The sequence below is a fragment of the Accipiter gentilis genome, chromosome 12 (genome assembly GCF_929443795.1).
Source record: "Accipiter gentilis chromosome 12, bAccGen1.1, whole genome shotgun sequence".
NCBI lineage: Eukaryota > Metazoa > Chordata > Aves > Accipitriformes > Accipitridae > Astur > Astur gentilis.
Genome location: NC_064891.1, coordinates 156,106 through 226,459, shown reverse-complemented (window position 1 = coordinate 226,459; position 70,354 = coordinate 156,106).

Here is a 70,354-nt window from a genome sequence, read left to right as displayed (position 1 = left end):
TTCACTATCCCTCTGCAGCCTATCCACAGGCACAACAGCACTGGGGATCTCTGCTTTCCCAGAGACTCAGCATGTCACGGTGCTCGTTCTCGGCAGAAGCTTTTTTCTGAAAAGGCAAAGTTAGGGCTCCTTCTCCCACAAGGAAGGTGCCAGCCCTGAAAGAAACTGCTGATCTTCAGTATCCCTCTGCAGCCTATCCACAGGCACAACAGCACTGGGGATCTCTGCTTTCCCAGAGACTCAGCATGTCACGGTGCTCGTTCTCGGCAGAATCTTTTTTCTGAAAAGGCAAACTTACGGCTCCTTCTCCCACAAGGAAGGTGCCAGCCCTGAAAGAAATTGCTGATCTTCAGTATCCCTCTGCAGCCTATCCACAGGCACAACAGCACTGGGGATCTCTGCTTTCCCAGAGACTCAGCATGTCACGGTGCTCGTTCTCGGCAGAAGCTTTTTTCTGAAAAGGCAAATTTAGGGCTCCTTCTCCCACAAGGAAGCTGCCAGCCCTGAAAGCAAATGCTGGTCTTCACCGTCCCCCTGCAGCCTATCCACAGGCACAACAGCACTGGGGATCTCTGCTTTCCCAGAGACTCAGCATGTCACGGTGCTCACTCTCGGCAGAAGCTTTTTCTGAAAAGGCAAACTTATGGCTCCTTCTCCCACAAGGAAGGTTCCAGCCCTGAAAGATCTTGCTGGTATTCACTATCCCTCTGCAGCCTATCCACAGGCACAACAGCACTGGGGATCTCTGCTTTCCCAGAGACTAGCATGTCACGGTGTTCTTCCTCGGCAGAAGCTTTTTCTGAAAAGGCAAACTTACGGCTCCTTCTCCCACAAGGAAGGGGCCAGCCCTGAAAGATCTTGCTGGTATTCACTATCCCTCTGCAGCCTATCCACAGGCACAACAGCACTGGGGATCTCTGCTTTCCCAGAGACTCAGCATGTCACGGTGCTTGTTCTCGGCAGAAGCTTTTTCTGAAAAGGCAAAGTTAGGGCTCCTTCTCCCACAAGGAAGGTGCCAGCCCTGAAAGAAATTGCTACTCTTCACCGTCCCCCTGCAGCCTATCCACAGGCACAGCAGCACTGGGGATCTCTGCTTTCCCAGAGACTCAGCATGTCACGGTGCTCGTTCTCGGCAGAAGCTTTTTTCTGAAAAGGCAAAGTTAGGGCTCCTTCTCCCACAAGGAAGCTGCCAGCCCTGAAAGAAATTGCTGATCTTCAGTATCCCTCTGCAGCCTATCCACAGGCACAACAGCACTGGGGATCTCTGCTTTCCCAGAGACTCAGCATGTCATGGTGTTCTTTCTCGGCAGAAGCTTTTTTCTGAAAAGGCAAACTTACGGCTCCTTCTCCCACAAGGAAGGTGCCAGCCCTGAAAGATCTTGCTGGTATTCACTATCCCTCTGCAGCCTATCCACAGGCACAACAGCACTGGGGATCTCTGCTTTCCCAGAGACTCAGCATGTCACGGTGCTCGTTCTCGGCAGAAGCTTTTTTCTGAAAAGGCAAAGTTAGGGCTCCTTCTCCCACAAGGAAGGTGCCAGCCCTGAAAGAAAATGCAGGTCTTCACTATCCCTCTGCAGCCTGTCCACAGGCACAACAGCACTGGGGATCTCTGCTTTCCCAGAGACTCAGCATGTCACGGTGCTCGTTCTCGGCAGAAGCTTTTTTCTGAAAAGGCAAAGTTAGGGCTCCTTCTCCCACAAGGAAGGTGCCAGCCCTGAAAGAAACTGCTGATCTTCAGTATCCCTCTGCAGCCTATCCACAGGCACAACAGCACTGGGGATCTCTGCTTTCCCAGAGACTCAGCATGTCACGGTGCTCGTTCTCGGCAGAATCTTTTTTCTGAAAAGGCAAACTTACGGCTCCTTCTCCCACAAGGAAGGTGCCAGCCCTGAAAGAAATTGCTGATCTTCAGTATCCCTCTGCAGCCTATCCACAGGCACAACAGCACTGGGGATCTCTGCTTTCCCAGAGACTCAGCATGTCACGGTGCTCGTTCTCGGCAGAAGCTTTTTTCTGAAAAGGCAAAGTTAGGGCTCCTTCTCCCACAAGGAAGCTGCCAGCCCTGAAAGCAAATGCTGGTCTTCACCGTCCCCCTGCAGCCTATCCACAGGCACAACAGCACTGGGGATCTCTGCTTTCCCAGAGACTCAGCATGTCACGGTGCTCACTCTCGGCAGAAGCTTTTTCTGAAAAGGCAAACTTATGGCTCCTTCTCCCACAAGGAAGGTTCCAGCCCTGAAAGATCTTGCTGGTATTCACTATCCCTCTGCAGCCTATCCACAGGCACAACAGCACTGGGGATCTCTGCTTTCCCAGAGACTCAGCATGTCACGGTGCTCTTTCTCGGCAGAAGCTTTTTTCTGAAAAGGCAAACTTACGGCTCCTTCTCCCACAAGGAAGGTGCCAGCCCTGAAAGAAATTGCTGATCTTCAGTATCCCTCTGCAGCCTATCCACAGGCACAACAGCACTGGGGATCTCTGCTTTCCCAGAGACTCAGCATGTCACGGTGTTCTTTCTCGGCAGAAGCTTTTTTCTGAAAAGGCAAACTTACGGCTCCTTCTCCCACAAGGAAGGTGCCAGCCCTGAAAGAAATTGCTGATCTTCAGTATCCCTCTGCAGCCTATCCACAGGCACAACAGCACTGGGGATCTCTGCTTTCCCAGAGACTCAGCATGTCACGGTGCTCGTTCTCGGCAGAAGCTTTTTTCTGAAAAGGCAAAGTTAGGGCTCCTTCTCCCACAAGGAAGCTGCCAGCCCTGAAAGAAAATGCAGGTCTTCAGTATCCCTCTGCAGCCTATCCACAGGCACAACAGCACTGGGGATCTCTGCTTTCCCAGAGACTCAGCATGTCACGGTGCTCGTTCTCGGCAGAAGCTTTTTTCTGAAAAGGCAAACTTACGGCTCCTTCTCCCACAAGGAAGGTGCCAGCCCTGAAAGAAATTGCTGATCTTCAGTATCCCTCTGCAGCCTATCCACAGGCACAACAGCACTGGGGATCTCTGCTTTCCCAGAGACTCAGCATGTCACGGTGTTCATTCTCGGCAGAAGCTTTTTTCTGAAAAGGCAAACTTACGGCTCCTTCTCCCACAAGGAAGGTGCCAGCCCTGAAAGCAAATGCAGGTCTTCACTATCCCTCTGCAGCCTATCCACAGGCACAACAGCACTGGGGATCTCTGCTTTCCCAGAGACTCAGCATGTCACGGTGTTCTTTCTCGGCAGAAGCTTTTTCTGAAAAGGCAAACTTACGGCTCCTTCTCCTACAAGGAAGGTGCCAGCCCTGAAAGAAATTGCTGGTTTTCACCGTCCCCCTGCAGCCTATCCACAGGCACAACAGCACTGGGGATCTCTGCTTTCCCAGAGACTCAGCTTGTCACGGTGCTCTTTCTCGGCAGAAGCTTTTTTCTGAAAAGGCAAACTTACGGCTCCTTCTCCCACAAGGAAGGTGCCAGCCCTGAAAGAAATTGCTACTCTTCACCGACCCCCTGCAGCCTATCCACAGGCACAACAGCACTGGGGATCTCTGCTTTCCCAGAGACTCAGCTTGTCACGGTGCTCTTTCTCGGCAGAAGCTTTTTTCTGAAAAGGCAAACTTACGTCTCCTTCTCCCACAAGGAAGGTGCCAGCCCTGAAAGCAAATGCAGGTCTTCACTATCCCTCTGCAGCCTATCCACAGGCACAACAGCACTGGGGATCTCTGCTTTCCCAGAGACTCAGCATGTCACGGTGCTCGTTCTCGGCAGAAGCTTTTTTCTGAAAAGGCAAAGTTAGGGCTCCTTCTCCCACAAGGAAGGTGCCAGCCCTGAAAGAAACTGCTGATCTTCAGTATCCCTCTGCAGCCTATCCACAGGCACAACAGCACTGGGGATCTCTGCTTTCCCAGAGACTCAGCATGTCACGGTGCTCGTTCTCGGCAGAATCTTTTTTCTGAAAAGGCAAACTTACGGCTCCTTCTCCCACAAGGAAGGTGCCAGCCCTGAAAGAAATTGCTGATCTTCAGTATCCCTCTGCAGCCTATCCACAGGCACAACAGCACTGGGGATCTCTGCTTTCCCAGAGACTCAGCATGTCACGGTGCTCGTTCTCGGCAGAAGCTTTTTCTGAAAAGGCAAAGTTAGGGCTCCTTCTCCCACAAGGAAGGTGCCAGCCCTGAAAGAAATTGCTACTCTTCACCGTCCCCCTGCAGCCTATCCACAGGCACAGCAGCACTGGGGATCTCTGCTTTCCCAGAGACTCAGCATGTCACGGTGCTCGTTCTAGGCAGAAGCTTTTTTCTGAAAAGGCAAACTTACGGCTCCTTCTCCCACAAGGAAGGTGCCAGCCCTGAAAGATCTTGCTGATCTTCAGTATCCCTCTGCAGCCTATCCACAGGCACAACAGCACTGGGGATCTCTGCTTTCCCAGAGACTCAGCATGTCACGGTGTTCTTTCTCGGCAGAAGCTTTTTTCTGAAAAGGCAAACTTACGGCTCCTTCTCCCACAAGGAAGGTGCCAGCCCTGAAAGATCTTGCTGGTATTCACTATCCCTCTGCAGCCTATCCACAGGCACAACAGCACTGGGGATCTCTGCTTTCCCAGAGACTCAGCATGTCACGGTGCTCGTTCTCGGCAGAAGCTTTTTTCTGAAAAGGCAAACTTACGGCTCCTTCTCCCACAAGGAAGGTGCCAGCCCTGAAAGAAATTGCTGATCTTCAGTATCCCTCTGCAGCCTATCCACAGGCACAACAGCACTGGGGATCTCTGCTTTCCCAGAGACTCAGCATGTCACGGTGTTCTTTCTCGGCAGAAGCTTTTTTCTGAAAAGGCAAACTTATGGCTCCTTCTCCCACAAGGAAGGTGCCAGCCCTGAAAGAAATTGCTGATCTTCAGTATCCCTCTGCAGCCTATCCACAGGCACAACAGCACTGGGGATCTCTGCTTTCCCAGAGACTCAGCATGTCACGGTGCTCTTTCTCGGCAGAAGCTTTTTTCTGAAAAGGGAAACGCCTGGCTCCTTCTCCCACAAGGAAGGTGCCAGCCCTGAAAGAAAATGCAGGTCTTCAGTATCCCTCTGCAGCCTATCCACAGGCACAACAGCACTGGGGATCTCTGCTTTCCCAGAGACTCAGCATGTCACGGTGCTCGTTCTCGGCAGAAGCTTTTTTCTGAAAAGGCAAAGTTAGGGCTCCTTCTCCCACAAGGAAGGTGCCAGCCCTGAAAGAATTTGCTGGTTTTCACCGTCCCCCTGCAGCCTATCCACAGGCACAACAGCACTGGGGATCTCTGCTTTCCCAGAGACTCAGCATGTCACGGTGCTCATTCTCGGCAGAAGCTTTTTTCTGAAAAGGCAAACTTACGGCTCCTTCTCCCACAAGGAAGGTGCCAGCCCTGAAAGAAATTGCTGATCTTCAGTATCCCTCTGCAGCCTATCCACAGGCACAACAGCACTGGGGATCTCTGCTTTCCCAGAGACTCAGCATGTCACGGTGTTCTTTCTCGGCAGAAGCTTTTTTCTGAAAAGGCAAACTTACGGCTCCTTCTCCCACAAGGAAGGTGCCAGCCCTGAAAGAAATTGCTGATCTTCAGTATCCCTCTGCAGCCTATCCACAGGCACAACAGCACTGGGGATCTCTGCTTTCCCAGAGACTCAGCATGTCACGGTGCTCTTTCTCGGCAGAAGCTTTTTTCTGAAAAGGGAAACGCCTGGCTCCTTCTCCCACAAGGAAGGTGCCAGCCCTGAAAGAAAATGCAGGTCTTCAGTATCCCTCTGCAGCCTATCCACAGGCACAACAGCACTGGGGATCTCTGCTTTCCCAGAGACTCAGCATGTCACGGTGCTCGTTCTCGGCAGAAGCTTTTTTCTGAAAAGGCAAACTTACGGCTCCTTCTCCCACAAGGAAGGTGCCAGCCCTGAAAGAATTTGCTGGTTTTCACCGTCCCCCTGCAGCCTATCCACAGGCACAACAGCACTGGGGATCTCTGCTTTCCCAGAGACTCAGCATGTCACGGTGCTCATTCTCGGCAGAAGCTTTTTTCTGAAAAGGCAAACTTACGGCTCCTTCTCCCACAAGGAAGGTGCCAGCCCTGAAAGAAATTGCTACTCTTCACCGTCCCCCTGCAGCCTATCCACAGGCAAAACAGCACTGGGGATCTCTGCTTTCCCAGAGACTCAGCATGTCACGGTGCTCTTTCTCGGCAGAAGCTTTTTCTGAAAAGGCAAACTTACGGCTCCTTCTCCCACAAGGAAGGTGCCAGCCCTGAAAGAAATTGCTGGTTTTCACCGTCCCCCTGCAGCCTATCCACAGGCACAACAGCACTGGGGATCTCTGCTTTCCCAGAGACTCAGCTTGTCACGGTGCTCTTTCTCGGCATTAGCTTTTTTCTGAAAAGGCAAACTTACGGCTCCTTCTCCCACAAGGAAGGTGCCAGCCCTGAAAGAAAATGCAGGTCTTCACTATCCCTATGCAGCCTATCCACAGGCACAACAGCACTGGGGATCTCTGCTTTCCCAGAGACTCAGCATGTCACGGTGCTCGTTGTCGGCAGAAGCTTTTTTCTGAAAAGGCAAACTTACGGCTCCTTCTCCCACAAGGAAGGTGCCAGCCCTGAAAGAAATTGCTGATCTTCAGTATCCCTCTGCAGCCTATCCACAGGCACAACAGCACTGGGGATCTCTGCTTTCCCAGAGACTCAGCATGTCACGGTGTTCTTTCTCGGCAGAAGCTTTTTTCTGAAAAGGCAAACTTACGGCTCCTTCTCCCACAAGGAAGCTGCCAGCCCTGAAAGCAAATGCAGGTCTTCACTATCCCTCTGCAGCCTATCCACAGGCACAACAGCACTGGGGATCTCTGCTTTCCCAGAGACTCAGCATGTCACGGTGTTCTTTCTCGGCAGAAGCTTTTTTCTGAAAAGGCAAACTTACGGCTCCTTCTCCCACAAGGAAGGTGCCAGCCCTGAAAGAAATTGCTACTCTTCACCGTCCCCCTGCAGCCTATCCACAGGCACAACAGCACTGGGGATCTCTGCTTTCCCAGAGACTCAGCATGTCACGGTGTTCTTTCTCGGCAGAAGCTTTTTTCTGAAAAGGCAAACTTACGGCTCCTTCTCCCACAAGGAAGGTGCCAGCCCTGAAAGCAAATGCAGGTCTTCACTATCCCTCTGCAGCCTATCCACAGGCACAAGAGCACTGGGGATCTCTGCTTTCCCAGAGACTCAGCATGTCACGGTGCTCTTTCTCGGCAGAAGCTTTTTCTGAAAAGGCAAACTTAAGTCTCCTTCTCCCACAAGGAAGGTGCCAGCTCTGAAAGAAATTGCTCCTCTTCACCGTCCCCCTGCAGCCTATCCACAGGCACAACAGCACTGGGGATCTCTGCTTTCCCAGAGACTCAGCATGTCACGGTGCTCTTTCTCGGCAGAAGCTTTTTTCTGAAAAGGCAAACTTACGGCTCCTTCTCCCATAAGGAAGGTGCCAGCCCTGAAAGAAATTGCTACTCTTCACCGTCCCCCTGCAGCCTATCCACAGGCACAACAGCACTGGGGATCTCTGCTTTCCCAGAGACTCAGCTTGTCACGGTGCTCTTTCTCGGCAGAAGCTTTTTTCTGAAAAGGGAAACACCTGGCTCCTTCTCCCACAATAAAGGTGCCAGCCCTGAAGCAAATGCAGGTCTTCACTATCCCCCTGCAGCCTATCCACAGGCACAACAGCACTGAGGATCTCTGCTTTCCCAGAGACTCAGCATGTCACGGTGCTCTTTCTCGGCAGAAGCTTTTTTCTGAAAAGGCAAACTTACGGCTCCTTCTCCCACAAGGAAGGTGCCAGCCCTGAAAGAAAATGCAGGTCTTCACTATCCCTATGCAGCCTATCCACAGGCACAACAGCACTGGGGATCTCTGCTTTCCCAGAGACTCAGCATGTCACGGTGCTCGTTCTCGGCAGAAGCTTTTTTCTGAAAAGGCAAAGTTAGGGCTCCTTCTCCCACAAGGAAGGTGCCAGCCCTGAAAGAAATTGCTGGTTTTCACCGTCCCCCTGCAGCCTATCCACAGGCACAACAGCACTGGGGATCTCTGCTTTCCCAGAGACTCAGCTTCTCACGGTGCTCATTCTCGGCAGAAGCTTTTTTCTGAAAAGGCAAACTTACGGCTCCTTCTCCCACAAGGAAGGTGCCAGCCCTGAAAGAAATTGCTACTCTTCACCGTCCCCCTGCAGCCTATCCACAGGCACAACAGCACTGGGGATCTCTGCTTTACCAGAGACTCAGCATGTCACGGTGTTCTTTCTCGGCAGAAGCTTTTTTCTGAAAAGGCAAACTTACGGCTCCTTCTCCCACAAGGAAGCTGCCAGCCCTGAAAGCAAATGCAGGTCTTCACTATCCCTCTGCAGCCTATCCACAGGCACAACAGCACTGGGGATCTCTGCTTTCCCAGAGACTCAGCATGTCACGGTGTTCTTTCTCGGCAGAAGCTTTTTTCTGAAAAGGCAAACTTACGGCTCCTTCTCCCAGAAGGAAGGTGCCAGCCCTGAAAGCAAATGCAGGTCTTCACTATCCCTCTGCAGCCTATCCACAGGCACAACAGCACTGGGGATCTCTGCTTTCCCAGAGACTCAGCTTGTCACGGTGCTCTTTCTCGGCAGAAGCTTTTTTCTGAAAAGGGAAACGCCTGGCTCCTTCTCCCACAAGGAAGGTGCCAGCCCTGAAAGCAAATGCAGGTCTTCAGTATCCCTCTGCAGCCTATCCACAGGCACAACAGCACTGGGGATCTCTGCTTTCCCAGAGACTCAGCATGTCACGGTGCTCTTTCTCGGCAGAAGCTTTTTTCTGAAAAGGCAAACTTACGGCTCCTTCTCCCACAAGGAAGGTGCCAGCCCTGAAAGAAATTGCTACTCTTCACCGTCCCCCTGCAGCCTATCCACAGGCACAACAGCACTGGGGATCTCTGCTTTCCCAGAGACTCAGCATGTCACGGTGCTCGTTCTCGGCAGAAGCTTTTTTCTGAAAATGCAAACTTACGGCTCCTTCTCCCACAAGGAAGGTGCCAGCCCTGAAAGAAATTGCTACTCTTCACCATCCCCCTGCAGCCTATCCACAGGCACAACAGCACTGGGGATCTCTGCTTTCCCAGAGACTCAGCATGTCACGGTGCTCGTTCTCGGCAGAAGCTTTTTTCTGAAAAGGCAAACTTACGGCTCCTTCTCCCACAAGGAAGCTGCCAGCCCTGAAAGCAAATGCAGGTCTTCACTATCCCTCTGCAGCCTATCCACAGGCACAACAGCACTGGGGATCTCTGCTTTCCCAGAGACTCAGCATGTCACGGTGTTCGTTCTCGGCAGAAGCTTTTTTCTGAAAAGGCAAACTTACGGCTCCTTCTCCCACAAGGAAGGTGCCAGCCCTGAAAGAAATTGCTGATCTTCAGAATCCCTCTGCAGCCTATCCACAGGCACAACAGCACTGGGGATCTCTGCTTTCCCAGAGACTCAGCATGTCACGGTGTTCTTTCTCGGCAGAAGCTTTTTTCTGAAAAGGCAAACTTACGGCTCCTTCTCCCACAAGGAAGGTGCCAGCCCTGAAAGCAAATGCAGGTCTTCACTATCCCTCTGCAGCCTATCCACAGGCACAACAGCACTGGGGATCTCTGCTTTCCCAGAGACTCAGCATGTCACGGTGCTCGTTCTCGGCAGAAGATTTTTTCTGAAAAGGCAAAGTTAGGGCTCCTTCTCCCACAAGGAAGCTGCCAGCCCTGAAAGAAATTGCTGATCTTCAGTATCCCTCTGCAGCCTATCCACAGGCACAACAGCACTGGGGATCTCTGCTTTCCCAGAGACTCAGCATGTCACGGTGTTCTTTCTCGGCAGAAGCTTTTTTCTGAAAAGGCAAACTTACGGCTCCTTCTCCCACAAGGAAGGTGCCAGCCCTGAAAGATCTTGCTGGTATTCACTATCCCTCTGCAGCCTATCCACAGGCACAACAGCACTGGGGATCTCTGCTTTCCCAGAGACTCAGCATGTCACGGTGCTCGTTCTCGGCAGAAGCTTTTTTCTGAAAAGGCAAACTTACGGCTCCTTCTCCCACAAGGAAGGTGCCAGCCCTGAAAGAAATTGCTGATCTTCAGTATCCCTCTGCAGCCTATCCACAGGCACAACAGCACTGGGGATCTCTGCTTTCCCAGAGACTCAGCATGTCACGGTGCTCGTTCTCGGCAGAAGCTTTTTTCTGAAAAGGCAAAGTTAGGGCTCCTTCTCCCACAAGGAAGCTGCCAGCCCTGAAAGAAATTGCTGATCTTCAGTATCCCTCTGCAGCCTATCCACAGGCACAACAGCACTGGGGATCTCTGCTTTCCCAGAGACTCAGCATGTCACGGTGCTCTTTCTCGGCAGAAGTTTTTTTCTGAAAAGGGAAACGCCTGGCTCCTTCTCCCACAAGGAAGGTGCCAGCCCTGAAAGAAATTGCTGATCTTCAGTATCCCTCTGCAGCCTATCCACAGGCACAACAGCACTGGGGATCTCTGCTTTCCCAGAGACTCAGCATGTCACGGTGTTCTTTCTCGGCAGAAGCTTTTTTCTGAAAAGGCAAACTTACGGCTCCTTCTCCCACAAGGAAGGTGCCAGCCCTGAAAGAAATTGCTGATCTTCAGTATCCCTCTGCAGCCTATCCACAGGCACAACAGCACTGGGGATCTCTGCTTTCCCAGAGACTCAGCATGTCACGGTGCTCTTTCTCGGCAGAAGCTTTTTTCTGAAAAGGGAAACGCCTGGCTCCTTCTCCCACAAGGAAGGTGCCAGCCCTGAAAGCAAATGCACATCTTCAGTATCCCTCTGCAGCCTATCCACAGGCACAACAGCACTGGGGATCTCTGCTTTCCCAGAGACTCAGCATGTCACGGTGCTCGTTCTCGGCAGAAGCTTTTTTCTGAAAAGGCAAACTTACGGCTCCTTCTCCCACAAGGAAGGTGCCAGCCCTGAAAGAATTTGCTGGTTTTCACCGTCCCCCTGCAGCCTATCCACAGGCACAACAGCACTGGGGATCTCTGCTTTCCCAGAGACTCAGCATGTCACGGTGCTCATTCTCGGCAGAAGCTTTTTTCTGAAAAGGCAAACTTACGGCTCCTTCTCCCACAAGGAAGGTGCCAGCCCTGAAAGAAATTGCTACTCTTCACCGTCCCCCTGCAGCCTATCCACAGGCACAACAGCACTGGGGATCTCTGCTTTCCCAGAGACTCAGCATGTCACGGTGTTCTTTCTCGGCAGAAGCTTTTTCTGAAAAGGCAAACTTACGGCTCCTTCTCCCACAAGGAAGGTGCCAGCCCTGAAAGAAATTGCTGGTTTTCACCGTCCCCCTGCAGCCTATCCACAGGCACAACAGCACTGGGGATCTCTGCTTTCCCAGAGACTCAGCTTGTCACGGTGCTCTTTCTCGGCAGAAGCTTTTTTCTGAAAAGGCAAACTTACGGCTCCTTCTCCCACAAGGAAGGTGCCAGCCCTGAAAGAAAATGCAGGTCTTCACTATCCCTATGCAGCCTATCCACAGGCACAAGAGCACTGGGGATCTCTGCTTTCCCAGAGACTCAGCATGTCACGGTGCTCGTTGTCGGCAGAAGCTTTTTTCTGAAAAGGCAAACTTACGGCTCCTTCTCCCACAAGGAAGGTGCCAGCCCTGAAAGAAATTGCTGATCTTCAGTATCCCTCTGCAGCCTATCCACAGGCACAACAGCACTGGGGATCTCTGCTTTCCCAGAGACTCAGCATGTCACGGTGTTCTTTCTCGGCAGAAGCTTTTTTCTGAAAAGGCAAACTTACGGCTCCTTCTCCCACAAGGAAGCTGCCAGCCCTGAAAGCAAATGCAGGTCTTCACTATCCCTCTGCAGCCTATCCACAGGCACAACAGCACTGGCGATCTCTGCTTTCCCAGAGACTCAGCATGTCACGGTGTTCTTTCTCGGCAGAAGCTTTTTTCTGAAAAGGCAAACTTACGGCTCCTTCTCCCACAAGGAAGGTGCCAGCCCTGAAAGAAATTGCTACTCTTCACCGTCCCCCTGCAGCCTATCCACAGGCACAACAGCACTGGGGATCTCTGCTTTCCCAGAGACTCAGCATGTCACGGTGTTCTTTCTCGGCAGAAGCTTTTTTCTGAAAAGGCAAACTTACGGCTCCTTCTCCCACAAGGAAGGTGCCAGCCCTGAAAGCAAATGCAGGTCTTCACTATCCCTCTGCAGCCTATCCACAGGCACAAGAGCACTGGGGATCTCTGCTTTCCCAGAGACTCAGCATGTCACGGTGCTCTTTCTCGGCAGAAGCTTTTTCTGAAAAGGCAAACTTAAGTCTCCTTCTCCCACAAGGAAGGTGCCAGCTCTGAAAGAAATTGCTCCTCTTCACCGTCCCCCTGCAGCCTATCCACAGGCACAACAGCACTGGGGATCTCTGCTTTCCCAGAGACTCAGCTTGTCACGGTGCTCTTTCTCGGCAGAAGCTTTTTTCTGAAAAGGCAAACTTACGGCTCCTTCTCCCATAAGGAAGGTGCCAGCCCTGAAAGAAATTGCTACTCTTCACCGTCCCCCTGCAGCCTATCCACAGGCACAACAGCACTGGGGATCTCTGCTTCCCCAGAGACTCAGCTTGTCACGGTGCTCTTTCTCGGCAGAAGCTTTTTTCTGAAAAGGGAAACACCTGGCTCCTTCTCCCACAAGGAAGGTGCCAGCCCTGAAGCAAATGCAGGTCTTCACTATCCCCCTGCAGCCTATCCACAGGCACAACAGCACTGAGGATCTCTGCTTTCCCAGAGACTCAGCATGTCACGGTGCTCTTTCTCGGCAGAAGCTTTTTTCTGAAAAGGCAAACTTACGGCTCCTTCTCCCACAAGGAAGGTGCCAGCCCTGAAAGAAATTGCTGATCTTCAGTATCCCTCTGCAGCCTATCCACAGGCACAACAGCACTGGGGATCTCTGCTTTCCCAGAGACTCAGCATGTCACGGTGCTCGTTCTCGGCAGAAGCTTTTTTCTGAAAAGGCAAATTTAGGGCTCCTTCTCCCACAAGGAAGCTGCCAGCCCTGAAAGCAAATGCTGGTCTTCACCGTCCCCCTGCAGCCTATCCACAGGCACAACAGCACTGGGGATCTCTGCTTTCCCAGAGACTCAGCATGTCACGGTGCTCACTCTCGGCAGAAGCTTTTTCTGAAAAGGCAAACTTATGGCTCCTTCTCCCACAAGGAAGGTTCCAGCCCTGAAAGATCTTGCTGGTATTCAATATCCCTCTGCAGCCTATCCACAGGCACAACAGCACTGGGGATCTCTGCTTTCCCAGAGACTAGCATGTCACGGTGTTCTTCCTCGGCAGAAGCTTTTTCTGAAAAGGCAAACTTACGGCTCCTTCTCCCACAAGGAAGGGGCCAGCCCTGAAAGATCTTGCTGGTATTCACTATCCCTCTGCAGCCTATCCACAGGCACAACAGCACTGGGGATCTCTGCTTTCCCAGAGACTCAGCATGTCACGGTGCTTGTTCTCGGCAGAAGCTTTTTCTGAAAAGGCAAAGTTAGGGCTCCTTCTCCCACAAGGAAGGTGCCAGCCCTGAAAGAAATTGCTACTCTTCACCGTCCCCCTGCAGCCTATCCACAGGCACAGCAGCACTGGGGATCTCTGCTTTCCCAGAGACTCAGCATGTCACGGTGCTCGTTCTCGGCAGAAGCTTTTTTCTGAAAAGGCAAAGTTAGGGCTCCTTCTCCCACAAGGAAGCTGCCAGCCCTGAAAGAAATTGCTGATCTTCAGTATCCCTCTGCAGCCTATCCACAGGCACAACAGCACTGGGGATCTCTGCTTTCCCAGAGACTCAGCATGTCATGGTGTTCTTTCTCGGCAGAAGCTTTTTTCTGAAAAGGCAAACTTACGGCTCCTTCTCCCACAAGGAAGGTGCCAGCCCTGAAAGATCTTGCTGGTATTCACTATCCCTCTGCAGCCTATCCACAGGCACAACAGCACTGGGGATCTCTGCTTTCCCAGAGACTCAGCATGTCACGGTGCTCGTTCTCGGCAGAAGCTTTTTTCTGAAAAGGCAAAGTTAGGGCTCCTTCTCCCACAAGGAAGGTGCCAGCCCTGAAAGAAAATGCAGGTCTTCACTATCCCTCTGCAGCCTATCCACAGGCACAACAGCACTGGGGATCTCTGCTTTCCCAGAGACTCAGCATGTCACGGTGCTCGTTCTCGGCAGAAGCTTTTTTCTGAAAAGGCAAAGTTAGGGCTCCTTCTCCCACAAGGAAGGTGCCAGCCCTGAAAGAAACTGCTGATCTTCAGTATCCCTCTGCAGCCTATCCACAGGCACAACAGCACTGGGGATCTCTGCTTTCCCAGAGACTCAGCATGTCACGGTGCTCGTTCTCGGCAGAATCTTTTTTCTGAAAAGGCAAACTTACGGCTCCTTCTCCCACAAGGAAGGTGCCAGCCCTGAAAGAAATTGCTGATCTTCAGTATCCCTCTGCAGCCTATCCACAGGCACAACAGCACTGGGGATCTCTGCTTTCCCAGAGACTCAGCATGTCACGGTGCTCGTTCTCGGCAGAAGCTTTTTTCTGAAAAGGCAAAGTTAGGGCTCCTTCTCCCACAAGGAAGCTGCCAGCCCTGAAAGCAAATGCTGGTCTTCACCGTCCCCCTGCAGCCTATCCACAGGCACAACAGCACTGGGGATCTCTGCTTTCCCAGAGACTCAGCATGTCACGGTGCTCACTCTCGGCAGAAGCTTTTTCTGAAAAGGCAAACTTATGGCTCCTTCTCCCACAAGGAAGGTTCCAGCCCTGAAAGATCTTGCTGGTATTCACTATCCCTCTGCAGCCTATCCACAGGCACAACAGCACTGGGGATCTCTGCTTTCCCAGAGACTCAGCATGTCACGGTGCTCTTTCTCGGCAGAAGCTTTTTTCTGAAAAGGCAAACTTACGGCTCCTTCTCCCACAAGGAAGGTGCCAGCCCTGAAAGAAATTGCTGATCTTCAGTATCCCTCTGCAGCCTATCCACAGGCACAACAGCACTGGGGATCTCTGCTTTCCCAGAGACTCAGCATGTCACGGTGTTCTTTCTCGGCAGAAGCTTTTTTCTGAAAAGGCAAACTTACGGCTCCTTCTCCCACAAGGAAGGTGCCAGCCCTGAAAGAAATTGCTGATCTTCAGTATCCCTCTGCAGCCTATCCACAGGCACAACAGCACTGGGGATCTCTGCTTTCCCAGAGACTCAGCATGTCACGGTGCTCGTTCTCGGCAGAAGCTTTTTTCTGAAAAGGCAAAGTTAGGGCTCCTTCTCCCACAAGGAAGGTGCCAGCCCTGAAAGAAAATGCAGGTCTTCAGTATCCCTCTGCAGCCTATCCACAGGCACAACAGCACTGGGGATCTCTGCTTTCCCAGAGACTCAGCATGTCACGGTGCTCTTTCTCGGCAGAAGCTTTTTTCTGAAAAGGCAAACTTACGGCTCCTTCTCCCACAAGGAAGGTGCCAGCCCTGAAAGAAATTGCTGATCTTCAGTATCCCTCTGCAGCCTATCCACAGGCACAACAGCACTGGGGATCTCTGCTTTCCCAGAGACTCAGCATGTCACGGTGTTCATTCTCGGCAGAAGCTTTTTTCTGAAAAGGCAAACTTACGGCTCCTTCTCCCACAAGGAAGGTGCCAGCCCTGAAAGCAAATGCAGGTCTTCACTATCCCTCTGCAGCCTATCCACAGGCACAACAGCACTGGGGATCTCTGCTTTCCCAGAGACTCAGCATGTCACGGTGTTCTTTCTCGGCAGAAGCTTTTTCTGAAAAGGCAAACTTACGGCTCCTTCTCCTACAAGGAAGGTGCCAGCCCTGAAAGAAATTGCTGATCTTCAGTATCCCCCTGCAGCCTATCCACAGGCACAACAGCACTGGGGATCTCTGCTTTCCCAGAGACTCAGCTTGTCACGGTGCTCTTTCTCGGCAGAAGCTTTTTTCTGAAAAGGCAAACTTACGGCTCCTTCTCCCACAAGGAAGGTGCCAGCCCTGAAAGCAAATGCAGGTCTTCACTATCCCTCTGCAGCCTATCCACAGGCACAACAGCACTGGGGATCTCTGCTTTCCCAGAGACTCAGCATGTCACGGTGCTCGTTCTCGGCAGAAGCTTTTTTCTGAAAAGGCAAAGTTAGGGCTCCTTCTCCCACAAGGAAGGTGCCAGCCCTGAAAGAAACTGCTGATCTTCAGTATCCCTCTGCAGCCTATCCACAGGCACAACAGCACTGGGGATCTCTGCTTTCCCAGAGACTCAGCATGTCACGGTGCTCGTTCTCGGCAGAATCTTTTTTCTGAAAAGGCAAACTTACGGCTCCTTCTCCCACAAGGAAGGTGCCAGCCCTGAAAGAAATTGCTGATCTTCAGTATCCCTCTGCAGCCTATCCACAGGCACAACAGCACTGGGGATCTCTGCTTTCCCAGAGACTCAGCATGTCACGGTGCTCGTTCTCGGCAGAAGCTTTTTCTGAAAAGGCAAAGTTAGGGCTCCTTCTCCCACAAGGAAGGTGCCAGCCCTGAAAGAAATTGCTACTCTTCACCGTCCCTCTGCAGCCTATCCACAGGCACAACAGCACTGGGGATCTCTGCTTTCCCAGAGACTCAGCATGTCACGGTGCTCGTTCTCGGCAGAAGCTTTTTTCTGAAAAGGCAAACTTACGGCTCCTTCTCCCACAAGGAAGGTGCCAGCCCTGAAAGAAATTGCTGATCTTCAGTATCCCTCTGCAGCCTATCCACAGGCACAACAGCACTGGGGATCTCTGCTTTCCCAGAGACTCAGCATGTCACGGTGTTCTTTCTCGGCAGAAGCTTTTTTCTGAAAAGGCAAACTTACGGCTCCTTCTCCCACAAGGAAGGTGCCAGCCCTGAAAGAAATTGCTGATCTTCAGTATCCCTCTGCAGCCTATCCACAGGCACAACAGCACTGGGGATCTCTGCTTTCCCAGAGACTCAGCATGTCACGGTGCTCTTTCTCGGCAGAAGCTTTTTTCTGAAAAGGGAAACGCCTGGCTCCTTCTCCCACAAGGAAGGTGCCAGCCCTGAAAGAAAATGCAGGTCTTCAGTATCCCTCTGCAGCCTATCCACAGGCACAACAGCACTGGGGATCTCTGCTTTCCCAGAGACTCAGCATGTCACGGTGCTCGTTCTCGGCAGAAGCTTTTTTCTGAAAAGGCAAACTTACGGCTCCTTCTCCCACAAGGAAGGTGCCAGCCCTGAAAGAATTTGCTGGTTTTCACCGTCCCCCTGCAGCCTATCCACAGGCACAACAGCACTGGGGATCTCTGCTTTCCCAGAGACTCAGCATGTCACGGTGCTCATTCTCGGCAGAAGCTTTTTTCTGAAAAGGCAAACTTACGGCTCCTTCTCCCACAAGGAAGGTGCCAGCCCTGAAAGAAATTGCTGATCTTCAGTATCCCTCTGCAGCCTATCCACAGGCACAACAGCACTGGGGATCTCTGCTTTCCCAGAGACTCAGCATGTCACGGTGTTCTTTCTCGGCAGAAGCTTTTTTCTGAAAAGGCAAACTTACGGCTCCTTCTCCCACAAGGAAGGTGCCAGCCCTGAAAGAAATTGCTGATCTTCAGTATCCCTCTGCAGCCTATCCACAGGCACAACAGCACTGGGGATCTCTGCTTTCCCAGAGACTCAGCATGTCACGGTGCTCTTTCTCGGCAGAAGCTTTTTTCTGAAAAGGGAAACGCCTGGCTCCTTCTCCCACAAGGAAGGTGCCAGCCCTGAAAGAAAATGCAGGTCTTCACTATCCCTCTGCAGCCTATCCACAGGCACAACAGCACTGGGGATCTCTGCTTTCCCAGAGACTCAGCATGTCACGGTGCTCGTTCTCGGCAGAAGCTTTTTTCTGAAAAGGCAAACTTACGGCTCCTTCTCCCACAAGGAAGGTGCCAGCCCTGAAAGAATTTGCTGGTTTTCACCGTCCCCCTGCAGCCTATCCACAGGCACAACAGCACTGGGGATCTCTGCTTTCCCAGAGACTCAGCATGTCACGGTGCTCATTCTCGGCAGAAGCTTTTTTCTGAAAAGGCAAACTTACGGCTCCTTCTCCCACAAGGAAGGTGCCAGCCCTGAAAGAAATTGCTACTCTTCACCGTCCCCCTGCAGCCTATCCACAGGCAAAACAGCACTGGGGATCTCTGCTTTCCCAGAGACTCAGCATGTCACGGTGCTCTTTCTCGGCAGAAGCTTTTTCTGAAAAGGCAAACTTACGGCTCCTTCTCCCACAAGGAAGGTGCCAGCCCTGAAAGAAATTGCTGGTTTTCACCGTCCCCCTGCAGCCTATCCACAGGCACAACAGCACTGGGGATCTCTGCTTTCCCAGAGACTCAGCTTGTCACGGTGCTCTTTCTCGGCAGAAGCTTTTTTCTGAAAAGGCAAACTTACGGCTCCTTCTCCCACAAGGAAGGTGCCAGCCCTGAAAGAAAATGCAGGTCTTCACTATCCCTATGCAGCCTATCCACAGGCACAACAGCACTGGGGATCTCTGCTTTCCCAGAGACTCAGCATGTCACGGTGCTCGTTGTCGGCAGAAGCTTTTTTCTGAAAAGGCAAACTTACGGCTCCTTCTCCCACAAGGAAGGTGCCAGCCCTGAAAGAAATTGCTGATCTTCAGTATCCCTCTGCAGCCTATCCACAGGCACAACAGCACTGGGGATCTCTGCTTTCCCAGAGACTCAGCATGTCACGGTGTTCTTTCTCGGCAGAAGCTTTTTTCTGAAAAGGCAAACTTACGGCTCCTTCTCCCACAAGGAAGGTGCCAGCCCTGAAAGCAAATGCAGGTCTTCACTATCCCTCTGCAGCCTATCCACAGGCACAACAGCACTGGGGATCTCTGCTTTCCCAGAGACTCAGCATGTCACGGTGTTCTTTCTCGGCAGAAGCTTTTTTCTGAAAAGGCAAACTTACGGCTCCTTCTCCCACAAGGAAGGTGCCAGCCCTGAAAGAAATTGCTACTCTTCACCGTCCCCCTGCAGCCTATCCACAGGCACAACAGCACTGGGGATCTCTGCTTTCCCAGAGACTCAGCATGTCACGGTGTTCTTTCTCGGCAGAAGCTTTTTTCTGAAAAGGCAAACTTACGGCTCCTTCTCCCACAAGGAAGGTGCCAGCCCTGAAAGCAAATGCAGGTCTTCACTATCCCTCTGCAGCCTATCCACAGGCACAAGAGCACTGGGGATCTCTGCTTTCCCAGAGACTCAGCATGTCACGGTGCTCTTTCTCGGCAGAAGCTTTTTCTGAAAAGGCAAACTTAAGTCTCCTTCTCCCACAAGGAAGGTGCCAGCTCTGAAAGAAATTGCTCCTCTTCACCGTCCCCCTGCAGCCTATCCACAGGCACAACAGCACTGGGGATCTCTGCTTTCCCAGAGACTCAGCTTGTCACGGTGCTCTTTCTCGGCAGAAGCTTTTTTCTGAAAAGGCAAACTTACGGCTCCTTCTCCCATAAGGAAGGTGCCAGCCCTGAAAGAAATTGCTACTCTTCACCGTCCCCCTGCAGCCTATCCACAGGCACAACAGCACTGGGGATCTCTGCTTTCCCAGAGACTCAGCTTGTCACGGTGCTCTTTCTCGGCAGAAGCTTTTTTCTGAAAAGGGAAACACCTGGCTCCTTCTCCCACAATAAAGGTGCCAGCCCTGAAGCAAATGCAGGTCTTCACTATCCCCCTGCAGCCTATCCACAGGCACAACAGCACTGAGGATCTCTGCTTTCCCAGAGACTCAGCATGTCACGGTGCTCTTTCTCGGCAGAAGCTTTTTTCTGAAAAGGCAAACTTACGGCTCCTTCTCCCACAAGGAAGGTGCCAGCCCTGAAAGAAAATGCAGGTCTTCACTATCCCTATGCAGCCTATCCACAGGCACAACAGCACTGGGGATCTCTGCTTTCCCAGAGACTCAGCATGTCACGGTGCTCGTTCTCGGCAGAAGCTTTTTTCTGAAAAGGCAAAGTTAGGGCTCCTTCTCCCACAAGGAAGGTGCCAGCCCTGAAAGAAATTGCTGGTTTTCACCGTCCCCCTGCAGCCTATCCACAGGCACAACAGCACTGGGGATCTCTGCTTTCCCAGAGACTCAGCTTCTCACGGTGCTCATTCTCGGCAGAAGCTTTTTTCTGAAAAGGCAAACTTACGGCTCCTTCTCCCACAAGGAAGGTGCCAGCCCTGAAAGAAATTGCTACTCTTCACCGTCCCCCTGCAGCCTATCCACAGGCACAACAGCACTGGGGATCTCTGCTTTACCAGAGACTCAGCATGTCACGGTGTTCTTTCTCGGCAGAAGCTTTTTTCTGAAAAGGCAAACTTACGGCTCCTTCTCCCACAAGGAAGCTGCCAGCCCTGAAAGCAAATGCAGGTCTTCACTATCCCTCTGCAGCCTATCCACAGGCACAACAGCACTGGGGATCTCTGCTTTCCCAGAGACTCAGCATGTCACGGTGTTCTTTCTCGGCAGAAGCTTTTTTCTGAAAAGGCAAACTTACGGCTCCTTCTCCCAGAAGGAAGGTGCCAGCCCTGAAAGCAAATGCAGGTCTTCACTATCCCTCTGCAGCCTATCCACAGGCACAACAGCACTGGGGATCTCTGCTTTCCCAGAGACTCAGCTTGTCACGGTGCTCTTTCTCGGCAGAAGCTTTTTTCTGAAAAGGGAAACGCCTGGCTCCTTCTCCCACAAGGAAGGTGCCAGCCCTGAAAGCAAATGCAGGTCTTCAGTATCCCTCTGCAGCCTATCCACAGGCACAACAGCACTGGGGATCTCTGCTTTCCCAGAGACTCAGCATGTCACGGTGCTCTTTCTCGGCAGAAGCTTTTTTCTGAAAAGGCAAACTTACGGCTCCTTCTCCCACAAGGAAGGTGCCAGCCCTGAAAGAAATTGCTACTCTTCACCGTCCCCCTGCAGCCTATCCACAGGCACAACAGCACTGGGGATCTCTGCTTTCCCAGAGACTCAGCATGTCACGGTGCTCGTTCTCGGCAGAAGCTTTTTTCTGAAAATGCAAACTTACGGCTCCTTCTCCCACAAGGAAGGTGCCAGCCCTGAAAGAAATTGCTACTCTTCACCATCCCCCTGCAGCCTATCCACAGGCACAACAGCACTGGGGATCTCTGCTTTCCCAGAGACTCAGCATGTCACGGTGCTCGTTCTCGGCAGAAGCTTTTTTCTGAAAAGGCAAACTTACGGCTCCTTCTCCCACAAGGAAGCTGCCAGCCCTGAAAGCAAATGCAGGTCTTCACTATCCCTCTGCAGCCTATCCACAGGCACAACAGCACTGGGGATCTCTGCTTTCCCAGAGACTCAGCATGTCACGGTGTTCTTTCTCGGCAGAAGCTTTTTTCTGAAAAGGCAAACTTACGGCTCCTTCTCCCACAAGGAAGGTGCCAGCCCTGAAAGAAATTGCTGATCTTCAGAATCCCTCTGCAGCCTATCCACAGGCACAACAGCACTGGGGATCTCTGCTTTCCCAGAGACTCAGCATGTCACGGTGTTCTTTCTCGGCAGAAGCTTTTTTCTGAAAAGGCAAACTTACGGCTCCTTCTCCCACAAGGAAGGTGCCAGCCCTGAAAGCAAATGCAGGTCTTCACTATCCCTCTGCAGCCTATCCACAGGCACAACAGCACTGGGGATCTCTGCTTTCCCAGAGACTCAGCATGTCACGGTGCTCGTTCTCGGCAGAAGATTTTTTCTGAAAAGGCAAAGTTAGGGCTCCTTCTCCCACAAGGAAGCTGCCAGCCCTGAAAGAAATTGCTGATCTTCAGTATCCCTCTGCAGCCTATCCACAGGCACAACAGCACTGGGGATCTCTGCTTTCCCAGAGACTCAGCATGTCACGGTGTTCTTTCTCGGCAGAAGCTTTTTTCTGAAAAGGCAAACTTACGGCTCCTTCTCCCACAAGGAAGGTGCCAGCCCTGAAAGATCTTGCTGGTATTCACTATCCCTCTGCAGCCTATCCACAGGCACAACAGCACTGGGGATCTCTGCTTTCCCAGAGACTCAGCATGTCACGGTGCTCGTTCTCGGCAGAAGCTTTTTTCTGAAAAGGCAAACTTACGGCTCCTTCTCCCACAAGGAAGGTGCCAGCCCTGAAAGAAATTGCTGATCTTCAGTATCCCTCTGCAGCCTATCCACAGGCACAACAGCACTGGGGATCTCTGCTTTCCCAGAGACTCAGCATGTCACGGTGCTCGTTCTCGGCAGAAGCTTTTTTCTGAAAAGGCAAAGTTAGGGCTCCTTCTCCCACAAGGAAGCTGCCAGCCCTGAAAGAAATTGCTGATCTTCAGTATCCCTCTGCAGCCTATCCACAGGCACAACAGCACTGGGGATCTCTGCTTTCCCAGAGACTCAGCATGTCACGGTGCTCTTTCTCGGCAGAAGTTTTTTTCTGAAAAGGGAAACGCCTGGCTCCTTCTCCCACAAGGAAGGTGCCAGCCCTGAAAGAAATTGCTGATCTTCAGTATCCCTCTGCAGCCTATCCACAGGCACAACAGCACTGGGGATCTCTGCTTTCCCAGAGACTCAGCATGTCACGGTGTTCTTTCTCGGCAGAAGCTTTTATCTGAAAAGGCAAACTTACGGCTCCTTCTCCCACAAGGAAGGTGCCAGCCCTGAAAGAAATTGCTGATCTTCAGTATCCCTCTGCAGCCTATCCACAGGCACAACAGCACTGGGGATCTCTGCTTTCCCAGAGACTCAGCATGTCACGGTGCTCTTTCTCGGCAGAAGCTTTTTTCTGAAAAGGGAAACGCCTGGCTCCTTCTCCCACAAGGAAGGTGCCAGCCCTGAAAGCAAATGCACATCTTCAGTATCCCTCTGCAGCCTATCCACAGGCACAACAGCACTGGGGATCTCTGCTTTCCCAGAGACTCAGCATGTCACGGTGCTCGTTCTCGGCAGAAGCTTTTTTCTGAAAAGGCAAACTTACGGCTCCTTCTCCCACAAGGAAGGTGCCAGCCCTGAAAGAATTTGCTGGTTTTCACCGTCCCCCTGCAGCCTATCCACAGGCACAACAGCACTGGGGATCTCTGCTTTCCCAGAGACTCAGCATGTCACGGTGCTCATTCTCGGCAGAAGCTTTTTTCTGAAAAGGCAAACTTACGGCTCCTTCTCCCACAAGGAAGGTGCCAGCCCTGAAAGAAATTGCTACTCTTCACCGTCCCCCTGCAGCCTATCCACAGGCACAACAGCACTGGGGATCTCTGCTTTCCCAGAGACTCAGCATGTCACGGTGTTCTTTCTCGGCAGAAGCTTTTTCTGAAAAGGCAAACTTACGGCTCCTTCTCCCACAAGGAAGGTGCCAGCCCTGAAAGAAATTGCTGGTTTTCACCGTCCCCCTGCAGCCTATCCACAGGCACAACAGCACTGGGGATCTCTGCTTTCCCAGAGACTCAGCTTGTCACGGTGCTCTTTCTCGGCAGAAGCTTTTTTCTGAAAAGGCAAACTTACGGCTCCTTCTCCCACAAGGAAGGTGCCAGCCCTGAAAGAAAATGCAGGTCTTCACTATCCCTATGCAGCCTATCCACAGGCACAACAGCACTGGGGATCTCTGCTTTCCCAGAGACTCAGCATGTCACGGTGCTCGTTGTCGGCAGAAGCTTTTTTCTGAAAAGGCAAACTTACGGCTCCTTCTCCCACAAGGAAGGTGCCAGCCCTGAAAGAAATTGCTGATCTTCAGTATCCCTCTGCAGCCTATCCACAGGCACAACAGCACTGGGGATCTCTGCTTTCCCAGAGACTCAGCATGTCACGGTGTTCTTTCTCGGCAGAAGCTTTTTTCTGAAAAGGCAAACTTACGGCTCCTTCTCCCACAAGGAAGCTGCCAGCCCTGAAAGCAAATGCAGGTCTTCACTATCCCTCTGCAGCCTATCCACAGGCACAACAGCACTGGCGATCTCTGCTTTCCCAGAGACTCAGCATGTCACGGTGTTCTTTCTCGGCAGAAGCTTTTTTCTGAAAAGGCAAACTTACGGCTCCTTCTCCCACAAGGAAGGTGCCAGCCCTGAAAGAAATTGCTACTCTTCACCGTCCCCCTGCAGCCTATCCACAGGCACAACAGCACTGGGGATCTCTGCTTTCCCAGAGACTCAGCATGTCACGGTGTTCTTTCTCGGCAGAAGCTTTTTTCTGAAAAGGCAAACTTACGGCTCCTTCTCCCACAAGGAAGGTGCCAGCCCTGAAAGCAAATGCAGGTCTTCACTATCCCTCTGCAGCCTATCCACAGGCACAAGAGCACTGGGGATCTCTGCTTTCCCAGAGACTCAGCATGTCACGGTGCTCTTTCTCGGCAGAAGCTTTTTCTGAAAAGGCAAACTTAAGTCTCCTTCTCCCACAAGGAAGGTGCCAGCTCTGAAAGAAATTGCTCCTCTTCACCGTCCCCCTGCAGCCTATCCACAGGCACAACAGCACTGGGGATCTCTGCTTTCCCAGAGACTCAGCTTGTCACGGTGCTCTTTCTCGGCAGAAGCTTTTTTCTGAAAAGGCAAACTTACGGCTCCTTCTCCCATAAGGAAGGTGCCAGCCCTGAAAGAAATTGCTACTCTTCACCGTCCCCCTGCAGCCTATCCACAGGCACAACAGCACTGGGGATCTCTGCTTTCCCAGAGACTCAGCTTGTCACGGTGCTCTTTCTCGGCAGAAGCTTTTTTCTGAAAAGGCAAACTTACGGCTCCTTCTCCCATAAGGAAGGTGCCAGCCCTGAAAGAAATTGCTACTCTTCACCGTCCCCCTGCAGCCTATCCACAGGCACAACAGCACTGGGGATCTCTGCTTCCCCAGAGACTCAGCTTGTCACGGTGCTCTTTCTCGGCAGAAGCTTTTTTCTGAAAAGGGAAACACCTGGCTCCTTCTCCCACAAGGAAGGTGCCAGCCCTGAAGCAAATGCAGGTCTTCACTATCCCCCTGCAGCCTATCCACAGGCACAACAGCACTGAGGATCTCTGCTTTCCCAGAGACTCAGCATGTCACGGTGCTCTTTCTCGGCAGAAGCTTTTTTCTGAAAAGGCAAACTTACGGCTCCTTCTCCCACAAGGAAGGTGCCAGCCCTGAAAGAAAATGCAGGTCTTCACTATCCCTATGCAGCCTATCCACAGGCACAACAGCACTGGGGATCTCTGCTTTCCCAGAGACTCAGCATGTCACGGTGCTCGTTCTCGGCAGAAGCTTTTTTCTGAAAAGGCAAAGTTAGGGCTCCTTCTCCCACAAGGAAGGTGCCAGCCCTGAAAGAAATTGCTGGTTTTCACCGTCCCCCTGCAGCCTATCCACAGGCACAACAGCACTGGGGATCTCTGCTTTCCCAGAGACTCAGCTTCTCACGGTGCTCATTCTCGGCAGAAGCTTTTTTCTGAAAAGGCAAACTTACGGCTCCTTCTCCCACAAGGAAGGTGCCAGCCCTGAAAGAAATTGCTACTCTTCACCGTCCCCCTGCAGCCTATCCACAGGCACAACAGCACTGGGGATCTCTGCTTTACCAGAGACTCAGCATGTCACGGTGTTCTTTCTCGGCAGAAGCTTTTTTCTGAAAAGGCAAACTTACGGCTCCTTCTCCCACAAGGAAGCTGCCAGCCCTGAAAGCAAATGCAGGTCTTCACTATCCCTCTGCAGCCTATCCACAGGCACAACAGCACTGGGGATCTCTGCTTTCCCAGAGACTCAGCATGTCACGGTGTTCTTTCTCGGCAGAAGCTTTTTTCTGAAAAGGCAAACTTACGGCTCCTTCTCCCAGAAGGAAGGTGCCAGCCCTGAAAGCAAATGCAGGTCTTCACTATCCCTCTGCAGCCTATCCACAGGCACAACAGCACTGGGGATCTCTGCTTTCCCAGAGACTCAGCTTGTCACGGTGCTCTTTCTCGGCAGAAGCTTTTTTCTGAAAAGGGAAACGCCTGGCTCCTTCTCCCACAAGGAAGGTGCCAGCCCTGAAAGCAAATGCAGGTCTTCAGTATCCCTCTGCAGCCTATCCACAGGCACAACAGCACTGGGGATCTCTGCTTTCCCAGAGACTCAGCATGTCACGGTGCTCTTTCTCGGCAGAAGCTTTTTTCTGAAAAGGCAAACTTACGGCTCCTTCTCCCACAAGGAAGGTGCCAGCCCTGAAAGAAATTGCTACTCTTCACCGTCCCCCTGCAGCCTATCCACAGGCACAACAGCACTGGGGATCTCTGCTTTCCCAGAGACTCAGCATGTCACGGTGTTCTTTCTCGGCAGAAGCTTTTTTCTGAAAAGGCAAACTTACGGCTCCTTCTCCCACAAGGAAGGTGCCAGCCCTGAAAGAAATTGCTACTCTTCACCGTCCCCCTGCAGCCTATCCACAGGCACAACAGCACTGGGGATCTCTGCTTTCCCAGAGACTCAGCATGTCACGGTGTTCTTTCTCGGCAGAAGCTTTTTTCTGAAAAGGCAAACTTACGGCTCCTTCTCCCACAAGGAAGGTGCCAGCCCTGAAAGCAAATGCAGGTCTTCACTATCCCTCTGCAGCCTATCCACAGGCACAAGAGCACTGGGGATCTCTGCTTTCCCAGAGACTCAGCATGTCACGGTGCTCTTTCTCGGCAGAAGCTTTTTCTGAAAAGGCAAACTTAAGTCTCCTTCTCCCACAAGGAAGGTGCCAGCTCTGAAAGAAATTGCTCCTCTTCACCGTCCCCCTGCAGCCTATCCACAGGCACAACAGCACTGGGGATCTCTGCTTTCCCAGAGACTCAGCTTGTCACATGTGCTCTTTCTCGGCAGAAGCTTTTTTCTGAAAAGGCAAACTTACGGCTCCTTCTCCCATAAGGAAGGTGCCAGCCCTGAAAGAAATTGCTACTCTTCACCGTCCCCCTGCAGCCTATCCACAGGCACAACAGCACTGGGGATCTCTGCTTTCCCAGAGACTCAGCTTGTCACGGTGCTCTTTCTCGGCAGAAGCTTTTTTCTGAAAAGGGAAACACCTGGCTCCTTCTCCCACAAGGAAGGTGCCAGCCCTGAAGCAAATGCAGGTCTTCACTATCCCCCTGCAGCCTATCCACAGGCACAACAGCACTGAGGATCTCTGCTTTCCCAGAGACTCAGCATGTCACGGTGCTCTTTCTCGGCAGAAGCTTTTTTCTGAAAAGGCAAAGTTAGGGCTCCTTCTCCCACAAGGAAGGTGCCAGCCCTGAAAGAAATTGCTGGTTTTCACCGTCCCCCTGCAGCCTATCCACAGGCACAACAGCACTGGGGATCTCTGCTTTCCCAGAGACTCAGCTTCTCACGGTGCTCATTCTCGGCAGAAGCTTTTTTCTGAAAAGGCAAACTTACGGCTCCTTCTCCCACAAGGAAGGTGCCAGCCCTGAAAGAAATTGCTACTCTTCACCGTCCCCCTGCAGCCTATCCACAGGCACAACAGCACTGGGGATCTCTGCTTTACCAGAGACTCAGCATGTCACGGTGTTCTTTCTCGGCAGAAGCTTTTTTCTGAAAAGGCAAACTTACGGCTCCTTCTCCCACAAGGAAGCTGCCAGCCCTGAAAGCAAATGCAGGTCTTCACTATCTTTCTGCAGCCTATCCACAGGCACAACAGCACTGGGGATCTCTGCTTTCCCAGAGACTCAGCATGTCACGGTGTTCTTTCTCGGCAGAAGCTTTTTTCTGAAAAGGCAAACTTACGGCTCCTTCTCCCAGAAGGAAGGTGCCAGCCCTGAAAGCAAATGCAGGTCTTCACTATCCCTCTGCAGCCTATCCACAGGCACAACAGCACTGGGGATCTCTGCTTTCCCAGAGACTCAGCTTGTCACGGTGCTCTTTCTCGGCAGAAGCTTTTTTCTGAAAAGGCAAACTTACGGCTCCTTCTCCCACAAGGAAGGTGCCAGCCCTGAAAGAAATTGCTACTCTTCACCGTCCCCCTGCAGCCTATCCACAGGCACAACAGCACTGGGGATCTCTGCTTTCCCAGAGACTCAGCATGTCACGGTGCTCATTCTCGGCAGAAGCTTTTTTCTGAAAAGGCAAACTTACGGCTCCTTCTCCCACAAGGAAGGTGCCAGCCCTGAAAGAAATTGCTGATCTTCAGAATCCCTCTGCAGCCTATCCACAGGCACAACAGCACTGGGGATCTCTGCTTTCCCAGAGACTCAGCATGTCACGGTGTTCTTTCTCGGCAGAAGCTTTTTTCTGAAAAGGCAAACTTACGGCTCCTTCTCCCACAAGGAAGGTGCCAGCCCTGAAAGCAAATGCAGGTCTTCACTATCCCTCTGCAGCCTATCCACAGGCACAACAGCACTGGGGATCTCTGCTTTCCCAGAGACTCAGCATGTCACGGTGCTCGTTCTCGGCAGAAGATTTTTTCTGAAAAGGCAAAGTTAGGGCTCCTTCTCCCACAAGGAAGCTGCCAGCCCTGAAAGAAATTGCTGATCTTCAGTATCCCTCTGCAGCCTATCCACAGGCACAACAGCACTGGGGATCTCTGCTTTCCCAGAGACTCAGCATGTCACGGTGTTCTTTCTCGGCAGAAGCTTTTTTCTGAAAAGGCAAACTTACGGCTCCTTCTCCCACAAGGAAGGTGCCAGCCCTGAAAGAAATTGCTGATCTTCAGTATCCCTCTGCAGCCTATCCACAGGCACAACAGCACTGGGGATCTCTGCTTTCCCAGAGACTCAGCATGTCACGGTGCTCTTTCTCGGCAGAAGCTTTTTTCTGAAAAGGGAAACGCCTGGCTCCTTCTCCCACAAGGAAGGTGCCAGCCCTGAAAGCAAATGCACATCTTCACTATCCCTCTGCAGCCTATCCACAGGCACAACAGCACTGGGGATCTCTGCTTTCCCAGAGACTCAGCATGTCACGGTGCTCTTTCTCGGCAGAAGCTTTTTTCTGAAAAGGCAAACTTACGGCTCCTTCTCCCACAAGGAAGGTGCCAGCCCTGAAAGAAAATGCAGGTCTTCAGTATCCCTCTGCAGCCTATCCACAGGCACAACAGCACTGGGGATCTCTGCTTTCCCAGAGACTCAGCATTTCACGGTGCTCGTTCTCGGCAGAAGCTTTTTTCTGAAAAGGCAAAGTTAGGGCTCCTTCTCCCACAAGGAAGGTGCCAGCCCTGAAAGAATTTGCTGGTTTTCACCGTCCCCCTGCAGCCTATCCACAGGCACAACAGCACTGGGGATCTCTGCTTTCCCAGAGACTCAGCATGTCACGGTGCTCTTTCTCGGCAGAAGCTTTTTCTGAAAAGGCAAACTTACTGCTCCTTCTCCCACAAGGAAGGTGCCAGCCCTGAAAGAAATTGCTGGTTTTCACCGTCCCCCTGCAGCCTATCCACAGGCACAACAGCACTGGGGATCTCTGCTTTCCCAGAGACTCAGCTTGTCACGGTGCTCATTCTCTGCAGAAGCTTTTTTCTGAAAAGGCAAACTTACGGCTCCTTCTCCCACAAGGAAGGTGCCAGCCCTGAAAGAAATTGCTGGTTTTCACCGTCCCCCTGCAGCCTATCCACAGGCACAACAGCACTGGGGATCTCTGCTTTCCCAGAGACTCAGCTTGTCACGGTGCTCTTTCTCGGCAGAAGCTTTTTTCTGAAAAGGCAAACTTACGGCTCCTTCTCCCACAAGGAAGGTGCCAGCCCTGAAAGAAATTGCTACTCTTCACCGTCCCCCTGCAGCCTATCCACAGGCACAACAGCACTGGGGATCTCTGCTTTCCCAGAGACTCAGCATGTCACGGTGTTCTTTCTCGGCAGAAGCTTTTTTCTGAAAAGGCAAACTTACGGCTCCTTCTCCCACAAGGAAGGTGCCAGCCCTGAAAGCAAATGCAGGTCTTCACTATCCCTCTGCAGCCTATCCACAGGCACAACAGCACTGGGGATCTCTGCTTTCCCAGAGACTCAGCATGTCACGGTGCTCGTTCCCGGCAGAAGCTTTTTTCTGAAAAGGCAAAGTTAGGGCTCCTTCTCCCACAAGGAAGGTGCCAGCCCTGAAAGCAAATGCAGGTCTTCACTATCCCTCTGCAGCCTATCCACAGGCACAAGAGCACTGGGGATCTCTGCTTACCCAGAGACTCAGCATGTCACGGTGCTCTTTCTCGGCAGAAGCTTTTTCTGAAAAGGCAAACTTAAGTCTCCTTCTCCCACAAGGAAGGTGCCAGCTCTGAAAGAAATTGCTCCTCTTCACCGTCCCCCTGCAGCCTATCCACAGGCACAACAGCACTGGGGATCTCTGCTTTCCCAGAGACTCAGCTTGTCACGGTGCTCTTTCTCGGCAGAAGCTTTTTTCTGAAAAGGCAAACTTACGGCTCCTTCTCCCACAAGGAAGGTGCCAGCCCTGAAAGAAATTGCTGGTTTTCACCGTCCCCCTGCAGCCTATCCACAGGCACAACAGCACTGGGGATCTCTGCTTTCCCAGAGACTCAGCTTGTCACGGTGCTCTTTCTCGGCAGAAGCTTTTTTCTGAAAAAGGAAACACCTGGCTCCTTCTCCCACAAGGAAGGTGCCAGCCCTGAAGCAAATGCAGGTCTTCACTATCCCCCTGCAGCCTATCCACAGGCACAACAGCACTGAGGATCTCTGCTTCCCCAGAGACTCAGCATGTCACGGTGCTCATTCTCGGCAGAAGCTTTTTCAGAAAAGGCAAACTTATGGCTCCTTCTCCCACAAGGAAGGTTCCAGCCCTGAAACAAATTGCTGGTATTCACTATCCCTCTGCAGCCTATCCACAGGCACAACAGCACTGGGGATTTCTGCTTTCCCAGAGACTCAGCATGTCACGGTGCTCTTTCTAGGAAGAAACTATTTCTGAAAAGGCAAACGTCTGGCTCCTTCTCCCGAAAGGAAGCTGCCAGCCCTGAAAGCTTTTGGAGGTCTTCACTATCCCTCTGCAGCCTATCCACAGGCACAACAGCTTTGGGGATCTCTGCTTTCCCAGAGACTCAGCATGTCACGGTGTTCTTTCTCGGCAGAAGCTTTTTTCTGAAAAGGCAAACTTACGGCTCCTTCTCCCACAAGGAAGGTGCCAGCCCTGAAAGCAAATGCAGGTCTTCACTATCCCTCTGCAGCCTATCCACAGGCACAAGAGCACTGGGGATCTCTGCTTTCCCAGAGACTCAGCTTGTCACGGTGCTCTTTCTCGGCAGAAGCTTTTTTCTGAAAAGGCAAACTTACGGCTCCTTCTCCCACAAGGAAGGTGCCAGCCCTGAAAGAAAATGCAGGTCTTCACTATCCCCCTGCAGCCTATCCACAGGCACAACAGCACTGAGGATCTCTGCTTTCCCAGAGACTCAGCATGTCACGGTGCTCTTTCTCGGCAGAAGCTTTTTTCTGAAAAGGCAAACTTACGGCTCCTTCTCCCACAAGGAAGGTGCCAGCCCTGAAAGAAAATGCAGGTCTTCACTATCCCTATGCAGCCTATCCACAGGCACAACAGCACTGGGGATCTCTGCTTTCCCAGAGACTCAGCATGTCACGGTGCTCGTTCTCGGCAGAAGCTTTTTTCTGAAAAGGCAAAGTTAGGGCTCCTTCTCCCACAAGGAAGGTGCCAGCCCTGAAAGAAATTGCTGGTTTTCACCGTCCCCCTGCAGCCTATCCACAGGCACAACAGCACTGGGGATCTCTGCTTTCCCAGAGACTCAGCTTCTCACGGTGCTCATTCTCGGCAGAAGCTTTTTTCTGAAAAGGCAAACTTACGGCTCCTTCTCCCACAAGGAAGGTGCCAGCCCTGAAAGAAATTGCTACTCTTCACCGTCCCCCTGCAGCCTATCCACAGGCACAACAGCACTGGGGATCTCTGCTTTACCAGAGACTCAGCATGTCACGGTGTTCTTTCTCGGCAGAAGCTTTTTTCTGAAAAGGCAAACTTACGGCTCCTTCTCCCACAAGGAAGCTGCCAGCCCTGAAAGCAAATGCAGGTCTTCACTATCCCTCTGCAGCCTATCCACAGGCACAACAGCACTGGGGATCTCTGCTTTCCCAGAGACTCAGCATGTCACGGTGTTCTTTCTCGGCAGAAGCTTTTTTCTGAAAAGGCAAACTTACGGCTCCTTCTCCCAGAAGGAAGGTGCCAGCCCTGAAAGCAAATGCAGGTCTTCACTATCCCTCTGCAGCCTATCCACAGGCACAACAGCACTGGGGATCTCTGCTTTCCCAGAGACTCAGCTTGTCACGGTGCTCTTTCTCGGCAGAAGCTTTTTTCTGAAAAGGGAAACGCCTGGCTCCTTCTCCCACAAGGAAGGTGCCAGCCCTGAAAGCAAATGCAGGTCTTCAGTATCCCTCTGCAGCCTATCCACAGGCACAACAGCACTGGGGATCTCTGCTTTCCCAGAGACTCAGCATGTCACGGTGCTCTTTCTCGGCAGAAGCTTTTTTCTGAAAAGGCAAACTTACGGCTCCTTCTCCCACAAGGAAGGTGCCAGCCCTGAAAGAAATTGCTACTCTTCACCGTCCCCCTGCAGCCTATCCACAGGCACAACAGCACTGGGGATCTCTGCTTTCCCAGAGACTCAGCATGTCACGGTGCTCGTTCTCGGCAGAAGCTTTTTTCTGAAAAGGCAAACTTACGGCTCCTTCTCCCACAAGGAAGGTGCCAGCCCTGAAAGAAATTGCTACTCTTCACCATCCCCCTGCAGCCTATCCACAGGCACAACAGCACTGGGGATCTCTGCTTTCCCAGAGACTCAGCATGTCACGGTGCTCGTTCTCGGCAGAAGCTTTTTTCTGAAAAGGCAAACTTACGGCTCCTTCTCCCACAAGGAAGCTGCCAGCCCTGAAAGCAAATGCAGGTCTTCACTCTCCCTCTGCAGCCTATCCACAGGCACAACAGCACTGGGGATCTCTGCTTTCCCAGAGACTCAGCATGTCACGGTGTTCTTTCTCGGCAGAAGCTTTTTTCTGAAAAGGCAAACTTACGGCTCCTTCTCCCACAAGGAAGGTGCCAGCCCTGAAAGAAATTGCTGATCTTCAGAATCCCTCTGCAGCCTATCCACAGGCACAACAGCACTGGGGATCTCTGCTTTCCCAGAGACTCAGCATGTCACGGTGTTCTTTCTCGGCAGAAGCTTTTTTCTGAAAAGGCAAACTTACGGCTCCTTCTCCCACAAGGAAGGTGCCAGCCCTGAAAGCAAATGCAGGTCTTCACTATCCCTCTGCAGCCTATCCACAGGCACAACAGCACTGGGGATCTCTGCTTTCCCAGAGACTCAGCATGTCACGGTGCTCGTTCTCGGCAGAAGATTTTTTCTGAAAAGGCAAAGTTAGGGCTCCTTCTCCCACAAGGAAGCTGCCAGCCCTGAAAGAAATTGCTGATCTTCAGTATCCCTCTGCAGCCTATCCACAGGCACAACAGCACTGGGGATCTCTGCTTTCCCAGAGACTCAGCATGTCACGGTGCTCTTTCTCGGCAGAAGTTTTTTTCTGAAAAGGGAAACGCCTGGCTCCTTCTCCCACAAGGAAGGTGCCAGCCCTGAAAGAAATTGCTGATCTTCAGTATCCCTCTGCAGCCTATCCACAGGCACAACAGCACTGGGGATCTCTGCTTTCCCAGAGACTCAGCATGTCACGGTGTTCTTTCTCGGCAGAAGCTTTTTTCTGAAAAGGCAAACTTACGGCTCCTTCTCCCACAAGGAAGGTGCCAGCCCTGAAAGAAATTGCTGATCTTCAGTATCCCTCTGCAGCCTATCCACAGGCACAACAGCACTGGGGATCTCTGCTTTCCCAGAGACTCAGCATGTCACGGTGCTCTTTCTCGGCAGAAGCTTTTTTCTGAAAAGGGAAACGCCTGGCTCCTTCTCCCACAAGGAAGGTGCCAGCCCTGAAAGCAAATGCACATCTTCACTATCCCTCTGCAGCCTATCCACAGGCACAACAGCACTGGGGATCTCTGCTTTCCCAGAGACTCAGCATGTCACGGTGCTCTTTCTCGGCAGAAGCTTTTTCTGAAAAGGCAAACTTACTGCTCCTTCTCCCACAAGGAAGGTGCCAGCCCTGAAAGAAATTGCTGGTTTTCACCGTCCCCCTGCAGCCTATCCACAGGCACAACAGCACTGGGGATCTCTGCTTTCCCAGAGACTCAGCTTGTCACGGTGCTCATTCTCGGCAGAAGCTTTTTTCTGAAAAGGCAAACTTACGGCTCCTTCTCCCACAAGGAAGGTGCCAGCCCTGAAAGAAATTGCTGGTTTTCACCGTCCCCCTGCAGCCTATCCACAGGCACAACAGCACTGGGGATCTCTGCTTTCCCAGAGACTCAGCTTGTCACGGTGCTCTTTCTCGGCAGAAGCTTTTTTCTGAAAAGGCAAACTTACGGCTCCTTCTCCCACAAGGAAGGTGCCAGCCCTGAAAGAAATTGCTACTCTTCACCGTCCCCCTGCAGCCTATCCACAGGCACAACAGCACTGGGGATCTCTGCTTTCCCAGAGACTCAGCATGTCACGGTGTTCTTTCTCGGCAGAAGCTTTTTTCTGAAAAGGCAAACTTACTGCTCCTTCTCCCACAAGGAAGGTGCCAGCCCTGAAAGCAAATGCAGGTCTTCACTATCCCTCTGCAGCCTATCCACAGGCACAAGAGCACTGGGGATCTCTGCTTTCCCAGAGACTCAGCATGTCACGGTGCTCTTTCTCGGCAGAAGCTTTTTCTGAAAAGGCAAACTTAAGTCTCCTTCTCCCACAAGGAAGGTGCCAGCTCTGAAAGAAATTGCTCCTCTTCACCGTCCCCCTGCAGCCTATCCACAGGCACAACAGCACTGGGGATCTCTGCTTTCCCAGAGACTCAGCTTGTCACGGTGCTCTTTCTCGGCAGAAGCTTTTTTCTGAAAAGGCAAACTTACGGCTCCTTCTCCCACAAGGAAGGTGCCAGCCCTGAAAGAAATTGCTGGTTTTCACCGTCCCCCTGCAGCCTATCCACAGGCACAACAGCACTGGGGATCTCTGCTTTCCCAGAGACTCAGCTTGTCACGGTGCTCTTTCTCGGCAGAAGCTTTTTTCTGAAAAAGGAAACACCTGGCTCCTTCTCCCACAAGGAAGGTGCCAGCCCTGAAGCAAATGCAGGTCTTCACTATCCCCCTGCAGCCTATCCACAGGCACAACAGCACTGAGGATCTCTGCTTTCCCAGAGACTCAGCATGTCACGGTGCTCGTTCTCGGCAGAAGCTTTTTCAGAAAAGGCAAACTTATGGCTCCTTCTCCCACAAGGAAGGTTCCAGCCCTGAAACAAATTGCTGGTATTCACTATCCCTCTGCAGCCTATCCACAGGCACAACAGCACTGGGGATTTCTGCTTTCCCAGAGACTCAGCATGTCACGGTGCTCTTTCTAGGAAGAAACTATTTCTGAAAAGGCAAACGTCTGGCTCCTTCTCCCGAAAGGAAGATGCCAGCCCTGAAAGCTTTTGCAGGTCTTCACTATCCCTCTGCAGCCTATCCACAGGCACAACAGCACTGGGGATCTCTGCTTTCCCAGAGACTCAGCATGTCACGGTGCTCACTCTCGGCAGAATATTTTTCTGAAAAGGCAAACTTATGGCTCCTTCTCCCACAAGGAAGCTGCCAGCCCTGAAAGCAAATGCAGGTCTTCACTATCCCTCTGCAGCCTATCCACAGGCACAACAGCACTGGGGATCTCTGCTTTCCCAGAGACTCAGCATCTCACGGTGCTCACTCTCGGCAGAAGCTTTTTCTGAAAAGGCAAAGTTATGGCTCCTTCTCCCACAAGGAAGTTGCCAGCCCTGAAAGAAATTGCTGATCTTCAGTATCCCTCTGCAGCCTATCCACAGGCACAACAGCACTGGGGATCTCTGCTTTCCCACAGACTCAGCATGTCACGGTGCTCACTCTCGGCAGAAGCTTTTTCTGAAAAGGCAATCCTCTGGCTCCTTCTCCCACAAGGAAGGTGCCAGCCCTGAAAGATCTTGCTGGTATTCACTATCCCTCTGCAGCCTATCCACAGGCACAACAGCACTGGGGATCTCTGCTTTCCCAGAGACTCAGCATGTCACGGTGCTCGTTCTCGGCAGAAGCTTTTTCTGAAAAGGCAAAGTTAGGTCTCCTTCTCCCACAAGGAAGGTGCCAGCCCTGAAAGAAATTGCTACTCTTCACCGTCCCCCTGCAGCCTATCCACAGGCACAACAGCACTGGGGATCTCTGCTTTCCCAGAGACTCAGCATGTCACGGTGCTCGTTCTCGGCAGAAGCTTTTTTCTGAAAAGGCAAAGTTAGGGCTCCTTCTCCCACAAGGAAGCTGCCAGCCCTGAAAGCAAATGCTGGTCTTCACTATCCCTCTGCAGCCTATCCACAGGCACAACAGCACTGGGGATCTCTGCTTTCCCAGAGACTCAGCATGTCACGGTGTTCTTTCTCGGCAGAAGCTTTTTTCTGAAAAGGCAAACTTACGGCTCCTTCTCCCACAAGGAAGGTGCCAGCCCTGAAAGAAATTGCTGATCTTCAGTATCCCTCTGCAGCCTATCCACAGGCACAACAGCACTGGGGATCTCTGCTTTCCCAGAGACTCAGCATGTCACGGTGCTCGTTCTCGGCAGAAGCTTTTTTCTGAAAAGGCAAACTTACGGCTCCTTCTCCCACAAGGAAGCTGCCAGCCCTGAAAGAAATTGCTACTCTTCACCGTCCCCCTGCAGCCTATCCACAGGCACAACAGCACTGGGGATCTCTGCTTTCCCAGAGACTCAGCATGTCACGGTGTTCTTTCTCGGCAGAAGCTTTTTTCTGAAAAGGCAAACTTACGGCTCCTTCTCCCAGAAGGAAGGTGCCAGCCCTGAAAGCAAATGCAGGTCTTCACTATCCCTCTGCAGCCTATCCACAGGCACAACAGCACTGGGGATCTCTGCTTTCCCAGAGACTCAGCATGTCACGGTGCTCGTTCTCGGCAGAAGCTTTTTTCTGAAAAGGCAAAGTTAGGGCTCCTTCTCCCACAAGGAAGCTGCCAGCCCTGAAAGAAAATGCCGGTCTTCAGTATCCCTCTGCAGCCTATCCACAGGCACAACAGCACTGGGGATCTCTGCTTTCCCAGAGACTCAGCATGTCACGGTGCTTGTTCTCGGCAGAAGCTTTTTTCTGAAAAGGCAAACTTACGGCTCCTTCTCCCACAAGGAAGGTGCCAGCCCTGAAAGAAATTGCTGATCTTCAGTATCCCTCTGCAGCCTATCCACAGGCACAACAGCACTGGGGATCTCTGCTTTCCCAGAGACTCAGCATGTCACGGTGGTCTTTCTCGGCAGAAGCTTTTTTCTGAAAAGGCAAACTTACGGCTCCTTCTCCCACAAGGAAGGTGCCAGCCCTGAAAGAAATTGCTGATCTTCAGTATCCCTCTGCAGCCTATCCACAGGCACAACAGCACTGGGGATCTCTGCTTTCCCAGAGACTCAGCATGTCACGGTGTTCTTTCTCGGCAGAAGCTTTTTTCTGAAAAGGCAAACATACGGCTCCTTCTCCCACAAGGAAGGTGCCAGCCCTGAAAGAAATTGCTACTCTTCACCGTCCCCCTGCAGCCTATCCACAGGCAAAACAGCACTGGGGATCTCTGCTTTCCCAGAGACTCAGCATGTCACGGTGTTCTTTCTCGGCAGAAGCTTTTTCTGAAAAGGCAAACTTACGGCTCCTTCTCCCACAAGGAAGGTGCCAGCCCTGAAAGAAATTGCTGGTTTTCACCGTCCCCCTGCAGCCTATCCACAGGCACAACAGCACTGGGGATCTCTGCTTTCCCAGAGACTCAGCTTGTCACGGTGCTCTTTCTCGGCAGAAGCTTTTTTCTGAAAAGGCAAACTTACGGCTCCTTCTCCCACAAGGAAGGTGCCAGCCCTGAAAGAAATTGCTACTCTTCACCGACCCCCTGCAGCCTATCCACAGGCACAACAGCACTGGGGATCTCTGCTTTCCCAGAGACTCAGCTTGTCACGGTGCTCTTTCTCGGCAGAAGCTTTTTTCTGAAAAGGCAAACTTACGGCTCCTTCTCCCACAAGGAAGGTGCCAGCCCTGAAAGAAAATGCAGGTCTTCACTATCCCTATGCAGCCTATCCACAGGCACAACAGCACTGGGGATCTCTGCTTTCCCAGAGACTCAGCATGTCACGGTGCTCGTTCTCGGCAGAAGCTTTTTTCTGAAAAGGCAAACTTACGGCTCCTTCTCCCACAAGGAAGGTGCCAGCCCTGAAAGAAATTGCTGATCTTCAGTATCCCTCTGCAGCCTATCCACAGGCACAACAGCACTGGGGATCTCTGCTTTCCCAGAGACTCAGCATGTCACGGTGCTCGTTCTCGGCAGAAGCTTTTTTCTGAAAAGGCAAAGTTAGGGCTCCTTCTCCCACAAGGAAGCTGCCAGCCCTGAAAGCAAATGCTGGTCTTCACCGTCCCCCTGCAGCCTATCCACAGGCACAACAGCACTGGGGATCTCTGCTTTCCCAGAGACTCAGCATGTCACGGTGCTCACTCTCGGCAGAAGCTTTTTCTGAAAAGGCAAACTTATGGCTCCTTCTCCCACAAGGAAGGTTCCAGCCCTGAAAGCAAATGCAGGTCTTCACTATCCCTCTGCAGCCTATCCACAGGCACAACAGCACTGGGGATCTCTGCTTTCCCAGAGACTAGCATGTCACGGTGCTCACTCTCGGCAGAAGCTTTTTCTGAAAAGGAAAACTTACGGCTCCTTCTCCCACAAGGAAGGGGCCAGCCCTGAAAGATCTTGCTGGTATTCACTATCCCTCTGCAGCCTATCCACAGGCACAACAGCACTGGGGATCTCTGCTTTCCCAGAGACTCAGCATGTCACGGTGCTCGTTCTCGGCAGAAGCTTTTTTCTGAAAAGGCAAAGTTAGGGCTCCTTCTCCCACAAGGAAGGTGCCAGCCCTGAAAGAAAATGCAGTTCTTCAGTATCCCTCTGCAGCCTATCCACAGGCACAACAGCACTGGGGACCTCTGCTTTCCCAGAGACTCAGCATGTCACGGTGCTCGTTCTCGGCAGAAGCTTTTTTCTGAAAAGGCAAACTTACGGCTCCTTCTCCCACAAGGAAGGTGCCAGCCCTGAAAGAAATTGCTGATCTTCAGTATCCCTCTGCAGCCTATCCACAGGCACAACAGCACTGGGGACCTCTGCTTTCCCAGAGACTCAGCATGTCACGGTGCTCTTTCTCGGCAGAAGCTTTTTTCTGAAAAGGCAAACATACGGCTCCTTCTCCCACAAGGAAGGTGCCAGCCCTGAAAGAAATTGCTACTCTTCACCGTCCCCCTGCAGCCTATCCACAGGCAAAACAGCACTGGGGATCTCTGCTTTCCCAGAGACTCAGCATGTCACGGTGTTCTTTCTCGGCAGAAGCTTTTTTCTGAAAAGGCAAACTTACGGCTCCTTCTCCCACAAGGAAGGTGCCAGCCCTGAAAGAAATTGCTGGTTTTCACCGTCCCCCTGCAGCCTATCCACAGGCACAACAGCACTGGGGATCTCTGCTTTCCCAGAGACTCAGCTTGTCACGGTGCTCTTTCTCGGCAGAAGCTTTTTTCTGAAAAGGCAAACTTACGGCTCCTTCTCCCACAAGGAAGGTGCCAGCCCTGAAAGAAATTGCTACTCTTCACCGACCCCCTGCAGCCTATCCACAGGCACAACAGCACTGGGGATCTCTGCTTTCCCAGAGACTCAGCATGTCACGGTGCTCGTTCTCGGCAGAAGCTTTTTTCTGAAAAGGCAAAGTTAGGGCTCCTTCTCCCACAAGGAAGCTGCCAGCCCTGAAAGCAAATGCTGGTCTTCACCGTCCCCCTGCAGCCTATCCACAGGCACAACAGCACTGGGGATCTCTGCTTTCCCAGAGACTCAGCATGTCACGGTGCTCACTCTCGGCAGAAGCTTTTTCTGAAAAGGCAAACTTATGGCTCCTTCTCCCACAAGGAAGGTTCCAGCCCTGAAAGATCTTGCTGGTATTCACTATCCCTCTGCAGCCTATCCACAGGCACAACAGCACTGGGGATCTCTGCTTTCCCAGAGACTAGCATGTCACGGTGCTCTTTCTCGGCAGAAGCTTTTTCTGAAAAGGAAAACTTACGGCTCCTTCTCCCACAAGGAAGGGGCCAGCACTGAAAGATCTTGCTGGTATTCACTATCCCTCTGCAGCCTATCCACAGGCACAACAGCACTGGGGATCTCTGCTTTCCCAGAGACTCAGCATGTCACGGTGCTCGTTCTCGGCAGAAGCTTTTTCTGAAAAGGCAAACTTATGGCTCCTTCTCCCACAAGGAAGGAGCCAGCCCTGAAAGATCTTGCTGGTATTCACTATCCCTCTGCAGCCTATCCACAGGCACAACAGCACTGGGGATCTCTGCTTTCCCAGAGACTAGCATGTCACGGTGCTCACTCTCGGCAGAAGCTTTTTCTGAAAAGGCAAACTTACGGCTCCTTCTCCCACAAGGAAGCTGCCAGCCCTGAAAGAAATTGCTGGTATTCACTATCCCTCTGCAGCCTATCCACAGGCACAACAGCACTGGGGATCTCTGCTTTCCCAGGGACTCAGCATGTCACGGTGCTCACTCACGGCAGAAGCTTTTTCTGAAACGGCAAACTTATGGCTCCTTCTCCCACAAGGAAGGAGCCAGCCCTGAAAGATCTTGCTGATCTTCACTATCCCTCTGCAGCCTATCCACAGGCACAACAGCACTGGGGATCTCTGCTTTCCCAGAGACTAGCATGTCACGGTGCTCACTCTCGGCAGAAGCTTTTTCTGAAAAGGCAAACTTACGGCTCCTTCTCCCACAAGGAAGGGGCCAGCCCTGAAAGATCTTGCTGGTATTCACTATCCCTCTGCAGCCTATCCACAGGCACAACAGCACTGGGGATCTCTGCTTTCCCAGAGACTCAGCATGTCACGGTGCTCGTTCTCGGCAGAAGCTTTTTCTGAAAAGGCAAAGTTAGGGCTCCTTCTCCCACAAGGAAGGTGCCAGCCCTGAAAGAAATTGCTACTCTTCACCGTCCCCCTGCAGCCTATCCACAGGCACAGCAGCACTGGGGATCTCTGCTTTCCCAGAGACTCAGCATGTCACGGTGCTCGTTCTCGGCAGAAGCTTTTTTCTGAAAAGGCAAAGTTAGGGCTCCTTCTCCCACAAGGAAGCTGCCAGCCCTGAAAGAAATTGCTGATCTTCAGTATCCCTCTGCAGCCTATCCACAGGCACAACAGCACTGGGGATCTCTGCTTTCCCAGAGACTCAGCATGTCACGGTGCTCTTTCTCGGCAGAAGCTTTTTTCTGAAAAGGGAAACGCCTGGCTCCTTCTCCCACAAGGAAGGTGCCAGCCCTGAAAGATCTTGCTGGTATTCACTATCCCTCTGCAGCCTATCCACAGGCACAACAGCACTGGGGATCTCTGCTTTCCCAGAGACTCAGCATGTCACGGTGCTCGTTCTCGGCAGAAGCTTTTTTCTGAAAAGGCAAACTTACGGCTCCTTCTCCCACAAGGAAGGTGCCAGCCCTGAAAGAAATTGCTGATCTTCAGTATCCCTCTGCAGCCTATCCACAGGCACAACAGCACTGGGGATCTCTGCTTTCCCAGAGACTCAGCATGTCACGGTGCTCGTTCTCGGCAGAAGCTTTTTTCTGAAAAGGCAAAGTTAGGGCTCCTTCTCCCACAAGGAAGCTGCCAGCCCTGAAAGAAATTGCTGATCTTCAGTATCCCTCTGCAGCCTATCCACAGGCACAACAGCACTGGGGATCTCTGCTTTCCCAGAGACTCAGCATGTCACGGTGCTCTTTCTCGGCAGAAGTTTTTTTCTGAAAAGGGAAACGCCTGGCTCCTTCTCCCACAAGGAAGGTGCCAGCCCTGAAAGAAATTGCTGATCTTCAGTATCCCTCTGCAGCCTATCCACAAGCACAACAGCACTGGGGATCTCTGCTTTCCCAGAGACTCAGCATGTCTCGGTGTTCTTTCTCGGCAGAAGCTTTTTTCTGAAAAGGCAAACTTACGGCTCCTTCTCCCACAAGGAAGGTGCCAGCCCTGAAAGAAATTGCTGATCTTCAGTATCCCTCTGCAGCCTATCCACAGGCACAACAGCACTGGGGATCTCTGCTTTCCCAGAGACTCAGCATGTCACGGTGCTCGTTCTCGGCAGAAGCTTTTTTCTGAAAAGGCAAACTTACGGCTCCTTCTCCCACAAGGAAGGTGCCAGCCCTGAAAGAATTTGCTGGTTTTCACCGTCCCCCTGCAGCCTATCCACAGGCACAACAGCACTGGGGATCTCTGCTTTCCCAGAGACTCAGCATGTCACGGTGCTCATTCTCGGCAGAAGCTTTTTTCTGAAAAGGCAAACTTACGGCTCCTTCTCCCACAAGGAAGGTGCCAGCCCTGAACGAAATTGCTACTCTTCACCGTCCCCCTGCAGCCTATCCACAGGCACAACAGCACTGGGGATCTCTGCTTTCCCAGAGACTCAGCATGTCACGGTGTTCTTTCTCGGCAGAAGCTTTTTCTGAAAAGGCAAACTTACGGCTCCTTCTCCCACAAGGAAGGTGCTAGCCCTGAAAGAAATTGCTGGTTTTCACCGTCCCCCTGCAGTCTATCCACAGGCACAACAGCACTGGGGATCTCTGCTTTCCCAGAGGCTCAGCTTGTCACGGTGCTCATTCTCGGCAGAAGCTTTTTTCTGAAAAGGCAAACTTACGGCTCCTTCTCCCACAAGGAAGGTGCCAGCCCTGAAAGAAATTGCTGGTTTTCACCGTCCCCCTGCAGCCTATCCCCAGGCACAACAGCACTGGGGATCTCTGCTTTCCCAGAGACTCAGCATGTCACGGTGTTCATTCTCGGCAGAAGCTTTTTTCTGAAAAGGCAAACTTACGGCTCCTTCTCCCACAAGGAAGGTGCCAGCCCTGAAAGCAAATGCAGGTCTTCACTATCCCTCTGCAGCCTATCCACAGGCACAACAGCACTGGGGATCTCTGCTTTCCCAGAGACTCAGCATGTCACGGTGCTCGTTCCCGGCAGAAGCTTTTTTCTGAAAAGGCAAAGTTAGGGCTCCTTCTCCCACAAGGAAGGTGCCAGCCCTGAAAGCAAATGCAGGTCTTCACTATCCCTCTGCAGCCTATCCACAGGCACAAGAGCACTGGGGATCTCTGCTTTCCCAGAGACTCAGCATGTCACGGTGCTCTTTCTCGGCAGAAGCTTTTTCTGAAAAGGCAAACTTAAGTCTCCTTCTCCCACAAGGAAGGTGCCAGCTCTGAAAGAAATTGCTCCTCTTCACCGTCCCCCTGCAGCCTATCCACAGGCACAACAGCACTGGGGATCTCTGCTTTCCCAGAGACTCAGCTTGTCACGGTGCTCTTTCTCGGCAGAAGCTTTTTTCTGAAAAGGCAAACTTACGTCTCCTTCTCCCACAAGGAAGGTGCCAGCCCTGAAAGAAATTGCTGGTATTCACCGTCCCCCTGCAGCCTATCCACAGGCACAACAGCACTGGGGATCTCTGCTTTCCCAGAGACTCAGCTTGTCACGGTGCTCATTCTCGGCAGAAGCTTTTTTCTGAAAAGGCAAACTTACGGCTCCTTCTCCCACAAGGAAGGTGCCAGCCCTGAAAGAAATTGCTACTCTTCACCGTCCCCCTGCAGCCTATCCACAGGCACAACAGCACTGGGGATCTCTGCTTTCCCAGAGACTCAGCATGTCACGGTGTTCTTTCTCGGCAGAAGCTTTTTTCTGAAAAGGCAAACTTACGGCTCCTTCTCCCACAAGGAAGCTGCCAGCCCTGAAAGCAAATGCAGGTCTTCACTATCCCTCTGCAGCCTATCCACAGGCACAACAGCACTGGGGATCTCTGCTTTCCCAGAGACTCAGCTTGTCACGGTGCTCTTTCTCGGCAGAAGCTTTTTTCTGAAAAGGGAAACTTACGGCTCCTTCTCCCACAAGGAAGGTGCCAGCCCTGAAAGAAATTGCTACTCTTCACCGTCCCCCTGCAGCCTATCCACAGGCACAACAGCACTGGGGATCTCTGCTTTCCCAGAGACTCAGCATGTCACGGTGCTCGTTCTCGGCAGAAGCTTTTTTCTGAAAAGGCAAAGTTAGGGCTCCTTCTCCCACAAGGAAGGTGCCAGCCCTGAAAGAAATTGCTACTCTTCACCATCCCCCTGCAGCCTATCCACAGGCACAACAGCACTGGGGATCTCTGCTTTCCCAGAGACTCAGCATGTCACGGTGCTCGTTCTCGGCAGAAGCTTTTTTCTGAAAAGGCAAACTTACGGCTCCTTCTCCCACAAGGAAGGTGCCAGCCCTGAAAGAATTTGCTGGTTTTCACCGTCCCCCTGCAGCCTATCCACAGGCACAACAGCACTGGGGATCTCTGCTTTCCCAGAGACTCAGCATGTCACGGTGCTCATTCTCGGCAGAAGCTTTTTTCTGAAAAGGCAAACTTACGGCTCCTTCTCCCACAAGGAAGGTGCCAGCCCTGAACGAAATTGCTACTCTTCACCGTCCCCCTGCAGCCTATCCACAGGCACAACAGCACTGGGGATCTCTGCTTTCCCAGAGACTCAGCATGTCACGGTGTTCTTTCTCGGCAGAAGCTTTTTCTGAAAAGGCAAACTTACGGCTCCTTCTCCCACAAGGAAGGTGCTAGCCCTGAAAGAAATTGCTGGTTTTCACCGTCCCCCTGCAGTCTATCCACAGGCACAACAGCACTGGGGATCTCTGCTTTCCCAGAGGCTCAGCTTGTCACGGTGCTCATTCTCGGCAGAAGCTTTTTTCTGAAAAGGCAAACTTACGGCTCCTTCTCCCACAAGGAAGGTGCCAGCCCTGAAAGAAATTGCTGGTTTTCACCGTCCCCCTGCAGCCTATCCCCAGGCACAACAGCACTGGGGATCTCTGCTTTCCCAGAGACTCAGCATGTCACGGTGTTCATTCTCGGCAGAAGCTTTTTTCTGAAAAGGCAAACTTACGGCTCCTTCTCCCACAAGGAAGGTGCCAGCCCTGAAAGCAAATGCAGGTCTTCACTATCCCTCTGCAGCCTATCCACAGGCACAACAGCACTGGGGATCTCTGCTTTCCCAGAGACTCAGCATGTCACGGTGCTCGTTCCCGGCAGAAGCTTTTTTCTGAAAAGGCAAAGTTAGGGCTCCTTCTCCCACAAGGAAGGTGCCAGCCCTGAAAGCAAATGCAGGTCTTCACTATCCCTCTGCAGCCTATCCACAGGCACAAGAGCACTGGGGATCTCTGCTTTCCCAGAGACTCAGCATGTCACGGTGCTCTTTCTCGGCAGAAGCTTTTTCTGAAAAGGCAAACTTAAGTCTCCTTCTCCCACAAGGAAGGTGCCAGCTCTGAAAGAAATTGCTCCTCTTCACCGTCCCCCTGCAGCCTATCCACAGGCACAACAGCACTGGGGATCTCTGCTTTCCCAGAGACTCAGCTTGTCACGGTGCTCTTTCTCGGCAGAAGCTTTTTTCTGAAAAGGCAAACTTAAGTCTCCTTCTCCCACAAGGAAGGTGCCAGCCCTGAAAGAAATTGCTGGTTTTCACCGTCCCCCTGCAGCCTATCCACAGGCACAACAGCACTGGGGATCTCTGCTTTCCCAGAGACTCAGCTTGTCACGGTGCTCATTCTCGGCAGAAGCTTTTTTCTGAAAAGGCAAACTTACGGCTCCTTCTCCCACAAGGAAGGTGCCAGCCCTGAAAGAAATTGCTACTCTTCACCGTCCCCCTGCAGCCTATCCACAGGCACAACAGCACTGGGGATCTCTGCTTTCCCAGAGACTCAGCATGTCACGGTGTTCTTTCTCGGCAGAAGCTTTTTTCTGAAAAGGCAAACTTACGGCTCCTTCTCCCACAAGGAAGCTGCCAGCCCTGAAAGCAAATGCAGGTCTTCACTATCCCTCTGCAGCCTATCCACAGGCACAACAGCACTGGGGATCTCTGCTTTCCCAGAGACTCAGCTTGTCACGGTGCTCTTTCTCGGCAGAAGCTTTTTTCTGAAAAGGGAAACTTACGGCTCCTTCTCCCACAAGGAAGGTGCCAGCCCTGAAAGAAATTGCTACTCTTCACCGTCCCCCTGCAGCCTATCCACAGGCACAACAGCACTGGGGATCTCTGCTTTCCCAGAGACTCAGCATGTCACGGTGCTCGTTCTCGGCAGAAGCTTTTTTCTGAAAAGGCAAAGTTAGGGCTCCTTCTCCCACAAGGAAGGTGCCAGCCCTGAAAGAAATTGCTACTCTTCACCATCCCCCTGCAGCCTATCCACAGGCACAACAGCACTGGGGATCTCTGCTTTCCCAGAGACTCAGCATGTCACGGTGCTCGTTCTCGGCAGAAGCTTTTTTCTGAAAAGGCAAACTTACGGCTCCTTCTCCCACAAGGAAGGTGCCAGCCCTGAAAGCAAATGCAGGTCTTCACTATCCCTCTGCAGCCTATCCACAGGCACAACAGCACTGGGGATCTCTGCTTTCCCAGAGACTCAGCATGTCACGATGTTCTTTCTCGGCAGAAGCTTTTTTCTGAAAAGGCAAACTTACGGCTCCTTCTCCCACAAGGAAGGTGCCAGCCCTGAAAGAAATTGCTGATCTTCAGAATCCCTCTGCAGCCTATCCACAGGCACAACAGCACTGGGGATCTCTGCTTTCCCAGAGACTCAGCATGTCACGGTGTTCTTTCTCGGCAGAAGCTTTTTTCTGAAAAGGCAAACTTACGGCTCCTTCTCCCACAAGGAAGGTGCCAGCCCTGAAAGCAAATGCAGGTCTTCAGTATCCCTCTGCAGCCTATCCACAGGCACAACAGCACTGGGGATCTCTGCTTTCCCAGAGACTCAGCATGTCACGGTGCTCGTTCTCGGCAGAAGCTTTTTTCTGAAAAGGCAAACTTACGGCTCCTTCTCCCACAAGGAAGGTGCCAGCCCTGAAAGAAATTGCTGATCTTCAGTATCCCTCTGCAGCCTATCCACAGGCACAACAGCACTGGGGATCTCTGCTTTCCCAGAGACTCAGCATGTCACGGTGCTCTTTCTCGGCAGAAGTTTTTTTCTCAAAAGGGAAAAGCCTGGCTCCTTCTCCCACAAGGAAGGTGCCAGCCCTGAAAGAAATTGCTGATCTTCAGTATCCCTCTGCAGCCTATCCACAGGCACAACAGCACTGGGGATCTCTGCTTTCCCAGAGACTCAGCATGTCACGGTGTTCTTTCTCGGCAGAAGCTTTTTTCTGAAAAGGCAAACTTACGGCTCCTTCTCCCACAAGGAAGGTGCCAGCCCTGAAAGAAATTGCTGATCTTCACTATCCCTCTGCAGCCTATCCACAGGCACAACAGCACTGGGGATCTCTGCTTTCCCAGAGACTCAGCATGTCACGGTGCTCTTTCTCGGCAGAAGCTTTTTTCTGAAAAGGGAAACGCCTGGCTCCTTCTCCCACAGGGAAGGTGCCAGCCCTGAAAGAAATTGCTGATCTTCAGTATCCCTCTGCAGCCTATCCACAGGCACAACAGCACTGGGGATCTCTGCTTTCCCAGAGACTCAGCATGTCACGGTGCTCTTTCTCGGCAGAAGCTTATTTCTGAAAAGGCAAACTTACGGCTCCTTCTCCCACAAGGAAGGTGCCAGCCCTGAAAGAAATTGCTACTGTTCACCGTCCCCCTGCAGCCTATCCACAGGCACAACAGCACTGGGGATCTCTGCTTTCCCAGAGACTCAGCATGTCACGGTGCTCGTTCTCGGCAGAAGCTTTTTTCTGAAAAGGCAAAGTTAGGGCTCCTTCTCCCACAAGGAAGGTGCCAGCCCTGAAAGAAATTGCTACTCTTCACCATCCCCCTGCAGCCTATCCACAGGCACAACAGCACTGGGGATCTCTGCTTTCCCAGAGACTCAGCATGTCACGGTGCTCGTTCTCGGCAGAAGCTTTTTTCTGAAAAGGCAAACTTACGGCTCCTTCTCCCACAAGGAAGGTGCCAGCTCTGAAAGAAATTGCTCCTCTTCACCGTCCCCCTGCAGCCTATCCACAGGCACAACAGCACTGGGGATCTCTGCTTTCCCAGAGACTCAGCTTGTCACGGTGCTCTTTCTCGGCAGAAGCTTTTTTCTGAAAAGGCAAACTTACGGCTCCTTCTCCCACAAGGAAGGTGCCAGCCCTGAAAGAAATTGCTGGTTTTCACCGTCCCCCTGCAGCCTATCCACAGGCACAACAGCACTGGGGATCTCTGCTTTCCCAGAGACTCAGCATGTCACGGTGTTCTTTCTCGGCAGAAGCTTTTTTCTGAAAAGGCAAACTTACGGCTCCTTCTCCCACAAGGAAGGTGCCAGCCCTGAAAGCAAATGCAGGTCTTCACTATCCCTCTGCAGCCTATCCACAGGCACAACAGCACTGGGGATCTCTGCTTTCCCAGAGACTCAGCATGTCACGGTGTTCTTTCTCGGCAGAAGCTTTTTTCTGAAAAGGCAAAGTTAGGGCTCCTTCTCCCACAAGGAAGGTGCCAGCCCTGAAAGCAAATGCAGGTCTTCACTATCCCTCTGCAGCCTATCCACAGGCACAACAGCACTGGGGATCTCTGCTTTCCCAGAGACTCAGCTTGTCACGGTGCTCTTTCTCGGCAGAAGCTTTTTTCTGAAAAGGGAAACGCCTGGCTCCTTCTCCCACAAGGAAGGTGCCAGCCCTGAAAGCAAATGCAGGTCTTCAGTATCCCTCTGCAGCCTATCCACAGGCACAACAGCACTGGGGATCTCTGCTTTCCCAGAGACTCAGCATGTCACGGTGCTCTTTCTCGGCAGAAGCTTTTTTCTGAAAAGGCAAACTTACGGCTCCTTCTCCCACAAGGAAGGTGCCAGCCCTGAAAGAAATTGCTACTCTTCACCGTCCCCCTGCAGCCTATCCACAGGCACAACAGCACTGGGGATCTCTGCTTTCCCAGAGACTCAGCATGTCACGGTGCTCGTTCTCGGCAGAAGCTTTTTTCTGAAAAGGCAAAGTTAGGGCTCCTTCTCCCACAAGGAAGGTGCCAGCCCTGAAAGAAATTGCTACTCTTCACCATCCCCCTGCAGCCTATCCACAGGCACAACAGCACTGGGGATCTCTGCTTTCCCAGAGACTCAGCATGTCACGGTGCTCGTTCTCGGCAGAAGCTTTTTTCTGAAAAGGCAAACTTACGGCTCCTTCTCCCACAAGGAAGGTGCCAGCCCTGAAAGAAATTGCTGATCTTCAGAATCCCTCTGCAGCCTATCCACAGGCACAACAGCACTGGGGATCTCTGCTTTCCCAGAGACTCAGCATGTCACGGTGTTCATTCTCGGCAGAAGCTTTTTTCTGAAAAGGCAAACTTACGGCTCCTTCTCCCACAAGGAAGGTGCCAGCCCTGAAAGCAAATGCAGGTCTTCACTATCCCTCTGCAGCCTATCCACAGGCACAACAGCACTGGGGATCTCTGCTTTCCCAGAGACTCAGCATGTCACGGTGCTCGTTCCCGGCAGAAGCTTTTTTCTGAAAAGGCAAAGTTAGGGCTCCTTCTCCCACAAGGAAGGTGCCAGCCCTGAAAGCAAATGCAGGTCTTCACTATCCCTCTGCAGCCTATCCACAGGCACAACAGCACTGGGGATCTCTGCTTTCCCAGAGACTCAGCATGTCACGGTGCTCTTTCTCGGCAGAAGCTTTTTCTGAAAAGGCAAACTTAAGTCTCCTTCTCCCACAAGGAAGGTGCCAGCTCTGAAAGAAATTGCTCCTCTTCACCGTCCCCCTGCAGCCTATCCACAGGCACAACAGCACTGGGGATCTCTGCTTTCCCAGAGACTCAGCTTGTCACGGTGCTCTTTCTCGGCAGAAGCTTTTTTCTGAAAAGGCAAACTTACGTCTCCTTCTCCCACAAGGAAGGTGCCAGCCCTGAAAGAAATTGCTGGTTTTCACCGTCCCCCTGCAGCCTATCCACAGGCACAACAGCACTGGGGATCTCTGCTTTCCCAGAGACTCAGCATGTCACGGTGCTCGTTCTCGGCAGAAGCTTTTTTCTGAAAAGGCAAAGTTAGGGCTCCTTCTCCCACAAGGAAGGTGCCAGCCCTGAAAGAAATTGCTACTCTTCACCGTCCCCCTGCAGCCTATCCACAGGCACAACAGCACTGGGGATCTCTGCTTTCCCAGAGACTCAGCATGTCACGGTGCTCGTTCTCGGCAGAAGCTTTTTTCTGAAAAGGCAAACTTACGGCTCCTTCTCCCACAAGGAAGGTGCCAGCTCTGAAAGAAATTGCTCCTCTTCACCGTCCCCCTGCAGCCTATCCACAGGCACAACAGCACTGGGGATCTCTGCTTTCCCAGAGACTCAGCTTGTCACGGTGCTCTTTCTCGGCAGAAGCTTTTTTCTGAAAAGGCAAACTTACGTCTCCTTCTCCCACAAGGAAGGTGCCAGCCCTGAAAGAAATTGCTGGTTTTCACCGTCCCCCTGCAGCCTATCCACAGGCACAACAGCACTGGGGATCTCTGCTTTCCCAGAGACTCAGCTTGTCACGGTGCTCATTCTCGGCAGAAGCTTTTTTCTGAAAAGGCAAAGTTAGGGCTCCTTCTCCCACAAGGAAGGTGCCAGCCCTGAAAGAAATTGCTACTCTTCACCGTCCCCCTGCAGCCTATCCACAGGCACAACAGCACTGGGGATCTCTGCTTTCCCAGAGACTCAGCATGTCACGGTGTTCTTTCTCGGCAGAAGCTTTTTTCTGAAAAGGCAAACTTACGGCTCCTTCTCCCACAAGGAAGGTGCCAGCCCTGAAAGCAAATGCAGGTCTTCACTATCCCTCTGCAGCCTATCCACAGGCACAACAGCACTGGGGATCTCTGCTTTCCCAGAGACTCAGCATGTCACGGTGTTCTTTCTCGGCAGAAGCTTTTTTCTGAAAAGGCAAAGTTAGGGCTCCTTCTCCCACAAGGAAGGTGCCAGCCCTGAAAGCAAATGCAGGTCTTCACTATCCCTCTGCAGCCTATCCACAGGCACAACAGCACTGGGGATCTCTGCTTTCCCAGAGACTCAGCTTGTCACGGTGCTCTTTCTCGGCAGAAGCTTTTTTCTGAAAAGGGAAACGCCTGGCTCCTTCTCCCACAAGGAAGGTGCCAGCCCTGAAAGCAAATGCAGGTCTTCAGTATCCCTCTGCAGCCTATCCACAGGCACAACAGCACTGGGGATCTCTGCTTTCCCAGAGACTCAGCATGTCACGGTGCTCTTTCTCGGCAGAAGCTTTTTTCTGAAAAGGCAAAGTTAGGGCTCCTTCTCCCACAAGGAAGGTGCCAGCCCTGAAAGAAATTGCTACTCTTCACCATCCCCCTGCAGCCTATCCACAGGCACAACAGCACTGGTGATCTCTGCTTTCCCAGAGACTCAGCATGTCACGGTGCTCGTTCTCGGCAGAAGCTTTTTTCTGAAAAGGCAAACTTACGGCTCCTTCTCCCACAAGGAAGGTGCCAGCCCTGAAAGAAATTGCTGATCTTCAGAATCCCTCTGCAGCCTATCCACAGGCACAACAGCACTGGGGATCTCTGCTTTCCCAGAGACTCAGCATGTCACGGTGTTCATTCTCGGCAGAAGCTTTTTTCTGAAAAGGCAAACTTACGGCTCCTTCTCCCACAAGGAAGGTGCCAGCCCTGAAAGCAAATGCAGGTCTTCACTATCCCTCTGCAGCCTATCCACAGGCACAACAGCACTGGGGATCTCTGCTTTCCCAGAGACTCAGCATGTCACGGTGCTCGTTCCCGGCAGAAGCTTTTTTCTGAAAAGGCAAAGTTAGGGCTCCTTCTCCCACAAGGAAGGTGCCAGCCCTGAAAGCAAATGCAGGTCTTCACTATCCCTCTGCAGCCTATCCACAGGCACAACAGCACTGGGGATCTCTGCTTTCCCAGAGACTCAGCATGTCACGGTGCTCTTTCTCGGCAGAAGCTTTTTCTGAAAAGGCAAACTTAAGTCTCCTTCTCCCACAAGGAAGGTGCCAGCTCTGAAAGAAATTGCTCCTCTTCACCGTCCCCCTGCAGCCTATCCACAGGCACAACAGCACTGGGGATCTCTGCTTTCCCAGAGACTCAGCTTGTCACGGTGCTCATTCTCGGCAGAAGCTTTTTTCTGAAAAGGCAAACTTACGGCTCCTTCTCCCACAAGGAAGCTGCCAGCCCTGAAAGCAAATGCAGGTCTTCACTATCCCTCTGCAGCCTATCCACAGGCACAACAGCACTGGGGATCTCTGCTTTCCCAGAGACTCAGCATGTCACGGTGTTCTTTCTCGGCAGAAGCTTTTTTCTGAAAAGGCAAACTTACGGCTCCTTCTCCCACAAGGAAGCTGCCAGCCCTGAAAGCAAATGCAGGTCTTCACTATCCCTCTGCAGCCTATCCACAGGCACAACAGCACTGGGGATCTCTGCTTTGCCAGAGACTCAGCTTGTCACGGTGCTCTTTCTCGGCAGAAGCTTTTTTCTGAAAAGGGAAACTTACGGCTCCTTCTCCCACAAGGAAGGTGCCAGCCCTGAAAGAAATTGCTACTCTTCACCGTCCCCCTGCAGCCTATCCACAGGCACAACAGCACTGGGGATCTCTGCTTTCCCAGAGACTCAGCATGTCACGGTGCTCGTTCTCGGCAGAAGCTTTTTTCTGAAAAGGCAAAGTTAGGGCTCCTTCTCCCACAAGGAAGGTGCCAGCCCTGAAAGAAATTGCTACTCTTCACCATCCCCCTGCAGCCTATCCACAGGCACAACAGCACTGGGGATCTCTGCTTTCCCAGAGACTCAGCATGTCACGGTGCTCGTTCTCGGCAGAAGCTTTTTTCTGAAAAGGCAAACTTACGGCTCCTTCTCCCACAAGGAAGGTGCCAGCCCTGAAAGCAAATGCAGGTCTTCACTATCCCTCTGCAGCCTATCCACAGGCACAACAGCACTGGGGATCTCTGCTTTCCCAGAGACTCAGCATGTCACGATGTTCTTTCTCGGCAGAAGCTTTTTTCTGAAAAGGCAAACTTACGGCTCCTTCTCCCACAAGGAAGGTGCCAGCCCTGAAAGAAATTGCTGATCTTCAGAATCCCTCTGCAGCCTATCCACAGGCACAACAGCACTGGGGATCTCTGCTTTCCCAGAGACTCAGCATGTCACGGTGTTCTTTCTCGGCAGAAGCTTTTTTCTGAAAAGGCAAACTTACGGCTCCTTCTCCCACAAGGAAGGTGCCAGCCCTGAAAGCAAATGCAGGTCTTCAGTATCCCTCTGCAGCCTATCCACAGGCACAACAGCACTGGGGATCTCTGCTTTCCCAGAGACTCAGCATGTCACGGTGCTCGTTCTCGGCAGAAGCTTTTTTCTGAAAAGGCAAACTTACGGCTCCTTCTCCCACAAGGAAGGTGCCAGCCCTGAAAGAAATTGCTGATCTTCAGTATCCCTCTGCAGCCTATCCACAGGCACAACAGCACTGGGGATCTCTGCTTTCCCAGAGACTCAGCATGTCACGGTGCTCTTTCTCGGCAGAAGCTTTTTTCTCAAAAGGGAAAAGCCTGGCTCCTTCTCCCACAAGGAAGGTGCCAGCCCTGAAAGAAATTGCTGATCTTCAGTATCCCTCTGCAGCCTATCCACAGGCACAACAGCACTGGGGATCTCTGCTTTCCCAGAGACTCAGCATGTCACGGTGTTCTTTCTCGGCAGAAGCTTTTTTCTGAAAAGGCAAACTTACGGCTCCTTCTCCCACAAGGAAGGTGCCAGCCCTGAAAGAAATTGCTGATCTTCAGTATCCCTCTGCAGCCTATCCACAGGCACAACAGCACTGGGGATCTCTGCTTTCCCAGAGACTCAGCATGTCACGGTGCTCTTTCTCGGCAGAAGCTTTTTCTGAAAAGGCAAACTTAAGTCTCCTTCTCCCACAAGGAAGGTGCCAGCTCTGAAAGAAATTGCTCCTCTTCACCGTCCCCCTGCAGCCTATCCACAGGCACAACAGCACTGGGGATCTCTGCTTTCCCAGAGACTCAGCTTGTCACGGTGCTCTTTCTCGGCAGAAGCTTTTTTCTGAAAAGGCAAACTTACGTCTCCTTCTCCCACAAGGAAGGTGCCAGCCCTGAAAGAAATTGCTGGTTTTCACCGTCCCCCTGCAGCCTATCCACAGGCACAACAGCACTGGGGATCTCTGCTTTCCCAGAGACTCAGCTTGTCACGGTGCTCATTCTCGGCAGAAGCTTTTTTCTGAAAAGGCAAACTTACGGCTCCTTCTCCCACAAGGAAGCTGCCAGCCCTGAAAGCAAATGCAGGTCTTCACTATCCCTCTGCAGCCTATCCACAGGCACAACAGCACTGGGGATCTCTGCTTTCCCAGAGACTCAGCATGTCACGGTGCTCGTTCTCGGCAGAAGCTTTTTTCTGAAAAGGCAAACTTACGGCTCCTTCTCCCACAAGGAAGCTGCCAGCCCTGAAAGCAAATGCAGGTCTTCAGTATCCCTCTGCAGCCTATCCACAGGCACAACAGCACTGGGGATCTCTGCTTTCCCAGAGACTCAGCTTGTCACGGTGCTCTTTCTCGGCAGAAGCTTTTTTCTGAAAAGGGAAACTTACGGCTCCTTCTCCCACAAGGAAGGTGCCAGCCCTGAAAGAAATTGCTACTCTTCACCGTCCCCCTGCAGCCTATCCACAGGCACAACAGCACTGGGGATCTCTGCTTTCCCAGAGACTCAGCATGTCACGGTGCTCGTTCTCGGCAGAAGCTTTTTTCTGAAAAGGCAAAGTTAGGGCTCCTTCTCCCACAAGGAAGGTGCCAGCCCTGAAAGAAATTGCTACTCTTCACCATCCCCCTGCAGCCTATCCACAGGCACAACAGCACTGGGGATCTCTGCTTTCCCAGAGACTCAGCATGTCACGGTGCTCGTTCTCGGCAGAAGCTTTTTTCTGAAAAGGCAAACTTACGGCTCCTTCTCCCACAAGGAAGGTGCCAGCCCTGAAAGCAAATGCAGGTCTTCACTATCCCTCTGCAGCCTATCCACAGGCACAACAGCACTGGGGATCTCTGCTTTCCCAGAGACTCAGCATGTCACGATGTTCTTTCTCGGCAGAAGCTTTTTTCTGAAAAGGCAAACTTACGGCTCCTTCTCCCACAAGGAAGGTGCCAGCCCTGAAAGAAATTGCTGATCTTCAGAATCCCTCTGCAGCCTATCCACAGGCACAACAGCACTGGGGATCTCTGCTTTCCCAGAGACTCAGCATGTCACGGTGTTCTTTCTCGGCAGAAGCTTTTTTCTGAAAAGGCAAACTTACGGCTCCTTCTCCCACAAGGAAGGTGCCAGCCCTGAAAGCAAATGCAGGTCTTCAGTATCCCTCTGCAGCCTATCCACAGGCACAACAGCACTGGGGATCTCTGCTTTCCCAGAGACTCAGCATGTCACGGTGCTCGTTCTCGGCAGAAGCTTTTTTCTGAAAAGGCAAACTTACGGCTCCTTCTCCCACAAGGAAGGTGCCAGCCCTGAAAGAAATTGCTGATCTTCAGTATCCCTCTGCAGCCTATCCACAGGCACAACAGCACTGGGGATCTCTGCTTTCCCAGAGACTCAGCATGTCACGGTGCTCTTTCTCGGCAGAAGCTTTTTTCTCAAAAGGGAAAAGCCTGGCTCCTTCTCCCACAAGGAAGGTGCCAGCCCTGAAAGAAATTGCTGATCTTCAGTATCCCTCTGCAGCCTATCCACAGGCACAACAGCACTGGGGATCTCTGCTTTCCCAGAGACTCAGCATGTCACGGTGTTCTTTCTCGGCAGAAGCTTTTTTCTGAAAAGGCAAACTTACGGCTCCTTCTCCCACAAGGAAGGTGCCAGCCCTGAAAGAAATTGCTGGTTTTCACCGTCCCCCTGCAGCCTATCCACAGGCACAACAGCACTGGGGATCTCTGCTTTCCCAGAGACTCAGCTTGTCACGGTGCTCATTCTCGGCAGAAGCTTTTTTCTGAAAAGGCAAACTTACGGCTCCTTCTCCCACAAGGAAGGTGCCAGCCCTGAAAGAAATTGCTACTCTTCACCGTCCCCCTGCAGCCTATCCACAGGCACAACAGCACTGGGGATCTCTGCTTTCCCAGAGACTCAGCATGTCACGGTGTTCTTTCTCGGCAGAAGCTTTTTTCTGAAAAGGCAAACTTACGGCTCCTTCTCCCACAAGGAAGCTGCCAGCCCTGAAAGCAAATGCAGGTCTTCACTATCCCTCTGCAGCCTATCCACAGGCACAACAGCACTGGGGATCTCTGCTTTCCCAGAGACTCAGCATGTCACGGTGTTCTTTCTCGGCAGAAGCTTTTTTCTGAAAAGGGAAACGCCTGGCTCCTTCTCCCACAAGGAAGGTGCCAGCCCTGAAAGCAAATGCAGGTCTTCAGTATCCCTCTGCAGCCTATCCACAGGCACAACAGCACTGGGGATCTCTGCTTTCCCAGAGACTCAGCATGTCACGGTGCTCTTTCTCGGCAGAAGCTTTTTTCTGAAAAGGCAAACTTACGGCTCCTTCTCCCACAAGGAAGGTGCCAGCCCTGAAAGAAATTGCTACTCTTCACCGTCCCCCTGCAGCCTATCCACAGGCACAATAGCACTGGGGATCTCTGCTTTCCCAGAGACTCAGCATGTCACGGTGCTCGTTCTCGGCAGAAGCTTTTTTCTGAAAAGGCAAAGTTAGGGCTCCTTCTCCCACAGGGAAGGTGCCAGCCCTGAAAGAAATTGCTATTCTTCACCATCCCCCTGCAGCCTATCCACAGGCACAACAGCACTGGGGATCTCTGCTTTCCCAGAGACTCAGCATGTCACGGTGCTCGTTCTCGGCAGAAGCTTTTTTCTGAAAAGGCAAACTTACGGCTCCTTCTCCCACAAGGAAGGTGCCAGCCCTGAAAGAAATTGCTGATCTTCAGAATCCCTCTGCAGCCTATCCACAGGCACAACAGCACTGGGGATCTCTGCTTTCCCAGAGACTCAGCATGTCACGGTGTTCTTTCTCGGCAGAAGCTTTTTTCTGAAAAGGCAAACTTACGGCTCCTTCTCCCACAAGGAAGGTGCCAGCCCTGAAAGCAAATGCAGGTCTTCAGTATCCCTCTGCAGCCTATCCACAGGCACAACAGCACTGGGGATCTCTGCTTTCCCAGAGACTCAGCATGTCACGGTGCTCGTTCTCGGCAGAAGCTTTTTTCTGAAAACGCAAACTTACGGCTCCTTCTCCCACAAGGAAGGTGCCAGCCCTGAAAGAAATTGCTGATCTTCAGTATCCCTCTGCAGCCTATCCACAGGCACAACAGCACTGGGGATCTCTGCTTTCCCAGAGACTCAGCATGTCACGGTGCTCTTTCTCGGCAGAAGCTTTTTTCTCAAAAGGGAAAAGCCTGGCTCCTTCTCCCACAAGGAAGGTGCCAGCCCTGAAAGCAAATGCACAACTTCACCGTCCCCCTGCAGCCTATCCACAGGCACAAGAGCACTGGGGATCTCTGCTTTCCCAGAGACTCAGCATGTCACGGTGCTCTTTCTCGGCAGAAGCTTTTTTCTGAAAAGGCAAACTTACGGCTCCTTCTCCCACAAGGAAGGTGCCAGCCCTGAAAGAAATTGCTACTCTTCACCGTCCCTCTGCAGCCTATCCACAGGCACAACAGCACTGGGGATCTCTGCTTTCCCAGAGACTCAGCATGTCACGGTGCTCGTTCTCGGCAGAAGCTTTTTTCTGAAAAGGCAAAGTTAGGGCTCCTTCTCCCACAAGGAAGGTGCCAGCCCTGAAAGAAATTGCTACTCTTCACCATCCCCCTGCAGCCTATCCACAGGCACAACAGCACTGGGGATCTCTGCTTTCCCAGAGACTCAGCATGTCACGGTGCTCGTTCTCGGCAGAAGCTTTTTTCTGAAAAGGCAAACTTACGGCTCCTTCTCCCACAAGGAAGCTGCCAGCCCTGAAAGCAAATGCAGGTCTTCACTATCCCTCTGCAGCCTATCCACAGGCACAACAGCACTGGGGATCTCTGCTTTCCCAGAGACTCAGCATGTCACGGTGTTCTTTCTCGGCAGAAGCTTTTTTCTGAAAAGGCAAACTTACGGCTCCTTCTCCCACAAGGAAGGTGCCAGCCCTGAAAGAAATTGCTGATCTTCAGAATCCCTCTGCAGCCTATCCACAGGCACAACAGCACTGGGGATCTCTGCTTTCCCAGAGACTCAGCATGTCACGGTGTTCTTTCTCGGCAGAAGCTTTTTTCTGAAAAGGCAAACTTACGGCTCCTTCTCCCACAAGGAAGGTGCCAGCCCTGAAAGCAAATGCAGGTCTTCACTATCCCTCTGCAGCCTATCCACAGGCACAACAGCACTGGGGATCTCTGCTTTCCCAGAGACTCAGCATGTCACGGTGCTCGTTCTCGGCAGAAGCTTTTTTCTGAAAAGGCAAAGTTAGGGCTCCTTCTCCCACAAGGAAGCTGCCAGCCCTGAAAGAAATTGCTGATCTTCAGTATCCCTCTGCAGCCTATCCACAGGCACAACAGCACTGGGGATCTCTGCTTTCCCAGAGACTCAGCATGTCACGGTGCTCTTTCTCGGCAGAAGCTTTTTTCTGAAAAGGGAAACACCTGGCTCCTTCTCCAACAAGGAAGGTGCCAGCCCTGAAAGCAAATGCACATCTTCACTATCCCTCTGCAGCCTATACACAGGCACAACAGCACTGGGGATCTCTGCTTTCCCAGAGACTCAGCATGTCACGGTGCTCATTCTCGGCAGAAGCTTTTTTCTGAAAAGGCAAACTTACGGCTCCTTCTCCCACAAGGAAGGTGCCAGCCCTGAAAGAAATTGCTACTCTTCACCGTCCCCCTGCAGCCTATCCACAGGCACAACAGCACTGGGGATCTCTGCTTTCCCAGAGACTCAGCATGTCACGGTGCTCGTTCTCGGCAGAAGCTTATTTCTGAAAAGGCAAAGTTAGGGCTCCTTCTCCCACAAGGAAGGTGCCAGCCCTGAAAGAAATTGCTACTCTTCACCATCCCCCTGCAGCCTATCCACAGGCACAACAGCACTGGGGATCTCTGCTTTCCCAGAGACTCAGCATGTCACGGTGCTCGTTCTCGGCAGAAGCTTTTTTCTGAAAAGGCAAACTTACGGCTCCTTCTCCCACAAGGAAGCTGCCAGCCCTGAAAGCAAATGCAGGTCTTCACTATCCCTCTGCAGCCTATCCACAGGCACAACAGCACTGGGGATCTCTGCTTTCCCAGAGACTCAGCATGTCACGGTGTTCTTTCTCGGCAGAAGCTTTTTTCTGAAAAGGCAAACTTACGGCTCCTTCTCCCACAAGGAAGGTGCCAGCCCTGAAAGAAATTGCTGATCTTCAGAATCCCTCTGCAGCCTATCCACAGGCACAACAGCACTGGGGATCTCTGCTTTCCCAGAGACTCAGCATGTCACGGTGTTCTTTCTCGGCAGAAGCTTTTTTCTGAAAAGGCAAACTTACGGCTCCTTCTCCCACAAGGAAGGTGCCAGCCCTGAAAGCAAATGCAGGTCTTCACTATCCCTCTGCAGCCTATCCACAGTCACAACAGCACTGGGGATCTCTGCTTTCCCAGAGACTCAGCATGTCACGGTGCTCGTTCTCGGCAGAAGCTTTTTTCTGAAAAGGCAAAGTTAGGGCTCCTTCTCCCACAAGGAAGCTGCCAGCCCTGAAAGAAATTGCTGATCTTCAGTATCCCTCTGCAGCCTATCCACAGGCACAACAGCACTGGGGATCTCTGCTTTCCCAGAGACTCAGCATGTCACGGTGCTCTTTCTCGGCAGAAGCTTTTTTCTGAAAAGGGAAACGCCTGGCTCCTTCTCCAACAAGGAAGGTGCCAGCCCTGAAAGCAAATGCACATCTTCACTATCCCTCTGCAGCCTATACACAGGCACAACAGCACTGGGGATCTCTGCTTTCCCAGAGACTCAGCATGTCACGGTGCTCGTTGTCGGCAGAAGCTTTTTTCTGAAAAGGCAAACTTACGGCTCCTTCTCCCACAAGGAAGGTGCCAGCCCTGAAAGCAAATGCAGGTCTTCACTATCCCTCTGCAGCCTATCCACAGGCACAACAGCACTGGGGATCTCTGCTTTCCCAGAGACTCAGCATGTCACGGTGCTCTTTCTCGGCAGAAGCTTTTTTCTGAAAAGGGAAACGCCTGGCTCCTTCTCCCACAAGGAAGGTGCCAGCCCTGAAAGCAAATGCACATCTTCACTATCCCTCTGCAGCCTATCCACAGGCACAACAGCACTGGGGATCTCTGCTTTCCCAGAGACTCAGCATGTCACGGTGCTCATTCTCGGCAGAAGCTTTTTTCTGAAAAGGCAAACTTACGGCTCCTTCTCCCACAAGGAAGGTGCCAGCCCTGAAAGAAATTGCTACTCTTCACCGTCCCCCTGCAGCCTATCCACAGGCACAACAGCACTGGGGATCTCTGCTTTCCCAGAGACTCAGCATGTCACGGTGTTCTTTCTCGGCAGAAGCTTTTTCTGAAAAGGCAAACTTACGGCTCCTTCTCCCACAAGGAAGGTGCCAGCCCTGAAAGAAATTGCTGGTTTTCACCGTCCCCCTGCAGCCTATCCACAGGCACAACAGCACTGGGGATCTCTGCTTTCCCAGAGGCTCAGCTTGTCACGGTGCTCATTCTCGGCAGAAGCTTTTTTCTGAAAAGGCAAACTTACGGCTCCTTCTCCCACAAGGAAGGTGCCAGCCCTGAAAGAAATTGCTGGTTTTCACCGTCCCCCTGCAGCCTATCCACAGGCACAACAGCACTGGGGATCTCTGCTTTCCCAGAGACTCAGCTTGTCACGGTGCTCGTTGTCGGCAGAAGCTTTTTTCTGAAAAGGCAAACTTACGGCTCCTTCTCCCACAAGGAAGGTGCCAGCCCTGAAAGAAATTGCTGATCTTCAGTATCCCTCTGCAGCCTATCCACAGGCACAACAGCACTGGGGATCTCTGCTTTCCCAGAGACTCAGCATGTCACGGTGTTCTTTCTCGGCAGAAGCTTTTTTCTGAAAAGGCAAACTTACGGCTCCTTCTCCCACAAGGAAGCTGCCAGCCCTGAAAGCAAATGCAGGTCTTCACTATCCCTCTGCAGCCTATCCACAGGCACAACAGCACTGGGGATCTCTGCTTTCCCAGAGACTCAGCATGTCACGGTGTTCTTTCTCGGCAGAAGCTTTTTTCTGAAAAGGCAAACTTACGGCTCCTTCTCCCACAAGGAAGGTGCCAGCCCTGAAAGAAATTGCTACTCTTCACCGTCCCCCTGCAGCCTATCCACAGGCACAACAGCACTGGGGATCTCTGCTTTCCCAGAGACTCAGCATGTCACGGTGTTCATTCTCGGCAGAAGCTTTTTTCTGAAAAGGCAAACTTACGGCTCCTTCTCCCACAAGGAAGCTGCCAGCCCTGAAAGCAAATGCAGGTCTTCACTATCCCTCTGCAGCCTATCCACAGGCACAACAGCACTGGGGATCTCTGCTTTCCCAGAGACTCAGCATGTCACGGTGCTCGTTCCCGGCAGAAGCTTTTTTCTGAAAAGGCAAAGTTAGGGCTCCTTCTCCCACAAGGAAGGTGCCAGCCCTGAAAGCAAATGCAGGTCTTCACTATCCCTCTGCAGCCTATCCACAGGCACAAGAGCACTGGGGATCTCTGCTTTCCCAGAGACTCAGCATGTCACGGTGCTCTTTCTCGGCAGAAGCTTTTTCTGAAAAGGCAAACTTAAGTCTCCTTCTCCCACAAGGAAGGTGCCAGCTCTGAAAGAAATTGCTCCTCTTCACCGTCCCCCTGCAGCCTATCCACAGGCACAACAGCACTGGGGATCTCTGCTTTCCCAGAGACTCAGCATGTCACGGTGCTCGTTCTCGGCAGAAGCTTTTTTCTGAAAAGGCAAACTTACGGCTCCTTCTCCCACAAGGAAGGTGCCAGCCCTGAAAGCAAATGCAGGTCTTCACTATCCCTCTGCAGCCTATCCACAGGCACAACAGCACTGGGGATCTCTGCTTTCCCAGAGACTCAGCATGTCACGATGTTCTTTCTCGGCAGAAGCTTTTTTCTGAAAAGGCAAACTTACGGCTCCTTCTCCCACAAGGAAGGTGCCAGCCCTGAAAGAAATTGCTGATCTTCAGTATCCCTCTGCAGCCTATCCACAGGCACAACAGCACTGGGGATCTCTGCTTTCCCAGAGACTCAGCATGTCACGGTGTTCTTTCTCGGCAGAAGCTTTTTTCTGAAAAGGCAAACTTACGGCTCCTTCTCCCACAAGGAAGCTGCCAGCCCTGAAAGCAAATGCAGGTCTTCACTATCCCTCTGCAGCCTATCCACAGGCACAACAGCACTGGGGATCTCTGCTTTCCCAGAGACTCAGCATGTCACGGTGTTCTTTCTCGGCAGAAGCTTTTTTCTGAAAAGGCAAACTTACGGCTCCTTCTCCCACAAGGAAGGTGCCAGCCCTGAAAGAAATTGCTACTCTTCACCGTCCCCCTGCAGCCTATCCACAGGCACAACAGCACTGGGGATCTCTGCTTTCCCAGAGACTCAGCATGTCACGGTGTTCATTCTCGGCAGAAGCTTTTTTCTGAAAAGGCAAACTTACGGCTCCTTCTCCCACAAGGAAGCTGCCAGCCCTGAAAGCAAATGCAGGTCTTCACTATCCCTCTGCAGCCTATCCACAGGCACAACAGCACTGGGGATCTCTGCTTTCCCAGAGACTCAGCATGTCACGGTGCTCGTTCCCGGCAGAAGCTTTTTTCTGAAAAGGCAAAGTTAGGGCTCCTTCTCCCACAAGGAAGGTGCCAGCCCTGAAAGCAAATGCAGGTCTTCACTATCCCTCTGCAGCCTATCCACAGGCACAAGAGCACTGGGGATCTCTGCTTTCCCAGAGACTCAGCATGTCACGGTGCTCTTTCTCGGCAGAAGCTTTTTCTGAAAAGGCAAACTTAAGTCTCCTTCTCCCACAAGGAAGGTGCCAGCTCTGAAAGAAATTGCTCCTCTTCACCGTCCCCCTGCAGCCTATCCACAGGCACAACAGCACTGGGGATCTCTGCTTTCCCAGAGACTCAGCTTGTCACGGTGCTCTTTCTCGGCAGAAGCTTTTTTCTGAAAAGGCAAACTTACGGCTCCTTCTCCCACAAGGAAGGTGCCAGCCCTGAAAGAAATTGCTGGTTTTCACCGTCCCCCTGCAGCCTATCCACAGGCACAACAGCACTGGGGATCTCTGCTTTCCCAGAGACTCAGCTTGTCACGGTGCTCATTCTCGGCAGAAGCTTTTTTCTGAAAAGGCAAACTTACGGCTCCTTCTCCCACAAGGAAGGTGCCAGCCCTGAAAGAAATTGCTACTCTTCACCGTCCCCCTGCAGCCTATCCACAGGCACAACAGCACTGGGGATCTCTGCTTTCCCAGAGACTCAGCATGTCACGGTGTTCTTTCTCGGCAGAAGCTTTTTTCTGAAAAGGCAAACTTACGGCTCCTTCTCCCACAAGGAAGCTGCCAGCCCTGAAAGCAAATGCAGGTCTTCACTATCCCTCTGCAGCCTATCCACAGGCACAACAGCACTGGGGATCTCTGCTTTCCCAGAGACTCAGCATGTCACGGTGTTCTTTCTCGGCAGAAGCTTTTTTCTGAAAAGGCAAACTTACGGCTCCTTCTCCCAGAAGGAAGGTGCCAGCCCTGAAAGCAAATGCACATCTTCACTATCCCTCTGCAGCCTATCCACAGGCACAACAGCACTGGGGATCTCTGCTTTCCCAGAGACTCAGCATGTCACGGTGCTCTTTCTCGGCAGAAGCTTTTTTCTGAAAAGGCAAACTTACGGCTCCTTCTCCCACAAGGAAGGGGCCAGCCCTGAAAGAAATTGCTACTCTTCACCGTCCCCCTGCAGCCTATCCACAGGCACAACAGCACTGGGGATCTCTGCTTTCCCAGAGACTCAGCATGTCACGGTGCTCGTTCTCGGCAGAAGCTTTTTTCTGAAAAGGCAAAGTTAGGGCTCCTTCTCCCACAAGGAAGGTGCCAGCCCTGAAAGAAATTGCTACTCTTCACCATCCCCCTGCAGCCTATCCACAGGCACAACAGCACTGGGGATCTCTGCTTTCCCAGAGACTCAGCATGTCACGGTGCTCGTTCTCGGCAGAAGCTTTTTTCTGAAAAGGCAAACTTACGGCTCCTTCTCCCACAAGGAAGGTGCCAGCCCTGAAAGCAAATGCAGGTCTTCACTATCCCTCTGCAGCCTATCCACAGGCACAACAGCACTGGGGATCTCTGCTTTCCCAGAGACTCAGCATGTCACGATGTTCTTTCTCGGCAGAAGCTTTTTTCTGAAAAGGCAAACTTACGGCTCCTTCTCCCACAAGGAAGGTGCCAGCCCTGAAAGCAAATGCAGGTCTTCAGTATCCCTCTGCAGCCTATCCACAGGCACAACAGCACTGGGGATCTCTGCTTTCCCAGAGACTCAGCATGTCACGATGTTCTTTCTCGGCAGAAGCTTTTTTCTGAAAAGGCAAACTTACGGCTCCTTCTCCCACAAGGAAGGTGCCAGCCCTGAAAGCAAATGCAGGTCTTCACTATCCCTCTGCAGCCTATCCACAGGCACAACAGCACTGGGGATCTCTGCTTTCCCAGAGACTCAGCATGTCACGATGTTCTTTCTCGGCAGAAGCTTTTTTCTGAAAAGGCAAACTTACGGCTCCTTCTCCCACAAGGAAGGTGCCAGCCCTGAAAGCAAATGCAGGTCTTCAGTATCCCTCTGCAGCCTATCCACAGGCACAACAGCACTGGGGATCTCTGCTTTCCCAGAGACTCAGCATGTCACGGTGCTCGTTCTCGGCAGAAGCTTTTTTCTGAAAAGGCAAACTTACGGCTCCTTCTCCCACAAGGAAGGTGCCAGCCCTGAAAGAAATTGCTGATCTTCAGTATCCCTCTGCAGCCTATCCACAGGCACAACAGCACTGGGGATCTCTGCTTTCCCAGAGACTCAGCATGTCACGGTGCTCTTTCTCGGCAGAAGCTTTTTTCTCAAAAGGGAAAAGCCTGGCTCCTTCTCCCACAAGGAAGGTGCCAGCCCTGAAAGAAATTGCTGATCTTCAGTATCCCTCTGCAGCCTATCCACAGGCACAACAGCACTGGGGATCTCTGCTTTCCCAGAGACTCAGCATGTCACGGTGTTCTTTCTCGGCAGAAGCTTTTTTCTGAAAAGGCAAACTTACGGCTCCTTCTCCCACAAGGAAGGTGCCAGCCCTGAAAGAAATTGCTGATCTTCAGTATCCCTCTGCAGCCTATCCACAGGCACAACAGCACTGGGGATCTCTGCTTTCCCAGAGACTCAGCATGTCACGGTGCTCGTTCTCGGCAGAAGCTTTTTTCTGAAAAGGGAAACGCCTGGCTCCTTCTCCCACAAGGAAGGTGCCAGCCCTGAAAGCAAATGCACATCTTCACCGTCCCCCTGCAGCCTATCCACAGGCACAACAGCACTGGGGATCTCTGCTTTCCCAGAGACTCAGCATGTCACGGTGCTCTTTCTCGGCAGAAGCTTTTTTCTGAAAAGGGAAACACCTGGCTCCTTCTCCCACAAGGAAGGTGCCAGCCCTGAAAGAAATTGCTGATCTTCAGTATCCCTCTGCAGCCTATCCACAGGCACAACAGCACTGGGGATCTCTGCTTTCCCAGAGACTCAGCATGTCACGGTGCTCTTTCTCGGCAGAAGCTTTTTTCTGAAAAGGCAAACTTACGGCTCCTTCTCCCACAAGGAAGGTGCCAGCCCTGAAAGAAATTGCTACTCTTCACCGTCCCCCTGCAGCCTATCCACAGGCACAACAGCACTGGGGATCTCTGCTTTCCCAGAGACTCAGCATGTCACGGTGCTCGTTCTCGGCAGAAGCTTTTTTCTGAAAAGGCAAAGTTAGGGCTCCTTCTCCCACAAGGAAGGTGCCAGCCCTGAAAGAAATTGCTACTCTTCACCATCCCCCTGCAGCCTATCCACAGGCACAACAGCACTGGGGATCTCTGCTTTCCCAGAGACTCAGCTTGTCACGGTGCTCGTTCTCGGCAGAAGCTTTTTTCTGAAAAGGCAAACTTACGGCTCCTTCTCCCACAAGGAAGCTGCCAGCCCTGAAAGCAAATGCAGGTCTTCACTATCCCTCTGCAGCCTATCCACAGGCACAACAGCACTGGGGATCTCTGCTTTCCCAGAGACTCAGCATGTCACGGTGTTCTTTCTCGGCAGAAGCTTTTTTCTGAAAAGGCAAACTTACGGCTCCTTCTCCCACAAGGAAGGTGCCAGCCCTGAAAGAAATTGCTGATCTTCAGAATCCCTCTGCAGCCTATCCACAGGCACAACAGCACTGGGGATCTCTGCTTTCCCAGAGACTCAGCATGTCACGGTGTTCTTTCTCGGCAGAAGCTTTTTTCTGAAAAGGCAAAGTTAGGGCTCCTTCTCCCACAAGGAAGGTGCCAGCCCTGAAAGAAAATGCAGGTCTTCACTATCCCTCTGCAGCCTATCCACAGGCACAACAGCACTGGGGATCTCTGCTTTCCCAGAGACTCAGCATGTCACGGTGCTCGTTCTCGGCAGAAGCTTTTTTCTGAAAAGGCAAAGTTAGGGCTCCTTCTCCCACAAGGAAGCTGCCAGCCCTGAAAGAAATTGCTGATCTTCAGTATCCCTCTGCAGCCTATCCACAGGCACAACAGCACTGGGGATCTCTGCTTTCCCAGAGACTCAGCATGTCACGGCGCTCTTTCTCGGCAGAAGTTTTTTTCTGAAAAGGGAAACGCCTGGCTCCTTCTCCCACAAGGAAGGTGCCAGCCCTGAAAGAAATTGCTGATCTTCAGTATCCCTCTGCAGCCTATCCACAGGCACAACAGCACTGGGGATCTCTGCTTTCCCAGAGACTCAGCATGTCACGGTGCTCTTTCTCGGCAGAAGCTTTTTTCTGAAAAGGCAAACTTACGGCTCCTTCTCCCACAAGGAAGCTGCCAGCCCTGAAAGCAAATGCAGGTCTTCACTATCCCTCTGCAGCCTATCCACAGGCACAACAGCACTGGGGATCTCTGCTTTCCCAGAGACTCAGCATGTCACGGTGTTCTTTCTCGGCAGAAGCTTTTTTCTGAAAAGGCAAACTTACGGCTCCTTCTCCCACAAGGAAGGTGCCAGCCCTGAAAGAAATTGCTGATCTTCAGAATCCCTCTGCAGCCTATCCACAGGCACAACAGCACTGGGGATCTCTGCTTTCCCAGAGACTCAGCATGTCACGGTGTTCTTTCTCGGCAGAAGCTTTTTTCTGAAAAGGCAAACTTACGGCTCCTTCTCCCACAAGGAAGGTGCCAGCCCTGAAAGCAAATGCAGGTCTTCACTATCCCTCTGCAGCCTATCCACAGGCACAACAGCACTGGGGATCTCTGCTTTCCCAGAGACTCAGCATGTCACGGTGCTCGTTCTCGGCAGAAGCTTTTTTCTGAAAAGGCAAAGTTAGGGCTCCTTCTCCCACAAGGAAGCTGCCAGCCCTGAAAGAAATTGCTGATCTTCAGTATCCCTCTGCAGCCTATCCACAGGCACAACAGCACTGGGGATCTCTGCTTTCCCAGAGACTCAGCATGTCACGGTGCTCTTTCTCGGCAGAAGTTTTTTTCTGAAAAGGGAAACGCCTGGCTCCTTCTCCCACAAGGAAGGTGCCAGCCCTGAAAGAAATTGCTGATCTTCAGTATCCCTCTGCAGCCTATCCACAGGCACAACAGCACTGGGGATCTCTGCTTTCCCAGAGACTCAGCATGTCACGGTGCTCTTTCTCGGCAGAAGCTTTTTTCTGAAAAGGGAAACGCCTGGCTCCTTCTCCCACAAGGAAGGTGCCAGCCCTGAAAGCAAATGCACATCTTCACTATCCCTCTGCAGCCTATCCACAGGCACAACAGCACTGGGGATCTCTGCTTTCCCAGAGACTCAGCATGTCACGGTGCTCGTTCTCGGCAGAAGCTTTTTTCTGAAAAGGCAAACTTACGGCTCCTTCTCCCACAAGGAAGCTGCCAGCCCTGAAAGCAAATGCAGGTCTTCACTATCCCTCTGCAGCCTATCCACAGGCACAACAGCACTGGGGATCTCTGCTTTCCCAGAGACTCAGCATGTCACGGTGTTCTTTCTCGGCAGAAGCTTTTTTCTGAAAAGGCAAACTTACGGCTCCTTCTCCCACAAGGAAGGTGCCAGCCCTGAAAGAAATTGCTGATCTTCAGAATCCCTCTGCAGCCTATCCACAGGCACAACAGCACTGGGGATCTCTGCTTTCCCAGAGACTCAGCATGTCACGGTGTTCTTTCTCGGCAGAAGCTTTTTTCTGAAAAGGCAAACTTACGGCTCCTTCTCCCACAAGGAAGGTGCCAGCCCTGAAAGCAAATGCAGGTCTTCACTATCCCTCTGCAGCCTATCCACAGGCACAACAGCACTGGGGATCTCTGCTTTCCCAGAGACTCAGCATGTCACGGTGCTCGTTCTCGGCAGAAGCTTTTTTCTGAAAAGGCAAAGTTAGGGCTCCTTCTCCCACAAGGAAGGTGCCAGCCCTGAAAGAAATTGCTGATCTTCAGTATCCCTCTGCAGCCTATCCACAGGCACAACAGCACTGGGGATCTCTGCTTTCCCAGAGACTCAGCATGTCACGGTGCTCTTTCTCGGCAGAAGTTTTTTTCTGAAAAGGGAAACGCCTGGCTCCTTCTCCCACAAGGAAGGTGCCAGCCCTGAAAGAAATTGCTGATCTTCAGTATCCCTCTGCAGCCTATCCACAGGCACAACAGCACTGGGGATCTCTGCTTTCCCAGAGACTCAGCATGTCACGGTGCTCTTTCTCGGCAGAAGCTTTTTTCTGAAAAGGGAAACGCCTGGCTCCTTCTCCCACAAGGAAGGTGCCAGCCCTGAAAGCAAATGCACATCTTCACTATCCCTCTGCAGCCTATCCACAGGCACAACAGCACTGGGGATCTCTGCTTTCCCAGAGACTCAGCATGTCACGGTGCTCGTTCTCGGCAGAAGCTTTTTTCTGAAAAGGCAAACTTACGGCTCCTTCTCCCACAAGGAAGGTGCCAGCCCTGAAAGAAATTGCTGGTTTTCACCGTCCCCCTGCAGCCTATCCACAGGCACAACAGCACTGGGGATCTCTGCTTTCCCAGAGACTCAGCATGTCACGGTGCTCGTTCTCGGCAGAAGCTTTTTTCTGAAAAGGCAAAGTTAGGGCTCCTTCTCCCACAAGGAAGGTGCCAGCCCTGAAAGAATTTGCTGGTTTTCACCGTCCCCCTGCAGCCTATCCACAGGCACAACAGCACTGGGGATCTCTGCTTTCCCAGAGACTCAGCATGTCACGGTGTTCTTTCTCGGCAGAAGCTTTTTCTGAAAAGGCAAACTTAGGGCTCCTTCTCCCACAAGGAAGTTGCCAGCCCTGAAAGAAATTGCTGGTTTTCACCGTCCCCCTGCAGCCTATCCACAGGCACAAGAGCACTGGGGATCTCTGCTTTCCCAGAGGCTCAGCTTGTCACGGTGCTCATTCTCGGCAGAAGCTTTTTTCTGAAAAGGCAAACTTACGGCTCCTTCTCCCACAAGGAAGGTGCCAGCCCTGAAAGAAATTGCTGGTTTTCACCGTCCCCCTGCAGGCTATCCACAGGCACAACAGCACTGGGGATCTCTGCTTTCCCAGAGACTCAGCTTGTCACGGTGCTCTTTCTCGGCAGAAGCTTTTTTCTGAAAAGGCAAACTTACGGCTCCTTCTCCCACAAGGAAGGTGCCAGCCCTGAAAGAAAATGCAGGTCTTCACTATCCCTCTGCAGCCTATCCACAGGCACAACAGCACTGGGGATCTCTGCTTTCCCAGAGACTCAGCTTGTCACGGTGCTCGTTGTCGGCAGAAGCTTTTTTCTGAAAAGGCAAAGTTAGGGCTCCTTCTCCCACAAGGAAGGTGCCAGCCCTGAAAGAAATTGCTGATCTTCAGTATCCCTCTGCAGCCTATCCACAGGCACAACAGCACTGGGGATCTCTGCTTTCCCAGAGACTCAGCATGTCACGGTGTTCTTTCTCGGCAGAAGCTTTTTTCTGAAAAGGCAAACTTACGGCTCCTTCTCCCACAAGGAAGCTGCCAGCCCTGAAAGCAAATGCAGGTCTTCACTATCCCTCTGCAGCCTATCCACAGGCACAACAGCACTGGGGATCTCTGCTTTCCCAGAGACTCAGCATGTCACGGTGTTCTTTCTCGGCAGAAGCTTTTTTCTGAAAAGGCAAACTTAAGTCTCCTTCTCCCACAAGGAAGGTGCCAGCCCTGAAAGAAATTGCTGGTTTTCACCGTCCCCCTGCAGCCTATCCACAGGCACAACAGCACTGGGGATCTCTGCTTTCCCAGAGACTCAGCTTGTCACGGTGCTCTTTCTCGGCAGAAGCTTTTTTCTGAAAAGGGAAACACCTGGCTCCTTCTCCCACAAGGAAGGTGCCAGCCCTGAAGCAAATGCAGGTCTTCACTATCCCCCTGCAGCCTATCCACAGGCACAACAGCACTGGGGATCTCTGCTTTCCCAGAGACTCAGCATGTCACGGTGCTCGTTCTCGGCAGAAGCTTTTTTCTGAAAAGGCAAAGTTAGG